The following is a 61,964-nucleotide window of genomic DNA, read 5'->3' on the forward strand; positions in this document are numbered from 1 at the left end:
AGTACCCTCAAAATACAATCCCAGGTATACCACCATGCTTCTGCTAGCTAATTCTTGCAGTTCCTTCAGTGTATAACATCTTTCCTCTCTTACCAGGTCCAGCATTTCCCTGGCCAGGTTGTGCTAGTATTTAACCCAAAGTTATTGACCTACCGGCCAGGAGAGGAGGTAGGGCTGCTGAGGGGGCACCTGCTGCCTTATGGGAGAAGGGATTATACAGCTTATATTATAATACAACATCTATCAATGCAAAAGTGCTAGCTCTTACCATAGAAGAGTAGGCCACCTCTGCAAATTCTTAAGATTTGAGGGGAGCCTTTAGAAGCATTCATTCAGATGTCCCTATCCCATAAATCAGGGTCCCAGGTTTTCCCAGCCAGGACTCTTACCTTAGCATAACAGACCTGCCTTGACTGATAATTTAAATGTCTCTGGAGTTTGGGGCACCTGGGTGGCTCAGTTGGTTAAGCATTTGACTCTTGGTTTTGGCTCAGGTCATGATCTTAGGGTCATGGGATCAAGCCCCATGTTGGGCTCCACACTCAGCAGGGAGTCTGCTTGAGATTCTCTCCCTCCATCTGCCCCTCCCCCCTTCCCTCCACTCACATGCACACTAAAGCACTCTCTCTCTAAAATAAATAAATAAATCTTTTAAAAAATGTTTCTGGAGCTCTGCCATTCTAATCAGATCATGTTTGCTGCTCAGCTATGTACTCTCTTCCACTGCAGTGTATAAGGGTTCTCATACTTAGACTTTAACTATTTAATAGCCTTCTGATTCTCATCCCTCTGCAAAGTGAGTGTCCATTCAGCTTAGCAGTAGCCAACCAACTCCACTGTCTTTGTATGCATTGTTCTCCCCATATCTTTCAAATGACTGAATCAAAGTCAAAAAATTAGCAAAGTCAATCCTCTCAACCAGGAATTTTTCCCAGTAGCAACTGGCCCACCACTGTGTACCAGGGACTATTCATACTTCACATATCACTCAGGAGGGAATAATTTTTACCCACTGAGAAACAGGTGAACCATATCCAGAATCCCATCTTACCACCTGTTTTCTTGGGCCATGTGTATTGGTAGAATCATCTAAGGAGAGAATTCAAGATAAAATTAGATACACAAGAGATCTGTGGTGGGAGCAAGATGAACTCCTGTGAGGGAAAATGGGGAGGGAACCAGAGAAGGGTGAGAGACCTATCAGAACATGATACAGGTCTGTCCCCTTGTATAAGAGAGGCAGAAAAAAGAAAGGTTGGGTAAGAAGAGTCTTAGATGGCCATTCAGTCCAAAGAAAATTTTGGTAAGGCCAATGGGAGATCGTTAAGCCAAAGGAAGCTGCCAAAGGAGTCCTCCATCTTGCAGGACTGGCCTGCCTTAGTTAAGGCTGATGTGCTCAGTCATTGGCTAAGAACAGTTGGTGGGAAGTGTGGCCTTAGTGCAAATGCAGTGGTAGGTTCAGCATGCAGCAGCATGTGAGTGGAGGGAGCTACGCAGAGAGGAAAACCAGACCTAAGAGATGACATTTTTTAAGAACCTACAGTCAGCTCCACCCCTGACATCCCAATTACATAAACCTTTGTTTGAATTTGTTTTCCTTTGTTCAAATTTGTTTGAATTGGGCTTCTGTCTTTGTAAGTGAAAGAGAACTCAGATACCTAAGGAGAGAATTAATTTGATAAATAAGTTTGAGGTAATCAAAGGAAGATTAAAAGGAGTCAATGTCAGAATAAGAAAGCCTATATTTCCAAACTAACAGATAAGCACATATGGTACATAAAAGTATATACCATCTCTATTATGTCCACGTGTCTATAGGTTTAAGAGAATATTGTTTATGAAATTTGGATTCCAGCACTGAACAATTTTATAATTTTGGGCAATATAATAACTGACATTTATTAAGTGCATACTTGATCCCAAGCATGACCCTAAGAGCTTTATATGCATTACTTTATTTAACCACTATTTCACAGATGAAGAGAAGACTATGACTCAGAAATATTAAGAAACCACCTCTGGGGTGCCTGGTTGGCTCAGCTGGAGGAGGGTGTGACTCTTGATCTTAGTGTCATGAGTTTGAGTCCCACATTGAGTGTGGAGATTACTTAAAAATAAATAAACTTAAAAAAAAAAAAAAAGGAACCACCCTCAAGGGCACATATCTACTAAATGCAGTTTTAGGATCTGAATACAGATCTCTCTGACTCCAGAACCCATGCCCTTTACCAGCATATTATATGGCCTCTCTTGAAGTCAATTTGTGTCTGTTACCCGAGGCTAAAATGCTTTAAAATTCACAGATGTCATTTCACTAACATTCATAATCCCTCTACTCGCTGGAGTTCTTAAAAACTATGGAATAATTATGAATATCTGTTTTTCAGATAATAAAATTTCTGGCTTGGGGTGCCGGGGTGGCTCAGTCGGTTAAGCAGCTGCCTTCCGCCCGGGTCATGATCCCAGGGTTCTGGGATCAAGTCCCACATCGGGCTCCTTGCTCAGCAAGGAGCCTGCTTCTCCCTCTCTCTCCCTCTGCTTGTGCTCTGTCAAATAAATAAAATCTTAAAAAATAAATAAATAATAAATAAAATTTCTGGCTATATTTAATAACTTAGAGCTAGAATATGGAGCTCCTACTCCACCTGAAGTCTAACATTGACAATTTCACACAGACAGTGCAAACTGATTTGATATAAATGGTAAATCTTGTATAGAGGCACCAAGAACACAAAAGTTTGTAGTTACTTTCTAAGGGATTTATCCTCTTTTCATCAGAATCCCCAGAAGACTGGAAAATATACAGTCTCTTTCCCTGCCCTTTGCAATCATTTTGTCCAAGGTATTTAAAGGAAATTTATATCAAATAAAGGAGAAACCAGAAACACAAGAAGGTCCTCAATAGTTGGAGCATAGTAAAGAAAAGACTCTTCATTTTCTTCTCCATCTCCAGGATACTTAGTATAAGTCCTCACTGTCATTTATAATCTCAGTGAAAGACATTTTCTGTATGAGAATCCATTAGGCATGTGAAAAACTTGGCTGAGTGTAATTCCCTCTAATGTGGACATCTATCATTTTGCTAGATATTGGAAGGACACATATCAGAATTCCATTACTTCCAGTCTGGCTCCTACCACCAGTCCCTCCACTAAAATTGCTCTTTCCCAGTCCCCAGCAACACCCACATTGCCTAATACAATGACTATTTTTTAATGCTTATTGTTCTGGAACTCAGCAACAGTTATTGAGTTGGTCACCTCTTGCTCTGTTCTCCTGCCTTCCTCAGGCTCCTTGCTCCGTCTTCTGATCACATTCCCTCCCAGTTTTTCTTTTTGTCCTGACCTTCCTTCAGTCTCTTTCAAAGGCTTTTCTTCTTTTTTCTGGCCCCTTAAAAGAATTTGGTTTTGGTCTCCTTCTATGTTCCCTCTATTCACTCTCCATGGATGATCTCAACTATATCCATGGCTTCAAGAGCTACCCTGATGACTCCCAAATCTGTATCTCCAGGCTTGACCTCTCTTGTGAACTCCCAACCCATATATCCTTCATCTGCATCTGGATGTCCCACAGGCATCTCAAACCTAACACAGCATAAATGAACTCATCTTCTCACCAGTACCTGGACCTTCACCTTCTCTCTATATCTCCATTAATGTCACCATGGTCCCACAGTCACCTTGCCCTGTCTTCAAGAAGTTATTCCAGAGTCCTTCCTCTCCCTCTTCAATCTCACCTATATATCTTCACTTGTCTAACTTCTACTCATTCTTCTTGTTTCAGCTTGGACATCATTTTCCCCAGGAACTTTTTGCCAACTCCACAAGTCTATATAAGTTACTCCTTCTATGTGTTCCTAGAACACCTTAAACTTTCCCTCTCATAGTATTTATCACAACATAGTATTGTAATTACCAGGTTACTTGTCTATTAGTTTTGCAGACAACAAGAGTGGACCTTGTCTAAATTTCATGTTGTTATAGCCTCAATGTCTAACACAATCCCTGGCACATGGTAGGTACTCATTAAATATTTGTTGAAGGAGTGAATAAATGAATCACTAAGACTTGAGATGGATTCAACAGTTCAATAATGTTTACAGTTTAATATGTACTGTGCCTATCATGTGCCATTTTATTTCCAAAATTGTTTAATGAATATGTTCCCATATCTTATCTATAATGCCATTGTCTTAGCTAAGATTCCAGTAACTTCTTGACCAGGCTACTTAAGCAGTTTCTTAACTCAAACCTCAATCCTTTCTGCTCTATTCTCCACACAGCTTTGAGAATGATCTAAAATCAAATTAGATCGTACCACTCCCGAGCTGAATGACTTCAGTGGGGTCACTATAGCCCTAGGATAGTCCAAAACCTAAGCAGGGTATAACAGAAACCTCCATGCTTTGGCTCCTGCCTACCTATTCTCCAGCCATATCACTCAACACTCCCCCACAGGCACCTACTAAATGAGACTACTAGTCCCTCCACATATACACAATCTCCAACTGTCTACCCTGACTTACTCCTATTCTTTCATAAAATGTTTATTGACCACTTGATATGTGCCAGGCAATGTTCTAGGTACTGGAGACTATGTGATGAATAGAAAGACAAAAATCTCTGCCCTCTTGGTGAATTTTCTCTCTATTCAAATGCTACCTTGAATTGGATGCCTTTCTTCAGTGCTTCTACAGAACTATCAGAGTATCTTTATGATACTTTATCACAACATGCCATAATTGTTGATGTACTTGAATGCTAGGGTAAATCTAGGTTTTATGAGCCCTAAAGCTTAGCAATTTGGTTTCGTGCACCTGAGGGGGCATCTTTAAGAAAAATATTACTGGGAGCCTGGGTGGCTCAGTCGTTAAGCGTCTGCCTTCGGCTCAGGTCATGATCCCAAGGTCCTGGGATCGAGTCCCACATCAGGCTCCCTGCTCGGCAAGAAGCCTGCTTCTCCCTCTCCCATTCCCCCTGCTTGTGTTCCTGCTCTCGCTCTCTCTGTCAAATAAATAAATAAAATCTTAAAAAAAAAAAAAAAAGAAAAGAAAAATATTACTAATATAATATTGCTAAGCCCTTTCCAGGCAGGGCCTTGGAAGGGGCCTATGCAAATCATTTCATGGTAAATCCACTCCTATTTACCCATCTTTTCCAACAGACTATGAACTTTTTGTTTCTATACCTCCACTCCGTGCCATCTCAGAGAGTGCTTTCTCACTGCTTGCCCACAAAGGCTATTACAGAATAAGAATCTTGCCTAGGAGCTCTAGCTACCTGTCTTCTCTTATGGAGTGTGCTCTTGAGCTAGTGAATCACTAATTCTAACACTTCATTTCAATTCTGCATGCTTTACTGAAAGTAGAAATCCTCTTAGAAGACTACTTACTGGCTCTCCACGGGCTTCCAGACACTTCAATTAGTGTAGTCTATTTCCATAACGCACAGGACCTCTCAAAGCAGATTAATAACTTGTACAAGAGTGTTCCCGACAATCACCAGAGGATTTCAAAACTGTTTACAATAGGGGCTGTCACATGTACAAAGCGCAGACCCAGAGCCCAGATTTAGAAAAATTCTTTCTGACTTTCTCACTCAGTCTACATTTAAGACTTTAAGGCTACCTAAATCTGCAGTTTTCTTTGTCCAAAATCACTTTGGCTTTTTCCTCTGGATATATATACTCTATTGATCCAAACACTTCCTGAGCTGCCCAAAATCAGAGAATCAAGAGATTTCAGAGTAAGAAGGAACTGAGAGTTTAAAAAATCATATATTAGTATATCTATTATGTGTGAGCCATTGTGAGGAAAACAAAGAAGAGTAACATATCCCAGTTCTCAAGGAGCATATAAAAAAGTCTTTCCATGGCCAGATTTTTCTTACCTATGGTGTTATTTTTCCCTCCATTCTCCAGCTCTGAACATTTTATTTTTCTAGGATTTTACTGAACTTTAAATCAGTCCCATTAATAAGTCACATGCTACTGGCACAAATTACAAATAACTGCAGAAAAAGATCATACTTATTAACTACTCTCCTAAATGTGGTAGACATACTCAGAGAAAATTGCCTTTTTAAATACCTTAGAACCAGGCAGCATATCCTAGAAATTAGCTAAATTTCATTTGCTAGAAACCAAGCAACTGAGCTCTAAGGAATGACTAAGGGCTTCCACGAGCTTCCATGGCCTCATAGATCTACATCACTGATAAGTCCCACACTGCAAATAATTCAGTTTTGAGGAAAATAAAGAATTTAAGGATATTAAAAGTTAATATCCACCAAACATTTATGTTTGTGCCTTTGAGGATCCACTAAATCTCAGACACTGAAAATAAAACATGGTCCCTGCCCTTAAGAAACTCATAGGCTAGTAATACAGACAGAAATCCTGCAGATAATAGTACAAAATGGCCGAATGATGATAGATATAAGCACAGGGTACTATGTGAATCCAGAGGATGGGTACTAACCTAGCTGGTATGGAGGAAATAATATTTGACCTGACCTTTTTTTTTTTTAAAGGTTTTATTTATTTATTCGACAGAGAGAGAGAGAGCAGGAACACAAGCAGGGGGAGTGGGAGAGGGAGATGCAGGCTTCCTGCCGAGCAGGGAGCCCAATGTGGGACTTGATCCCAGGACCCTGGGATCATGACCTGAGCCAAAGGCAGACGCTTAACAACTGAGCCAACCAGGCGCCCATGACTTTTTTTTTTTTAAGATTTATTTATTTATTTATTTGAGAGAGTGAATGAGAGACAGAGAGCATGAGAGGGAGGAGGGTCAGAGGGAGAAGCAGACTCCCCGCTGAGCAGGGAGCCCAACTTGGGACTCGATCCCAGGACTCCAAGATCATGACCTGAGCTGAAGGCAGTCGCTTAACCAACTGAGCCACCCAGGCGCCCCTGACCTGACTTTTTAAAAGATAAGTTTTAGACAGCAAAACTGAGAGGCAAAGTAAGGCAAGGTGCATAGATCAGTCATGTTACCAATGAATCAACAGAAAACAACTTTGGATGATTTAATTAGAAAGAGTTTATTAAAAAAGGTGCTGTGTAGCTCAGAGAACCCTTAGAAAGACTGATGATGCAAGATTAAAAATAGGACACAAAAAGATGACACTCAGAGTAAACACAGTCAAAATCATACCAGAGAATGCGTCCAATGAAAGTGCTGTTGCTGCCATCATTGAACTCTGGATTTTTTAGCTTAAATTGCCAATGTTGCTGTACTGGACACTGGATGCTGGCACTGAACAATGGATGCTGATACTAGATACTGGATGTCCAGTGTAAGACACTGGTTGACCCTCTGCAATCTTCAAAGCTCATAAAATTTGTAATTCCTAAACCATACCAAGGAGATTCCAATACTGACAGTTAAAAAGAGGCATGGGGCAATTGGATGACTCTTAAAGGACATGACTCTTGATCTCAGGGTTGTAGGTTCAAGCTCCACACTGAATGTAGAGATTACTAAAAAATAAAATATAGCAGCATTCTAAGGAGAGGAGAAAGCAAGAGAAAATACACAGCTAAATTTTTTTTTTAAGCCTATATTAGAAAAGAATGATCACCTATCAATAACTTTAGGCTTTAAACTTAAGAAGATTGGAAAAGATGAACAAACTAAATGCTAAGTTATCAGTGGGATGCCTGGGTGGCTCAGTCGGTTAAGCAGCTGCCTTCGGTTCAGGTCATGATCCCAGGGTCCTGGGATTGAGTTCCTCATCAGGCTCCTTGCTCAACAGGGAGCCTGTTTCTCCTTCTGCCTGCCTTGCCTGCCACTCCCCTGCTTGTACTCTCTCCTCTCTGACAAATAAATAAATAAAATCTTTAAAAAATAAAATAAATAAATGCTAAGCTAGCAGGAAAAAAGGAAATAAAGAACACAATAATAATCGATGAAACAGAAAACAAAAACAATGAAGGAAATCAATAAAACCAAAAGTCGGTCTTTGTTTTTTTGTTTTTTAAAGATTTTATTTATTTATTTGTCAGAGAGAGAGAGAGAGAGAAAAGAGCGCAAGCAGGAGGAACGGCAGGCAGAGGAGGCAGAGGAGAAGCAGGTAGAGAGAGAAGCAGGCTCCCCACTGAGCAAGAACCCGGATGTAGGACTTGATCCCAGGACCCTGGGATCATGACGTGAGCCAAAGGCAGATGCTTAATGACTGAGCCACCCAGGCATCCCAAAAGTTGGTTCTTCGAAAAGAATAAATTTGACAAACCTTTAGTTACACTAATCAAGAAAAAAAGAAAGAAGTTACAAATTACTAAAATAGAAATGAAAAAGGAAACTTCACTACAAATCTCAGAGAAATTAAAAGGGTTATAAAAGGAATGATATAAACAACTTTATGCCAATAATTTGGACAACTTATATAAAAAAGATAAAGTCCTAAAAAGACACAAATTACCAAAACTAATTCAAGAAGAAATGGAAAATCCAACTAGACCCATAACAAATAAAGAAGGTGAATCAATAATTTAAAATCTCTCCACAAATAAAATCCCAGGCCCAGATAATTTCAATGGTGAATTCTATCAAAATTTCAAGAATGTGTAATACCAATCTTTCACAAACTCTTCGGAAAATAGCAGAGGAAGAATCATTTCTCAACTTACTCTTTTAGGTCATAATATTACCAAATACAAATGCTGGACAAAGACATCAAAAGAAAAAAAAATCATAAACGAAATTCCTTCATAAATACAGACACAAAAGTCCTCAACAAAATAATAGGAAATTGAATCTAGCAAAATATAAAATAGATTAAACAATATGATCAACTGGAATTTATCCCAGGAATACAAGTCTGATTTAACATATAAAAACCAACTAATGTAATATATCATGGTAATATTAAAAGGACAAAAACTATATGATCACCTTAATAGGTACAGAAAAAACATTCAACAAGCTCCAACAGCAATTCGTGGAAAAAAATTTCTTTTTTAAATTAGAGTTTGTTGTACACATAAAAATAGTTTGCAATTGGGAGCTCTCAAACTAACAGCTCTCAAAGGTATACTGTTATAAGACACCTTAAATAATGAGAATTTTATTTATTTATTATTTTCAATGATTTATTATATCATTAGAGTTTTCCTAATGATTGAGGATTGGTTAAAAGTGACCACCTCATGCCAATTTGGGGGAACAGCTTGAATTTTACCTATGATTTTCAGAGGCATATACAAGAAGTAGCCCAAGGTAATTTTCACTTATTTTGCAGAATAAGCTAAGGTTGGACACAGTAATTTTCCTAATAGCATAATCAAAATGATCTATTGTCATCATTCTAAAATCTGTGTTATTAATCTTCATCATTTGAGTCAAACCAAACTGTGTAATTACAGAGTGAGTCTAGAACATGCCCTAAATTTGGTCCAGTACCTTTAAGGTTTTCTATGCATAGGGACAGATGGCTAGCAATGAAGTCGAGTGGTTATGGGCCATCGTTTGGCTTCCAAGCTTCCTCTCAGTACCAGATTAATTGCTCATAAGTGTTAGTTGAATGGCCAAGGGATGGATACCATTCCCTTTTGTAAAGCCATTTTCCTGTCATCCAAGCATGTATAGGAGCTGGTTCTAATATTAACTGAGAATCTTTTTAAGCATTTAAGTGGCTACATAACCAACAATCATTTTGATTAATAAAGGAGGGTATGCACTGAGTGGTAGGCCTTGAGTAGAGAAAATCTCTAACAGAAAAAGGAACATGAGGTATGAATGTTTTGTGTTAGTTCGTAAAACAGTAATATCACAATAATTGTTATAAAAAATGAGTTCTGGGAAAAAGACAGGGGATCTAGTAGAATCTTGTTCAGTGATCTTGGGTGTAACCTATCTGCTTTGCCTTATTATCTGCTTCAAGGGAAGTTTCTTTTTTCCCCTGGAAAATCCTTAATTTTAAGTTTGCCATAGGTTTACAAGTCCAATAGTTGAGGAGCAGGGAGGGTTCGCTTTAACTGAGAGACATGACCCAAGTAATTTAACTGCTGTGTGAAAAAACAGAACCTGATAGAGCCCTTTTCATCAAGGTTCAAGTACTGTTGTGAAAAAATTTCAATAAACTAGGAAGACAAGAGAATTTCCTCAACCTAGTAAATAACATTTATGAAAAAGCCATAGCTAACATCATACTTATGGTGATTATGAAATACTGGGTGATTTCCCCCTAAAATCAAGGCAAGGCAATGATGTCTGCGCTCACCATTGCTATGTAACATTGTACTGGAGATTCTAGCCAGTACAACTAGGCAAGAAAAAGAAGTAAGAGGCATCCGTGTTGGAAAGGAAGAAGTAAAACTATCATTCACAGATAACATGATCTTGTGAGTAAAAAAATTCCTAAGGAATCAAAAAATAAACAAAAAATTAGTAAAACTAATGAATGAGTTAATTAAGCTCACAAGATTCAAGATCAATACACAAAAAAGAAATTGCATTTCTAAATACCACCAATGAGTCATTCAAAAATCAAATTAAGAAAACAACTCTTAGGAATGTAACAAAAGAAATGTAAGAACTATACATAGAAAACTATGAACCATTACCAAGAGAAAGAGCTAAAGAAATTGAGAGACATTTCATGTTCATAGATTAGAAGATGAAATATTATTAAACAGCAATTCTCTCCAAATCTATCTATAGATTCAACACAATCCCTATTAAAATACAAGTTGTCTTTGTTGCAGAAATTGACAAGTTGATACTAAGTTTTATGTGAAAATTCAAAGGACCCAAAATAGAAAAAACAATTTTGAAGAACAAACTTTTATTCTCTGATTTCGAAACTAATGGGAAGCTACAGTAATCAAGACAGCAGGATACTAGTGTAAGGACAGCCATATAGATCAATAAAAGAGAATTGATAGCCCAGAAATAAATGGCCAAATAGCCAAAAACTTCATGAATTAATCCAAATGTCCATCTGCTGGTGAATGGATAAACAAAAAACATGGCATCCATAAAATGGACTTACTAGGAGGCAATAAAAAGGAAAGAAGTGATATATGCTACAACATAGATGAACCTCAGAAACATCCTAATATCCAGGTGCAAGGGGCCATATATTGTATAATTCCATTTATATGAAATGTCCAGAAAAAGTAAATCTACACAGACAGAAAGTAGATTCATGGATGACTGGGGTTAGGAATGAGGAGTAACTGTATATGGGCAAGAAGGATCTTTCTGTGATGGTAAAATTATTCTAAAACTGAACTGTGGTGATGGTTACAAAACTCTATACATGTATTAAAAATCACGGAATTGGGGGCACCTGGGTGGCTCAGTTGTTAGGCATCTGCCTTCGGCTCAGGTCATGATCCCAGGGTCTTGGAATCAAGCCCTGCATCCGGCTCCCTGCTCAGTGGGAAGCCTGCTTCTCCCTCTCCCACTCCCCCTGCTTGTGTTCCCTCTCTCGCTGTCTCTCTCTCTGTCAAAAAATAAATAAAATCTTTAAAAAAATAATCACTGAATTGTACACTTAAGTGGATTCAGGTATGTAAATTAATTCTCAATAAAGGAGTTCAAAACAATTGCTGGATGACTGAATAAGGAACATGGAGAGGAAGAGACCTAAATCTATATATCAATAACTATGTTAAATATAAATAGTATAAACACACCAATTAAACAATAGACATTGTCAGACTAAATAAAAATAATACCCAACTATACGCTATCTATAGGAAATCCACTTTAAATAACAAGATATAGATAAAGAGTTAAAAGATGGAAAAATAAATACCATTGGAAACTAATTAAAAGAAATCTGGAGTGCCTATATTAATATTAGACTTCAGAACAAGGACCATTACCAGGAAAAAGCCACATTATGTAATGATAAAAGGGTTAATTCACAAAGGTAGCATCACAATCCTAAAGGTGTACATACCTAATAGAAGATGTTCAAAACACATGGAGCAAAAACTAGTATTACTAGAAGTCAAATTCGTAAGTATATCTGAAAGCTTAAACACTGCTCTCTCAGTAATCAATAGAACAAGTAAATAAAAAATCAGTAAGGATATAGAAGACCTGAAGAACACTATCAACCAACTTGACCCAAATGACATTTATAGAGTACTGCAGCTAACAAAATTCTTTTAAAGAGCACTTGAGGGGTGCCTGGGTGGCTCAGTCGTTGGGCTTCTGACTCGATTTCAGCTCAGGTCATGATCTCAGGGTTGTGAGACTGAGCCCCAAGTCAAGCTCAGTGCTGCGCATGGAACCTGCTTAGGATTCTCTCTCTCCCTTTTCCTCTGCCCCACCCCAACCCCCACCCTGATTCGTGCACATATGCACACACACTCTCTCAGGAAAAAAAAAAAAAAAAAGAGCACTTGAAAGATTCACCATGATAGACCATATTTCATATTTCTAGGCCATAAAATCAACTATAATGAAATTAAAGGAATTGAAATCATACAGAGTCTGTTCTTGGACCTTAATGAAATAAAATGGAAATCAATAACAGAAAAGTATCTGGGAAAATCCTAAAATAGATGGAAATTAAACAAGATACTACAAATAACTCATGCACCAGAGCATAAATCTCAAGGGAAATGAGAAAGTATTTTTGAACTGAGTGAAAATACAACATATCAAAACTTGGAGATATTTACGTTAATAAAGAAGAATGTTCTGAAATTAAATAGTGGTGACCATTACACAACAATGTGAATATACTAAAACCACTGAACTGCATTTTTAAAGGTGGGTTTTATGGTATGTGAATTAGATCTCAATTTAAAATCATAAAAGAAAGAAGAAATGTCTCAAAACAAAAATCTAAGTTTCCACCTTAAACTAAAACCAGAAGAGCAAACTAAACCCAAAGAAAACAAAAGGAAGAAAATAATAAAGGTAAGAGCAGGTTTTTTTTAAAGATTTTATTTATTTATTTGAGGGAGAGAGATAAAGAGAACACACAAGCAGGGAGAGGGGCAGAGGGAGAAGCAAACTCCCTGCTGAGCAGGAAACCCAACACGGGACTTGATCCCAGGACCCTGGGATCATGACCTGAGCTGAAGGCAGATGCTTAACCGACTGAGCCACCCAGGTTGCCCTAGGAGTATTTTATAATAAAATTAGAAATTGAAAAACAATAGAGAAAAATCAAAGAAAACAAAAGCTGATTCTTTGAAATGATCAATAAAATTGACAAACCTCTACCCAGAATGACCAAGAGTGGGGACAAAGACACATATTACTAATATTGGAAATAAAATAGGGTGCCTGGGTGGCTCAGTCTGTGAAAAGAAACAGTTTTATTTTTTTAAATATTTTATTTATTTTATTTTTTCACATGAAAAATCTCAAGGAATCTATCAAAAAAAAAAAATCTCCTAGAACTAACATATGAGTTTATCAAGGTCACAGGATACAAACATAATAAAAACCAACTGTATGTCCCTCTACTAGCAATGAATAATCAGAAGTTGAAATTATGAAAACTGCACAAAAAACATGAAATACTTAAGCATAACAAAATATGTGCAGGATCTAAAACACCAATAAAAGAAATCAGAGGAAACCTAAATAAAGAGATATACCATGCTCGTGGGTTTGTAAGAGTTAATGTTGTTAAGATGACAATTTTCCCCAAACTAATCTAAAGATTTAACAAAATTCCAATTAAAATTCCAAAAGGATTTTTTGTACAAATCAACAAGCTGACTCTAAAATGTATATGGAAAGGCAAAGGAACTAGAATATCCAAAACCATTTTGAAAAAGAGTAAAGTTGGGGCACCTAGGTGGCAGAGTCAGTTAAGCCGCTGCCTTCAGCTCAAGTCATGATCCCAGGGTCCTGGGATTGAGCCCTGTATCGGGCTCCTTGCTCAGTGGGGAGCCTGCTCCACCAGCTTGTGCTCTCTCTCTCTGTCTGTGTCAAATAAATAAATAAAATCTTTAAAAAAAAAAGAATAAAGTTGAAGGACTCACACCACCCAGTTTTAAGATTTACTATAAAGTTATACTAATAAAGATGGCAATGTGGTAAGGACAAAAGGATGAAGACATAGATCAATAAAGCAGAATAGAGAGTCCAGAAATAGACCCACGCAAAAATGGCCTATTGAGTTTTGACATAGGTGCAAAGGTAATTCAAAGAATTACGAGCTCTCTGCTCAGCGGGCAGCCTGCTTCTCCCTCTCCCTCCACTGCTCCACCTGCTTGTGTTCTCTCTCTCTCTCTCTCAAATAAATAAATAAAATCTTTAAAGAAAATCCAGTGAAATCAATGAGATACCAAAATATAATGGCTAAAAACAAAACAAAAACCTGACAATACCAAGTACTGGAGAGGATGTGGAACAACTGGAGCATGTGTACATTGCTGATGGGAATGCAAAAAGATACACCCATTTTGGAAAACATTTTGTAGGTTCCTTATAAAGTCAAACATACAATTACCATACCACCAAGCAATCATATACCTAGGTACTTACAAAAGTGAAATGAAAACTCATCACACAAAAATCTGTATATAAATATTTCTAGTTACTTCATTCATAATCACCCAAAACTAGAAACAGCCCTAATATCCCTCAATTGACTGGCTGAAGCCTAAGTAAAAGAAATGGAAAGAAGAAAACAACCAAGATGCAGGAAGAGCAAGGACTGACCAACACAGGCCTGGGGTCACAGCAGCAACAGTGGGCGGGTCTTCTCTTCAGAACACCTAACTCAAGTCTAGCAATTCCCAAGCTCTTGCTGCTTGGTTCTTTTGTTCTGATTTTTGTTTTTGTTTTTGTTTTGTTTAATTGTGGGGGAATTCATGTAACACAAATTTAACCATTTTAAGAGAACAATCCAGTGGTATACAGTACATTCACAATATATAGAATGAGAAATATTTACAAATCAAATATATGATAACAATCTAGTATCCAAAATAGAGTTCTTACAACTCAGCAACAACAATAACAAAAAGCAAACAAAAACTGGGCAAATAACTTGAATAGGCATTTCTCTGAAGATGACATAGAATGGCCAAAAAGCACATGAAAAACATGTTCAACACCATTAGCCACTAGGGAGATCAAAACCACCCTGAGGTACCACTTATATCCACTACAATGTCTAAAACAAGAAAAGAAAAAGAACAGGTGTTGGTGAGGGTATAGAAAAATGGGAATTCTCATACAATTTGGTGGGAATGTAAAATGGTTCAGCCACTGTGGAAAACAGTTTGCCAGTTCCTCAAAAAGTTAAACATAGAATTACCATGTACTGCTTTGTTCTGAGTTTCAAATTTGGGAGAGACTATGACAGCACCAATTTACATTGGGTGTCTACCTCTGGATCAAATGGCAGCAGCCAGGGGTTGAGTTGCCTAAGTCTGAGAAGGCCACTAAGATCTTATCCTTATGCTCTAGAGCCACTCACAGCAAAGGGCAATTGTGTGCTAGGTAGTTGCCCCAAGAGATGTGTACTGTAAGCAAAAAGGGTGCACTGATTACCTTCCACTGGAGGTCACCATCAGAATATGAAAAGTACAAAAGAGGATTCAGTGGCATTCTGATTACTTTTTCCCCTCACAGTCTTCTCAATATCCCAACAGATTTTTATCTAAGGCCTAAGAGAAAATACACTCATTCTCATGTTTATATTTTAAAATTTTGTTAGAACTGGGGTGCCTGGGTGGTGCAGTAAGTTAAGCATCCGACTCCTGGTTTCAACTCAGGTAGTGATCTCAGGGTTGCGAGATTGAGGCCCCCAATCAGGCTCCGCCATCCTCAAGGAGTCTACTTGAGATTCTCTCTCCCTCTCCCTGCCTCTCCCACTTGTGCTCTCTCTCTCTCGGATAAATAAATAAATCTTAAAAAAAAAAAGTAACATTTTGTTTGAACTACTGACAGAAGATATATGCACTTGCATTCAGTCCTTTATCTAAAAGATAACACTTCTAAATGCTTAGGTTGGTCTTTAACATGCAACTACCTGCTCAAAAACTTGTATGGGCTCCCTATTACCTACCATATTAAAACATCTAACTATTTAGAGGTCTTTATCAAATAGCCTCTCTCTGCCTTTACAAACTCCTTATTTATTAAACATTTGTTGAGGGGTACCTAGGTGGCTCAGTTGGTTAAGCATCTGACTTTGACTCAGGTCATGATCTCAGGATCCTGGTATCGAGCCCTGTGTCAACTTCTGCACTTAGCGGGGAGTCTGCTTGTCCCTCTGCTCCTCTCCCTCCTCGTACTCACTCTCTCTCAAATAAATAAATAAAATCTTTTAAAAAGTGTGTTGAATATAAAATGATCTCTACTTTCCAGACACTAACATGAATATACTGACCAATATTTGTCAATCTTAATGACAAGAACTTATGGGCATAATGGCATCAAATTTCTGAACTCAGACCATCCCAGAATATTTGTGGCATATGTTTGTCATAATTAAAAGACAAGGGGAAAAAAAAGTTGAAAACAAAATTTCTATCTTGCAAGAGCAGTTCTGTGTGGTACAGGCTACTCTCCAGCAACCCTTGACCCGGTCTTGTCACAGTCCTGGCTGCCCCCAGACATACATTGTTCCCTCCCACTTTGCTTTTTCTTTTTTTTAAATATATATTTATTATTGACGTACTGTTAACGTATAATATTAGTTTCAGGTGTACCACATAGTGATTTGACAATTCTATACATTACTCAGTGCTTGCCACAATAAGTGTAGTCACCATCTGTCACCATACAATGTTACTACAATGTTAGTGACTATATTCCCCATGCTATACTTTTAATCTCCACCATTTATTTATTACTGGAAGTGTGTACCTCTTAATCCCTTTCACCTATTTTACTCATCCCACCTCCCCTCTGGCAACTACCAATTTGTTCTCTGTATTTACAAGTCTGTTTTTGTTTGTCTGTTTATTGTTTCGTCTCTCATTTTGTTTTTGAGATTCCACGTATGAGTGAAATCATAAGGTATCTGTCTTTCTCTGACTTATTTCACTTAACAATACCCTCTAGGTATACCCATGTTGTCACAAATGACAAGATTTCATTCTTTTTTATGGCTGAATAATATTCTAGTGTGTGTGTGTGTGTGTGTGTGTGTGTATGTGTGTGTGTGTACACACGCTACATCTTCTTTATCCATTCATCTACCAATGGGCACTTGGATTGCTTCCATTTCTTGGCTATTGTAAATAATGTTGCAATAAATATAGGGGTGCATATATACCTTTTTAAATTAGTGTTTTTGTTTTCTTTGGGTAAATACCCAGCAATGGAATTACTGGATCATATGGTATTTCTATTTTTAGTTTTTTGAGGCGCCTCCATACTCTTTTCCACAGTGGTTGCACCAATACACATTCCCACCAACAGTTTATGAGGGTTCCCTTTTCTCTACATCCTTGCCAACATTTGTTATTTCTTGTATTTTGGACACTAGTCAGTTTGACTGGTATTAGGTGATCTCTCAAAGCATGAAACTGGACCACTTTCTTACACTATACACAAAAATAAACTCAAAATGTATTAAAGATCTAAATGTGAGACTTGAAACCATCAAAGTCCTAAAAGAAAACATAGGCAGTAATCTCTTGGACATTAGTCTTAGCAACATATTTATGGGTATGTCTTCTCAGGCAAGAGAAACAAAAGCAAAAATAAACTATTGGGACTGCACCAAAATAAAAGCTTTTGCATGGCAAAGGAAGCCATCAACAACATAAAAAGGCAACCTACTAAATGGGAGAAGATACTTGCAAATGATATATCTGAAAGGCTTAATATCCAAAACATATAAAGAGCTTCTAATACACCCCAAAAATAATAATAATTATCTGATTTACAATGGGCAGAGGACCTGAATAGACATTTTTCCAAAGAAGACATACAGAAGGCCAACAGACACATGAAAAGATGTTTAACATCACTAATCATCAGGGAAATGCAAACCACCTTACTTCTTTTGCTATTCCTTTAACCTTGAAATCCTATCTTGTGCATCATCATTCTATTCTGTGCCCCTCACTAGGAGAGATAAGGTAAACCATCTTCAAAAAGTGTGCACTTACTAACCTCTCCATACCCGAAACAATCCTTACAGTAATAAGCTGTCTTTTCTGAACATAAGAACTTTGCATGTAATTTTTAAGAAATAAGGGAATTTGAAAAATTCTCATACTGTTTATAGTACTTAAATATCAACGATAAGTTAAATGACAATTATGTGTTTTCCTTAACCCAAGCTCCTCCCTTCATGAAGTAATCTGTCTCTCTCCTCCTTGGAATTACCATTGCATTTCATTCCTCTATTGAGCAAAACTCATTTTCTGTTTTACATTATGGTTCTCTGTCAATGCTTGCTTCCTCTGTGAGATTACAACTCCTTGAGGGAAAGTACTGTGTCTTAATCTTACTTGCACCCCTTCTAGTTCTCAGCACAATGCCTGACATACTATAGGTGGACAATACACATTTTTTTTTTGAATGAAGGAAGGAATTAAACACCAGAGATTTCTACGGTGATATTATTATAGCCTTTTCTTCCATATATCCTGTCAAACAGGATGGAAATAAAACACTTACTGAAAACAGTTCAGAGAATTCTATCTGTGAAACTGCTGATATGATGTAATTCTTAAGAAGGGTAGGGGCTTCCAGGCTAATAGAAAGCTGTCTGCTCTTTTGTGTTACTTTCACAAGTGGGGGGAGGGAGGGAGAGATAGTGGTTCCTGAGAAATAAGTACTAATTTTAAAATTCCATAGATTAGTGCTAGTATCCTTTTCTTTCTCAATGGCAGTACAGTAAAATATGAACTTGGGGTCTGAAGTCAGAATTTAAGGATTTCAATCTCACCTCCACCACATATTAGCTACATGACCTGCGCTTAATTTTCATCACCAGCAAAATACAGTCCCTCAAAGGAATGGTATAAAAATTCATGACTTAATATATTTAAAGTTTTTAGAATAGTACCTGGTACTTTGTTCAGAAGTAATAGCATACAACACCCAGCGCTCATCACTTCAACTGATGAATCACTAAATTATACCTCAGAAATGAATACAGTATATGTTAATTAAATTGAATTTTTTAAAAAAGTTATAGCAACATGTAGTACTATATTGATCTTATATTCCCTATTGGCAAGTTCCATGATGTTAAGGATAAAATGAGTTTCCTTTTTTTTTATCCCCTACTACCCGCCTAATACAGGGTGTAACAAATACTAGATGCTCAAAAAATGATGATGTGAACTGTATTTGAGATATGTATTTGAATGCACAAGAAAATGAAGGTATGTTAAAAATGTAAACGAAATTACAAACGGTTCTTTCATTTGCGTATCTTCAGTTATTTCTTTATAATTAGTTGTTAGGTACTTTATGACTTGATCTCTTTTCTTGCCCTCTTCAGAGGATGCAGTTTGGTGTAATGCATGTGCTGGCCTCCTCACATGCTGGCTATTCAGATAGTCTGAGGGATGAGGCTGCAGCAGCAAAGAGTGGGTCATATCAAGGTACAGCTTTGCTGCTGGAGATGGAGGACCAATAACCGCAGAAAACAGCGCACAGGAACAGTTGGGCCAGCAGAGCACTTTGCGACGGCTCATTTGGACACTCCGCAGTGGGGTACTGCGAAGGTGAGTGCCCTAACGCGCGGGTCGTCCGCCCGGAGGCCTTGACGGGGCACCTGGGTTTGGCGAGAGAGGGAAGGGCTCGGGCCGAGGCCGCTTGGATGAGTCATTCTCACCTCCTCAGGCAGGTGCGGGTGGCAGGACGCTTCGCCTGGGCGGGCGGGAGCCGAGAGCCGCCGCGGAGCCCCCTCTCGGGACGCCTCCTCCGGGCGGGCACTGACCTTGTCGCTGGCGGCCCGACCGCCGAGAAGACCCGGCAGACCCCGCAGAGCCGGGCGCTGGTCCGGGGCGCCCACTGCCTCCCGGACCCACACGTCGTCGGAGCCGGCCGCCGCCCTCCTGCGGTCCCCCAGCGCCTCAGTGCCACGCGAGGTCGCCAGCTGAGCCCAGAGGGCCGCGCCGCGAGGCGCAGGAGGGCGGGGCGGGGCGCGCGCCCACCGGCCCGCGGAGGTCGCTTTGCGCGGGCGCACGCGCCGCAGCCGCGCGGGGCGGGGGGTGGGGAGGGTGGGTGTGCTTGGGGCGCGCGCGCCGCCGCCGCTGCCGCCTCAGCCTGCTGCACCGCCCGCGCCGCCTGCTCCCGGCGCTCGGCCCCAGCACGCCGGCTACCGAGCGGCCATGGGCGGCGCGGGGTTCGCGGTGTAGAGTCCGCCCGTCCCGGACCCGCGTCCCGCACCCTGACGGTCCCGGTAAGCGGGGGCGGGGGCGGCGGGGACCCGGCAGGCACCCTAAGGGACGAGTCTGCGGGCCTCGGACAACCCTTTGGGGACTCTGAGGTGTTGTGTGGGAGCCGCCCCTAAGGGAGTCCTTGAGTACGGGGATAAACCCCCAAGTGTCCCTGCCTCTGCCCCTTGGGAGAGTCCCGGAGGCGGTGCGGGGAGCCGCCCCCAAGGAGGACCCCTGTGTGAATGGAGACTCCCAGGGCTCTCTCTGCATTTGCTGCCATGGGGAGGCGCAGTGTGGAGGCACTGTCCCCGCAGAGAGACCGTCTGTATAAGTACCGGAGGGCAAGGGTGGTCTCTGGTGTTGTCTCAATGGAAGGCCATTTGAGAACATAGCGGAGCCTCGGGAGCCTGCGCGGTGGAGATGGACCCCACAGAGGACCCCTGTATAAAGGAATACTTTAGACTGTGCCCTAGAACTGACTGGAAGGAACCTCTGACAGGAAGGAGAGGAGCCTGCCACGGGATCTAGGCCAGGAGTAACTCCCCATATGCCCACAGGACTTTGGCCTTGACCTTTCTAGGGCTCAGTGTGCCCTAAATTGCGTCCCTCCAAGGTGGTCGAGAGGCTGGGGCCCTGTGGGACTGCTGCCTTTGTCCATTCCAACCCCCACCCCATTAGAAATTTTATTCTCCGTGGTAGCCCAGGTTGTCTCCAAGCTGGATTTTTGTGGAGGCAGGAACTTCTATTAGAGCAAAGGGCGTTAAGGGAAGGGAGGACCAGTGAGGCCTCTGAAGCAAAGATAGGAGACTTGGGGCCCTGGGCTTGACTATCCACAAGCAAGCCGTTAAGATCAGGTGGAATAATTGATGCTGGCAGGTCCTGGAAGAGAAAGTCCTCTGAAGGAAGGAAAAAAGGATATGTAGGATTATTGAGCACCCATATGCCAAGTACCATGCCAGGGATATTTAACATTTCATATAATCCTTAACAACAGCATTATGAAATTATCCCTTTTAAACATTAGGCACTTTAGACTCAGAGAAGTTTAGCAGTTTGTCCAAGTTCACAAAGCTTGGAATCATGAAATCTGTTTTTTGAAGTTTATTTGGGAAAAAAATTATCAAGGAGAGCCAGAAGCAAGAATGTATATTTGTTAAGTTGCGTTAAGATACTAAACATAGGGCTTTGTATACGATTAGTAAATGTGATGATTAAATAAGTGAATGAGGACAGTTTAATTGGGGATGAGACTGCTGCAGGAACTGATATCCACTGAATCCCCAGATTTCAGGGTGTGGCTTCCTTCACTGGCAACCCCACTGTAATGATGCCTCTGGGTGTCTCCGGACTTAATTGGGTCTGGAAGAGGCCTTTGGGTGTGGTCTTTGATAGGACTTGCTCTGGGAAACAAGAGGAACACTTCAGAGGATGGTCTTTTAAGACCACCCTCCCAGCTTGCAGAATCCTTGAGGGAGCAGAGGGAGAGACAGGGTCACTTTTAGGAAGCGTGATTCACAGTGTCTTTGTGGCCATCTGAATACTGCACCATAGACACTGGTCCACAGATAACACGCAGGAGTTTTTCCAAAAAGTGCTTCTGTATGATGAGGAGGAGGGCTGAACAGGTGCAGAACCAAAGAAGGCTTATTGGAAGTCCATTGTCTGGGGAGGGCAAAGGGTTCTTCACCTGATACAGTGATGCACCCTTATCTCACCCCCTTGGCTGTGGTAGTGCTTTCATTCCACCTGAATGCCAAGGTGCAAATTTGGGACCAAGGAGAGATTCTGGTTTCTTGTCCAAAAATAGAGTGGTGAGGGAAGTCAGCAATGTAATTCACCAGAGAACCACTCTGAGTTTTCCTGTTCCCCTTTTATCCTTCCACATAGCCAAACCTAGTGACATCCTCCTATAATAGAAGTGGTTTCCCTGGGCTCCTGGGGTTACTTAGGAAAGATCAAGCTTGTGAGAAAACAAAACAACCTAATTTACCAATTGTTAGCTTTTCTATTTAACTCAATGGCTGCCTGAAGCATGGGTGTGGCATGTCATGCACAGCTCCCTCAGTGGAGTAAATTCTGACAAAGGTTTATATTGGTTAATCACCTCCCCATTACAGAGTTGTTTATAATCCCCTTTCAGTTCAAACCCCTTTCATCAACTTAACACACCAAAATAAATAGGGATATGGAGATATATATATATACATATATATAGTTTTTTATATATTATAGTTTTATAGTTTTTTAAGAAAATCAGAAGGAGTAAGCCTGCAAATATGATCTTTGTTCCAATTCAGAATATGTCCTTGGGGTCTTTTTCTACACGGGTCTTTTCATTGAGGGCTCTTGGTATCACACCCTCTCATGTCCCTGGAGGAATTGCTAGACGGGTTCAGGTGCTCCCCACATACTGGACCTTGAGTATCATCTCCTTGATGTCCAGGTTTGGGTAAACATAAAGATTACAAAAATCTTAAGAATACTGTCTAACTCTCCCCTAATCACAACACAAGTCAAATCATTCCAGAATGGATGTGAAGGATGTCACATAGTTGCCTTAATCTACTCAAAAAAATGCTCTCTCCAAAGGAAAATAAAAGGGGAAAGAATTTCACTTGCAGGTACACAGATATATCTGGGTTTTACTTAAGGATTTTTTAGCCTTTAATCTTCCACATCTTCTCTGATCACATTCTTACAGTTTTCTTCCTCCTACATTTGCAGTATTTTTGACAGTGCTTCCTTTTCCTCAAACATGAATAGTAGGGCTTTCTCCAGCCCATTTCCCACACTCCCTTTTTTTCAGTACACCTGTTCCTAAGTGGATCATATTTATGCAAATAGTTTCCTTTCTCTTTAGTTACAGAATCTATTATCTTCTAGTCCCACCTCCTTTTCTCCAGCAGTACTCTTGATTTCTGCTATCTTCATTTCTCAGATTGATTTATTCATTTCTGATGGGAATATCATCATCCACTCCACCCCTCAATCTTAATGACCAAGTTCTGACAGGAATTGCTTACCAACTTTGGACCAAGAAACCATCAATTTGTAGCTGGAGACATTATTTTTTCCATTATAACATCCCTCTCCAAATTTCCTCCCCTCCTAGCAATCCCCTCAGAGACTCATAGATACTTACTAAGTGCTACCTACTTGCCAGGCATTATGCTAGATAAATACGACAGTTGTTTGCCCTTGAGGAGTTCACATAGAATCAGTCTGGATTTCTCTAATCATTTACTATAGAGAAAAGTAAGGGGAAATTACAGTTTTACAGAGTATCTATAGGAGTCAATGTAGAGTAAGTATGCCTTTTCCCAGTCATCATTGAAATACAGCTGCTGTTCTGTGCCCCCTCTGGCAGCTCCACTGTTAATCCCCCTGCCATTGCCCTGCCAAAATTACTTTTGTCCATTTGCTTTGAATGAACTGGCCATACTCTTAGCTTCTTATGATAATAATGACAGTACCTTATATTTGGATAACATGTTGTAGTTAAAGCCCTTTTACATACATGTTTCTATTAGTGAGGAATGTTTCACCTTACTGGGGTCTTCTCACTAAAACAACAGTGTATGGGCTGCCTGGATCACTCTCTCTCCTATTTTTTTTTCTTTTTGGAGTCTCTTAATCAAGTTTATGGGTCTCCCAGAGGGAAAGCCCCAGTGATTCACTACAGTCACCACCTACCAGCTCTTAGACTATGGAGAGGAGTTTCTTGTTGGGTCCAAAGGCCAAGTAGTGTGCTCACTGGTCAGCCCTAGTACTTAATCAGGGCTATCCTATTACCTGGCCTCGGAAAATTCAATTCTGTGTTTTTTTTTTTTTTAACCTCCTGAAATCCAAATACATATTCCCTTCTAAACAAATATTTTAAGCATACTGTCTCAAACCAGTTTTTTGGGCTGATTCATAACATGAAGGCAGTTTTCCTTGTCTATTTCTATCCAGCAACCGGCTGGCTTCATACCATCTGAGCTATGATGGAGTCCCCATATAGCAGTACATGCCTTGGCATGTGCTTTTACCTCTTCCTGGAATGCTTTTTTTTTTTTTCCTTAGCCACTCGGGTAACTCCCACTCATACTTCAAAATTTAGCTCAAGCAACACCTTTTTTTAAAAATCCTACACTCATGCCCCCTACACATGCATATACACTGCATTCTCACAGGCTGAGTGAGATTCCATTTGTTCATTCTACCAACAGTTATTAAGTGCCTGATTTGTGCCTGACACATAGTAGGCTGCACTCAGCAAATATTCATAGAATCAGTAAACAAATAAAGATAATTAAGGTGTAATAAGTTTATTAAATGGGGTTGAATCTCTGCTTCAGGGGCCCACAGCAGAGAACAAGGAGTGCCTCTCCATCTTGCTGAAAAGCTCTGCTTGCTAAGTGCAGTCATACCACCCAATCACTGATAGTGTGCTATTTCTTAACTGTTGCTCTGCTTCGGTGGGAAGCCAGCACTGTAGCTTTTCATGAAGATTCATCCCAAGCCCCCAGAGGCTAAAGATCATGCCATAATTTTGTTCTCATGTATATTAGAGTTTTGTTGGCTTTCAGTAAATATTAAAAACAGGATCTCTGTCATGTCTTATTCTCTTGAGCAGAGTTCAGGAAGACAGTTTTATTCAGTGTTTAGCCCTTCTGCAGCTTGGAAACCCCAAAAGAGCCCTGTGCAGTTGGGGGTGACTGTCTCCCTGGGCTAACTGAAGCCAATGCTGCTGTGCTGGATAAATAGGGTGAATGGAGGAAGACACAGAGGTACTAGGTAGACCCTTTCAGGGTCTGCAGACATGAAAACTAAAAGCTGTAAGCTACTGCTAGGCCACAGAATGGCTGACTATGAACAGGGCTCCCAGAACAATGTCGTGAGACACTGCATTCCTAAAGCAAAACTCTTTTTGATGGCTTTTGTTTAAATCTTGAGATTGATGTTGATGTCCACAGTGAGCTTAGAGTCTGTGCTATGCATTTTGCATTTCTTAGACCCTGGTTCTGCTGGTTTTCCATACCCTTGTGGGTAGTTACCTTCTATGTTAAGTACATACCTTTCCCTGAGGCTCTCTTTTTGGCACATGCTTCCTGGAACCAGTTGCCAGCTACCTTGAAATTTTTCACCCTCATGTGCAGATGCTGCTCATGCTGAATTTCTCCAGCCCAAACCCAGGAGGGAGGAGATACATTTTCAAGCTTCCTACACCTGCCCTTAGAGCAGTATCCTTCCTGTGAGCCGGGCCACAGTGCCACAGGACGCAGCATAAATGCAGGGGACCATTGATCGCGGTAATATTATCTCTTACGGTGCTTGTACAAACTAGCTAAATTCCAAAATTTTGCAGCTCTCCCCTGTGGTCAAAGAAATCACCTGTAACTACTATATGGTTACCTGTTCTCATCCCTGCTAGCCCTGAACTTACCATTCAGGGTCTACCTCTGGGGAAGTGGAGTGGATGTGATGAGATGAGCTGGTGACTCTGTAGTTTTTAGACCTGAGCTCTGAAGATTTAGTTTGATTAGTCTCTCTGGCTTGGCTTTGAGAGGAACTTTGAGGAAAAGAAAGGGTACTGACACCATGATCTCAAACTTTTTATGTTGTCATCTCTGCAACATTCATTCAACAAAGATTTATAGAACCCATGCTCTGTGGAAGACAGTGGGAACCATCTAAATTTTTCTCCTTCTTAGTATCACTGAAAACCTGAGATTCCTTTTTCTACCTGCTCAACCCACTCTGGTTTTTTTCCCTTGTCCCTCCACTCATAGGTTTTCTTTGCCTTGTTCCCACCTAGGAAAGCCTTCATAACCTCCAAGCAATCACTTTTAGATGTTTGGGAGTTTTGGGGTTTTTTTTTTAAGATTTTATTTATTCATTTGACAGAAAGAGAGGCAGCAAGAGAGGGAACACAAGCAGGGAGAATGGGAGAGGGAGAAGCAGGCTTCCCGCGGAGCAGGGAGCCCGATGCGGGGCTCGATCCCAGGACCCCAGGATCATGACCCGAGCCAAAGGCAGACACTTAACGACTGAGCCACCTAGGCGCCCCTTAGATGTTTTTGAGCCTTTTTCAAACAGCTGCCAGTCCTATAAAGAATCAGATGAAAGAAATAAAAGGCAGGATGCCTGGGTGGTTCAGTCGATTAAGTGTCTGCCTTCAGCTCAGGTCATGATCCCGGAGTCCTGGAATCGAGTCCCACATGGGGCTCCCTGCTCAAGCAGGAACCTGCTTCTCCCTCTGCCTGCCGCTCCCCCCTGCTTGTACGCTCACGCTCTCGCTCTCTCTCTCTGACAAATAAATGGGTAAAATCTTTAAAAATAAATAAAAGGCATCCAGATTGGTAAAGAAGTAAAACTTTCACTATTTGCAGATGACATGTTACTATATATAGAAAACCCTATAAAATTCCACCAAAAATCTATTAGAACTGATAAATGAATTCAGTAAATTTTTTTTAAAAAGATTTATTTATTTATTTATTTGAAAGAGAGAGAATGAGACAGAGAGCACATGAGAGGGGGGAGGGTCAGAGGGAGAAGCAGGCTCCCCGCTGAGCCGGGAGCCCGATGCGGGACTCGATCCCGGGACTCCAGGATCATGACCCGAGCCGAAGGCAGTCGCCCAACCAACTGAGCCACCCAGGCGCCCTGAATTCAGTAAATTTCAGAATGCAAAATTAATAAATTTCTTTAAAAGAATCAGATAAAAGCAAGTATAGTAAATGTACTTTACATATAGCATGCCAAATGAGGAGACTCCTGCCTATTATCAGGGCTGCTCCCCAGGCTTCTCAGTTACAAATCTTTTTTTTTTTTTTTTTAAATACTCTGTACACCCAAAATGGGGCTTGAACTCACAACCCTGAGATCAAAAGTCATATGCTCCAACAGAGCCAGCCAGGTGCCCGAGGTACAAATCTTTATATAGCTTTGGAAGAGGTTCCCTAGCTGTCTTCTCCTTCCTTATTTTTCCACCAGCTCCTACTATGGAGCAACCCTTCCTCCTCTTACTCCCACCACTCTGCCCTTATAAATATTCTCACTGTGTTCTAAGCATGTGCTCTGCAAAGAATGGGTGTGTCTTGCACACACACATTCCAAGCTGCCCACATATGTCTTACTGCCTGACAAATACATTTAGACAGACTTCTCTCACCCAGAGAAAGATTTTGTTTTGTCATCTGTTTTCATTTTCTCCAGATCATATAGCTACACAGCCCTATTCTACCTCCTTGTCCCTCTGTAATTCACCACCACCTGCTCCTGCCCTCCTGAGGTTTTTTCCAAGCCTTCCTTAGATACCACAAATTCTCTGGCAGTCACATCATTCTTGAGACAATGTCTTTTTATCTTTCTTTCATCCTTTTTAGGGAGGCAGAAAACCCAGTTCCACCCACCAGCCAAAGAAGTAATCATTAACTATCATTTGTGGGATCTTTACAACTCGATTTCCTTTTAACTCACTCTTCTTCCTAGGACTTCTTCCAGCACAGGAAAAGCCAGGTTTTTCTCACCAGGCATTTGTTTTTACCTGTCACTAATCACTACCACTTGTTTCTCTAGAAATTAGAGCCCATTTTGTTCATTTCTCAAACACCCAGGTGCACATCATGGGTATTTCAGCACACTTGCTTTTAATCAAGGTGTCTTGTATACAGGTTTGATCCTCTCCATTAAGCACTAAGGGTTTCAACCTCATTCTTTGAAGCCCACTGCTGTTGTGTCCTCACAGTTTACTCTCAAAATCAAAGCTATGTCAATTCACAATGACTTGGGGTCTTGTTTGGATTTTGATGGTTTCTTTTTGATGGTTCTGCTCTACATTTTCTGCCCTTATTAGCATAAAATGGCCTAGAAACCTGAACCATCTCAGGTAAAAGCAGTAGCAGTACTCCGGGATCCTGTGGTCAGGAATGGAAAGTGGTTTTTAATTTGTTTTTATGATTGTTTGTTTTGCTGGTGGATATCATCTTCAGTCTTCATTAAAATTCCTTTAAAGATCAACTCCCCAAACCACTGCAGTAACATCATTAGTAATTCAGATAGCTTAATAGTGATTCTTGTTATCCTTACAGAGACTAATGGGTTGTAGCTGGACTACAATGTATTGGGAGATGCCTGTGGTTAATTTACTGATACAGTATTAATGACTCAGTTCACCTACAGAGTAACCTTCCTCTTTGGCCTTTGTTGAGAACTTTCATTATATTATCTGAAAAAGACAGTAAGAACCAAATGTATACCATTGATTTTCCTTCAATGAATCATTCTTGAAAAAGTAAATTTCGTATGGTTATTCTAGGTCTCCAAATAAGCATTTCACAACTTTTTTTTCAACCCATACTTTCTTGCTGATAAACTTGAATGTCTTATAACTACTCCCTAAAATTTATAATACAACTTCTGGGAGGGAGCTTCCCCCAATTATTTAGAGAGCTAGTACTTTTGTATCTCCCCAGCAACCAAGAGGACACTGTCAAGCTCTGCTCTTTTGTAGTCTATGTTACCAGAAAAAAAAAAAGTGATAACTTTTAATATTTGCTTTACAGATATAAATATATATTATAATTGATATGCTTTTTCAGTCCACTATTTGTCCTCTCCTCCTGGAATTCAGATATGTATTCCCCCACCTGCTCCAGGATCCAGCCAATGAGAATCATTCATTGCTCTGATCTTTGAGTTCCTACTGGATTAAATCAGTTTTTTTCGGGGCGCCTGGGTGGCTCAGTCGTTAAGCGTCTGCCTTCGGCTCAGGTCATGATTCCAGTCCTGGGATTGAGCCCCGCATCGGGCTCCCTGCTCCGCAGGAAGCCTGCTTCTCCCTCTCCCACTCCCCCTGCTTGTGTTCCCTCTTCGCTGTCTCTCTCTCTCTGTCAAATAAATAAATAAAATCTTTAAAAAAAAAAAAAAAGGGCGCCTGGGTGGCTCAGATGGTTAAGCGTCTGCCTTCGGCTCAGGTCATGATCCCAGGGTCCTGGGATCGAGTCCCACATCGGGCTCCCGGCTCAGCGGGGAGCCTGCTTCTCCCTCTGACCCTCTCCCCTCTCATGCTGTTTCTCTCTCGCTTGCTCTCTAAAAAATAAATAAAATCTTAAAAAAAAAAATCAGTTTTTTTCTCTATTTTTGGTATGAATATTTCACAGGTTATTTAATAATTCTCCTATTGACATTATTTCCACCTTATCATTGTAAACAAATGAATAAATATTCTTTTACATTTGTGCACAGGTCAAAGAGGATCAGTCTCTCATATAGAGTAGGGTCTTCTTCAGTCAAAGGTATATTAGTAGCTGTCCATCTCTGCTAGAATCATAGCCCCCCTTTTTTTTTTCATTTTAATTCCAGTATAGTTAACATAGTGTTATATTAGTTCAGGTGTACAATATAGTGATTCAACAATTCCATACATCACACAGTGCTCATCACAACAAGTTCACTCCTTAATCCCCATCACCTATGTCACCCATGCCCCCACCCACCTCTCCTCTGGTAACCATCAGTTTTAGAACCACAGACTCTTAGGACAAGCTTGAGAATTCTGTTCTTGCACCACAGCAGTCAAGGGGAAAGCTTACCTTATACTCCACAATGTTGTCCTTACTTTTAGCAGTAACCATTCTTAAATCAAAACACAAAAAATGTAGTTCTCTAATAAAAAATGTAAAAGTATCCTAAGGCTATATTTTTCAAATTCAGGTCCAGACCCATTGGGAAGTCATGAAATCATTTGAGAGAGTCAGTATCAGGATTGTTTTAATTAAATAGAGAGAGTAGAAAATATCAGGGAGCATAACATGTAGTAAAAGAGGACTGGTTCACAAAACTTTGGGTTCAGTTCTAGATCTCTGGACACATGTTTATAACTATGTATATACAAGGTCACATCATAAACAATATTTCTTACTATGAGTCACAGTCAAAAATTTTGAAAAACAGGGGCGCCTGGGTGGCTCAGTTGGTTAAGCAACTGCCTTCGGCTCAGGTCATGATCCTGGAGTCCCGGGATCGAGTCCCGCATCGGGCTCCCTGCTCGGCAGGGAGTCTGCTTCTCCCTCTGATCCTTCCCCTCTCATGCTCTCTGTCTCCCATTCTCTCTCTCAGATAAATAAATTTTTAAAAAATCTTGAAAAAAAAAATTTTTTTGAAAAACATACCATGAAAGTTTTCTGAGGAAAACCCTGTAGCCTTGGAAATAATTGATCATGAAGGAGGTCTGTTGTGAAGGGCTGTGTGTCAGTTTTACATTCTCCCTCTCGGTGTGGTATGCCTGTTCCTTTTGCTCTAAGTGGGAGACTTGCTTTCCCACCTAACCATAGAGCACAGCTGGTGCTCTTGAGGCGTGTGGGCAGTGTCTGGAGACTATAGACTCAGCCTCTTCAAGAATCCTCTGGATCATTTGGGTAGCCTGGGTGGTTCATTCAGTTAAGTGTCTACCTTTGGCTCAGGTCTTGATCCCGGGATCCTGGGATGGAGCCATGCACTGAGCTTCCTGCTCAGCGGGGAGTCTGCTTCTTCCTCTCCCTTTGCCTCTCCCCACCCTCCCCTCCCACTTGTGCTCGCTCTTTCTCTCTCTCAAATAAATAAATAAAATCTTTTTAAAAAGGAAAGAATCGTCTGGACCCATAGTCTCAGCAAAATCTCTAACATACACACACTCTCCTCTCTACCCCTAGGCCCAACCCCACCAGGCTAGGTCACATGAACTTTTTTTTCCTTTTTTAAAAATTTCAATTCAATTTAGTTAACATACAATGTATTAGTTTCAGGGGTAGAATTTAGTGATTCATCAGTTGCATATAACACCCAGTGCTCATTATATCAAGTGCCCTCCTTAATGCTCATCACCCAATTACCCCATCCCCCCCACCTCCCCTCAAGAAACCGTCAGTTTTTTTCCTATATTTAAGAGTCTCTTATGGTTTGCCTCCCTCTCTGTTTTCATCTTATTTTTCCTTCCCTTCCCCTGTGTTCATCTGTTTTGTTTCTTAAATTCCACATGTGAGGGGCGCCTGGGCGGCTCAGTCATTAAGCGTCTGCCTTCGGCTCGGGTCAGGATCCCGGGGTCCTGGGATCGAGCCCCACATCGGGCTCCCTGCTCAGCAGGAAGCCTGCTTCTCCCTCTCCCACTCCCCCTGCTTGTGTTCCTTCTCTCTCTTTGTCTCTCTCTGTCAAATAAAGAAATAAAATCTTTAAAAAAAATTCCACATATGAGTGAAATCATATGGTACTTGTCTTTCTCTAAGTTATTTCGCTTAGCATAGTACCCTCTAGTTCTATCCACGTCATTGCAAATGGCAAGATTTCATTCTTTTTGATGGCTGAGTAATATGCCATTGTATATATATTCTACATCTTATTTATCTTCTTTATCCATTCATCTGTTGATGGACATCTGGGCTCTTTCCATATTTTGGCTATTGTGGCCATAGCTACTAGAAACATTAGGATGCAGGAGTCGGCTGCTTAACCGACTGAGCCACCCAGGAGCCCCCAAAAAAGGATTTTTTAATCACAATTTATTAATTGTCCACTGAGGGGCGCCTTGGTGGCTCAGTCGGTTAAGTCAGGCTCTTGATTTCAGCTCCTGTCTTTTATTTCCTATGATGAGTAGTTAGTACCTTATACATAGTACTGTTCAATAAGCCTTGATTATAATGGATTGAGAGCAAGGCTAAAATGGACTCTCCATTTCACTTTACTTAGAACACGCATTCCCCAGCTGAATTCCACGAAGACCCTTCAGGTTAGGAAATAGCAAACCAGCTTTGCAATATGCGATGTCATGCCCTCACTCTCCAGTGTTGTACCCTGGTACTGCAGAGGAAGAGCAGGGATAATGTTACTTCTCAACCTGTAAAGGTTTTATTGAACAGCTCAGAAAATCAAAAGAGAGAATGTGGGAGTAACATTAGTGAAGGCTTAAAAGTCTGAGAAGCACTTTAGAACTTAAAAATGGGAGGTTGTCGGGGCGCCTGGGTGGCTCGGTTGGTTGGGCGACTGCCTTCGGCTCAGGTCATGATCCTGGAGTCCCTGGATCGAGTCCCGCATCGGGCTCCCTGCTCGGCAGGGAGTCTGCTTCTCCCTCTGACCCTCCCCTCTCTCATGTGCTCTCTCTCATTCTCTGTCTCAAATAAATAAATAAATCTTTAAAAAAAAAAAATGGGAGGTTGTCTGTGAAAGACAAACAGACCCACAAAGAAGCATAGCCAATTAGAGGGGGCAAAGGAGTGTTTGTGACCTTGACCATGTGGCTAGGTTGGTAGTTTCTTATCTAATTCAGGAATCCCTTAAAAATAGGAGTGCATTCACTCTGACTGAAAAAGTGAGAATTTGATGCGGATTATCCCTGGATGCACTGTGCACAGCACTTACTGGAGGAGATTTTCTTCAATCAGAAGTCTGAAATGTATTGCTGTAGTCTTGCTTTAAGCTTTGGGTCATCTCATGTGGCAGAGGAGAGACTTAGGCTCTGAAGTCTCCAACTATCTCCAGAGGCCTGGGACCCCTGGACCTAATTAGCTTTGGGATAGCAAGAAATAAAAGAGATACCATTTCACATTTGTAGAATACTTTCCAGTCTACTAAGCACTTAATAAGCACATTTTCTAATGTTATCCTCATGACAGCCCTGTGAAGTGCACTGAGCAGATAGCCCTCATTTTACAAATAGGAAAACCAAAATCACAAGGCCAGTCAGAAATAGAACCAGGGTCTTCTGACTCTTTAACAAGAGCTTCTCCATCCCACCATGCCACTGAGTTCCAGAAGAGGGAAAAACTATCTAATAATACTTGCCACTTAGATGAATGGTTGAAATTGATTGGCTTGACATGGTCAGCCACTGGCTGAATCTGGGCCCCTCTGCTTTTTGTTCACAGAGCCATGGGGGTGTTGATGTCCAAACGGCAGACAGTGGAGCAGGTGCAAAAGGTGAGCCTGGCTGTGTCTGCCTTCAAGGATGGGCTACGGGACAGGCCTTCCATCCGACGCACTGGTGAGCTTCCAGGGTCCCGCCGTGGCACTGTAGAGGGCTCTGTCCAGGAGGTACAGGAGGAGAAAGGAGCAGAGGCAAGTACCCCAGTGCTCCTGGAAGAGAGCAGTGTCAGTCGTGCGGCTTGGGAGAGGCTCCGAGATGGGCGTGGAGTGGAGCCGGAGGAGTTTGACAGGACTAATCGTTTCACACCCCCTGCCTTCATCCGCCCCACCCGGAAGCTGGATGATGACAAGCCTCCTGATATCTGCTTGGAGCCCAGAGAACTTGTGAGTACCCAGTTAGGGCACAGTCCTCAAGTCTTAGACCTTCTGAGGATCAGGGAGGCCTGGGTACAGTTAAAGTGATACTCAAAAAGAAAAAACTCCAGAAAGGTGCAGTTGAGTCCAGAACAATCTTTGAATTTCTTCTACAAGAATAAAAATGTTACATCCTGGATTGGTCTTAGTGAAAGACTAGAGACAGTGGGTGATAAGGAATGACACCATGGCAGGTCTTTTGCCATCCGTCTCACTAAGGGATAGTAGTAGTCCCTATAGGAGGCATTTGGAAATTTGTGGGCATTCAAGAAGGTCATCATCACTGGAGCTGCTACTGGTTTTTGGTGCCAAGAAAACCAGGGGTGCTAAGTGCCCTGCAATGTCTGGGACAGTCTTTCAGAACAGATTATTTTTTTCCAAAAATGTTAGTAGCATCCCTGTTCAGAAAAATGGTCACAGAGACCTGAGCAGATGGAAGAGCTTTCTGGTTCTTGTCTTCCAGAGAGAAAGCTCTATCACCTTAACACAGGCTTCAGTTGGAATTGTTCCTCTGGGCTGCTCCAGGGATATTCAGCCCCATGTGGGTAACTCTGTGTTTCGTGGCCATAGGATCTTGCTGCCTACACTGGGAATGAATACACTATTTATTCTTTTTGCCAGGTTGTCAACGATGAGATGTGTGATGTCTGTGAAGTCTGGACAGCTGAGAGCCTCTTCCCATGCAGGATCTGCACCAGGGTTTTCCATGATGGCTGCCTGCGCCGCATGGGCTACATCCAAGGAGATAGTGCAGCAGAGGTGACCGAGACAGCCCACACAGAAACTGGCTGGAGCTGCCACTACTGTGTAAGCCTGGACTGCAGGAACTATGGGCTGCAGCACCACAGGGAACTTGGCACTTTTCTGGAGACCCAGTCTAAGAACACTGGTTTCTAGGCAGTGACCTAAAAGAGTTTTCCAATAGTAGATACTGGGATCCTCAAACTTGGTCAGGCTTTCTCTACCTCAGTACTATGACATTTTGGACACAGTAATTTTTTTTGTGGGGGATGTGTGCAATGTAGTATGTTCAGCAACATCCCTGGCCTCTACCCCATTAGATGTCAGTAGCACCCACCCTCAGTTGTGACAACCAAAAATGTCTCCAGATATTACCCAGTGTGTCCTAGGGGAACAAAGCTCATCCCAACTAAGAAACACTGAGCTAGAGGAATCAATGGTTAGGATGAGGCCTAATTACTCAACAGTAATTCTGCTTGGAATAGTGCTTTCTCTAATAGTCTTTAGTTGTCATTCATTGTACTCATCTGAAAAACCATCCTAACCAGCTTGCTTCCAATAGGTAAAGGTTCTAACATGGTAACACTTCTTAGTCCTAAGATCATCACTTGGCCTACCACCTAACTCTTAGGATGAAGAACTTCATCTCTAATGTGATCATTATGTAAATTAAATATCAAAGGTCTGTTGATTCAGAACTTTGCAAATTATATATAAATGCCTTCCAACTTTCTTTTGAGATTTTATTTATTTATTTGACACAGAGAGAGCACAAGCAGGGGGAGCAGCAGAGGGAGAGGAAGAAGCAGACTCCCCAGGGAGCTGGATGCGGGGCTCTGTCCCAGGACCCTGGGATGGAGCCCCACATCAGGCTTCCTGCTCTGCGGGAAGCCTCCTTCTCCCTCTCCCACTCCCTCTGCTTGTGTTCCCTCTCTCGCTGTGTCTCTCTCTGTCAAATAAATAAATAAAATCTAAAAAAAAAAAAAAGTCTTGCTTTATTGGTCTTTTATCCTGCAGATATCTTCTAAGAAACATCTCTGCAGACTCCCCCCTCTTCTTCCTACTGCCTAGAAGAAAGCAAAGATGTGCAACTTTCTAACAAATATCACTTTATCTATGGCTTGCCTATAAAATCAAGTATAGAACAGTTATTCCCAGCCACTTACACACCTTTTCCCCAGCTGAAGTATGTCACAGTAGACCCTGCTCTACACACCATTTTCTCTAGTCACCACCCCTCCAAACACCAGCCTTTTAACTCAGAGCAACTCTGCCCTGCAGTGTGCTGCTGCTGTGGGACCCAGTTGAAGGTGTCTCCTTCCTAACCCTTCCTGGTTTTCTGTCACAGTCCTACCATCATTACTACCACTTGCCGGACTTTTTACAAAGGTTTCTTCCAAGCTCCTCCCCTTTCTTCCCTTCCCAGCCAGGCTTCTTGAAAAGACTCCATCATCTCCTAGTGGCTCCTCAACCACCTGTAATTCAGCTTCTGCATCTGTCATTCTGCTGGATTGGTTCTTTCTAAAGTCACCAATGACCTGACTGTCAAGTCTAGTGACCTTTTCTCAAGCACCTTCTTACTTGACCCCTATGAGGTATTTAGCACTCCCTTATTGCCTCCTCTTTTTGGGGGGGATTTAAGTAGTTATGAGAATTATTATGTAAAATAAGGAAACCAGAGAAAATAGAAAATCAGTAAAGTCCCATCATAGTTGTATCACCACTGTTAACATTACCTTCTACGTTGTACAACTCTCTTTTCTTGGCTTCCATTACTTCCTACTGATTCTCCTCCTACCTTCTTTGACCATTCTGAGTGCCCTTAGTTAATTTCTTCTCACAGTCCTAAATGCTGATCTTCCTTGGGGTTCTGTTGTTAACACTCTTCTTTTCTCATTGCACACACTCTCTCCCTGGGTTATTTCATGTACTTCAGTGGCTATAGCTACCATCTAAACACAAATGATTCCCAAACCTGTGTGTCCAGACCTAAATTTCTTGTCTCTTGGATTTCCATCCATCTTGATGCCTCACGGGTGCTTCACATCACCATGCCCCAAAAGAAACTCTTTTTCCAGAAACCTGTTCTCTCTAAATTTCTTACCTCTGAACAGTAATACCACCCTTCCAGTTACCAATACCAACTCATTCCTCTCCATCCCTCACATCCAGTAAGTCAACAGGTCCTACTGATCTACCTATTAATACCTCTCAAATTTCCTCTCTTTTCCATTCTCATGTCTTAGGTTAGCCATTCATCTTTTCTTACCCACACTATAGCAACAGCTAACTAACTGTTCTCCATGTCTCTAGACTTTGCCCCTCTGATTCATTCTCCACACAGCAAAGATCTGACCACGGCACTACATATGCCCTTAAAAACCATTCAGTCAGCCACCTGGGTGGCTCAATCGGTTAAGCGTCCGACTCTTGATCTCAGCTCAGGTCATGATCTCAGGGGTCATGAGTTCAAGCCCCACATTGGGCTCCATGCTGGGTGTGGACCCTACTTAAACATTTGGTGACTCCCCTGTGCCCTCAGAATAAAAGCCCATTTGAAGGGCTCACTAATGGGCATTTGAGGCACTTCACAGTCAGGCTTCTGCCTACCTCTCCCTTATCTTTTGTCATTCCTCTCTACTCTCCCTCCCCACACATACACACACACCCTACACTCCAGCCCCGCTGAACATTTCATAGTGTTACACCCCACTGTGCCCAGCATATACCAAGTGCTCAATAAGTGTTATTGAAAGAATTGAGTTCTTTATGAAATCTACAAATGAATACTCATGAAATGTCTGCTCCTCTTCTTTGCTGGTATTTTAAGAGAGGAAAATAACCTACTAGAAAGAATCTTTGACAGCTTAAAGACTATAAGACTGTAAGTTAGTATTAATAAAATAACATATCACTGCTGTTTTGGAATTAAAATTTCTATGGCACCACAAAAAACTCATTTGGTTTTAGGAACTTCGTCATGATGGCATCTCTTTCAAAACCATTCTGGATTATTTAAAATAATACAGCCTACTAGGAGCAGAGTTAGAATTAAACTTATTTTTTAACTGAAATACTCTTTGAGCACAGTCTAACATAGAAGCCAAATACATAAAATGAATAAAGATGAAGCTGCTGTGGTTGATGGAGCTGGGGATTCACAACCATGCCCACTTATTAGTCCCCGTTTCCCTTGCAGCAGCTTCCCAAGGCACTTCCAAGGATTCCTTAGGGTATCTCAGAATAATTTTTTTTAAAGATTTTATTTATTTATTTGACAGAGAGAGAGATAGTGAGAGCAGGAACACAAGCAGGGGAAGTGGGAGAGGGAGAAGCAGACTTCCCACCGAGCAGGGAGCCCAATGTGGGGCTCGATCCCAGGACCCTGGGGTCATGACCCGAGCTGCAGGCAGCCGCTTAATGACTGAGCCACCCAGGCACCCCTCAGAGAATAATTTTAAAACTACTGTTCAGTAAAACGGTCTCAGGTCTAGAATCAGGATACCTGGCTTCTGGAGAAGATTCTGCTCCAGAGTTGGGCAACTCTGAGCAAATCCTTTCCTCTTTCTGGGGCTTCAATCTCTGATTATGATTAGAGGCTGGGATTAGATGATCCCAGAATGGCCTTCAAGTTGAAATACAATTTCCATCCTTCTTGATCTTGGCCTTTCTTTCTTACTGGTCTATATGGCCACTGACTCAGATCTTTCTTTTTTTTTTTTCAGGATAATCTCAACTTGCTGCTAACTGAGGAGGAAATGTACAGCCTCACAGAGACCTTTCAGCAGTGTAAAGTCATTCCTGGTAAGGCTGGACAGTGCTGCCAGATGGAGAGTGGCTGGCACATTTTTCCTCTGTACTTTCTAGGATAAACCATAAAAGGAGTATGCTGGAATTTGGAGAGTAGGGGTAAATAGGTCCCTGTTCCCAAGCTGTTGGCCAGCAGGGGCACCCACACACCCGCCCATCTTCCCCACCCACCACATCCTGAGTTATCCTGGCTATCGGAGACAAAGACTCCACGAAAGCTATGGATGTAGGGGTTCTGGAGGGTACTCTAGAAGTAAATGGAGATGCCCCAGAGGCTGAGGAAAGGGTGGGCTTGGCTAGTATGGGGTGCCTCCCACAGATTGCTCCCTGACACTGGAGGACTACCTGCGCTACCGCCACCAAGCAGCAAAGCGGGGGGACAGTGACAGGGCTCTAAGCGAGGAGCAAGAGGAGCAGGCAGCCCGCCAGTTTGCAGCCCTGGACCCTGAACATCGAGGACACATAGAGTGGCCTGACTTCTTGTCCCATGAGTCCCTCCTACTTCTGCAGCAATTGCGTCCCCAGGTGAGGGCCAGCTGGGGTGAATGTCTATGGGATACTGGGTGGCAGAGACCTAGGAAGCATGCTGGGCAGGTTGGAGGAGCACTAGGTACTGTCTTAGCAAGGACCATAGAAGGAAAGGGCTCACATTCCACCCAGTGACAGGTGATCCAGTGCCTAAGCTGGGAAAACTGCTCAAGGAAGATTGATTTACACTGGACCAAACTGCAAATGTCAATGCTACCAGAAAGGCTCTGGGCAGCTTCAAAGGGAGGCTGCAGAGATGGTAATGGAGGTAGGATTCTCTATGGCTTGACATTTTACAAAATATTTTCACCTCCAAGATCTTAACTTGTCTCTTCTTCCTCAGAACTCTCTGTTAAGGCTTCTGACAGTGAAAGAGCGGGAGCGAGCCCGGGCCACCTTCCTAGCCCGGGGCAGCGGGAGCACTATCAGTGAGGCAGAGTGCCGTGGAGCCCAGCACTCTTGGTTCTGCAAACACCTTGCAGAGGCTCCTTCCTGTAGTGTCAGGTCTGTTCCTTACCAATCCCTGCCCCCACTCACATGTTCTCCTCCTTTTTCCATGCCAAATGGCCCTTGGTATGAAAGGTACCTCTCGGTTTCTTCTGTCAACAGACAGGAGAGGATCTTCCTGTGCATTAGACAAAGGACACTGCCTCTTATTGTTCAAGGCATAGGGCATCCTCTACTCCAAACTGTCGCCCATGTCAGAAAAGTGCGGACATGCATATCCGAGCCATGGGTTCCCCAGAGTTTGGGAGGGGCCAGACCTTTCATTTTCCCACTCCTAACCACATATCCTTGTGTCCAACAGCATCAGCCATGTGGGTCCCATAGCAGACAGCAGCCCAGCCAGCAGCAGCAGCAAGAGTCAAGACAAGGCTCTGCTGCCCACAGAGCAGGAGTCCAGGTGAGTAGGATCCCCTCACTGGGCTGTCTGCACTCCTGACTCTTCAACACACACAAGTGGGCATTGCCCACTGCTACCCCCAAACAGCAAGTGCATATCCCAGAAACCAGGCTCCAAAAATGTCCATTTGACCCAAGATCCATAGGGTCAGCCGGCTGGACTGTCAGCATGGAAGCACAGCCAGCCATACCTATGTCAGCCAAAAGCCAGGGCTTCCCTGAGCTTTGCCCGGCTTAAGCCGTACTGCCACTGGGATCAGGTCTCATGAGCAACCAGGCTCTACAGCCAATCTCACAAACCTGTTCTTTGCTCCCACTCCAGATTTGTGGACTGGCCTACCTTTCTGCGGGAGAATGTTGTCTACATCTTGGCTGCTCGCCCCAACAGTGCAGCAATTCATCTGAAACCCCCAGGATAGCATGGAGCAGAGAAGCTCAGTTCAGAGACAATGGTCTCCCTCCTCTCCTTTTTCTCTTTCCTTCTTTCCCCCACCATCCTCTGGTACTGAGACTTGTGGGGATGGAGTATTGCCAGCATCTCAATTTGCCACTAAGCTTTATGGAACTGAAATCACTGCATCCCTCACAACAGAGGCAGTATATGCATTGCTGCAGGGAAAAGCCCTGGGAGCCGTGGCAGTAGCCACTCTTGGACCCACCCCCCAGCCCTCACATCCTAGACTAGACCTGCCACTGCACACATATATGTGCACACACACACATACACACATGCCTAGCTGTCCATGCCTACAGAAACCTGGTTCTTCTTCGTTGAAAAAGGACCAAAGTTCCTTTGTGAAGCTCCTGGTGTAGATGAGAGGGGTCTCTATTCACCCCTTCTATTGGCCAGTTCTGATTTCCAATAGACAAGTCTCTGGCCAAGTGATTCTTAATAATAGGGCATCAGACTCACACGCTGTCCTAGAGATGCTGATAGGCTCCCTCTTCCTCCGTTGAAAATCCCTTCTGTGGTGAGCCACTGTTCTGGTAGGTATGTGCTCTGTCCCTCAGTTATGTTGGGGTGGGAAAGTTACTGAAAACCACCACTGCACTTCAGCCACTGTTTATTTCAATTCTAATTTCTAGTGACAGAGAAGGCAACTAGTCTATGGAGTGAGTCTTAATTAGAAGAAGGGAAGGCAGCCCCTCCCAGGAACCCAGGATTCTAGGAACCTCTCATCCAGGTCTTCCAAGTCCAAAAGTCTTTAGCAGAACAGTCAAAAACCAAGATGAGCCATCCTGGCCCCTGTTTTACAGATGGGAACACATGGGCCAGAGCCCAAAGGGCCTGAATGGAGTAAGTATGATGGCAGGAATCACAGCCCTCTGTATTAGATGCTTTACCCAAGTCAACTACCACAGAGACCTGAAGCCTGATCTCCAATGAGGACAAGGTTTGGATGGAAAATGAGAGGAGAAGGCTCATGATTTTCCATCTTTCCACCTCAGCCCAAATGTAGACCTAGAAGAGCTTGCCATTGTATGGAGAACAAGAACCAGCCTCCCACAGCCCAAGAAAGAGCAGCAAGGACTCCTTTCAACCACCCTGACAAGCTGGAGCCAAGAAGAGGATTTGCATCTCAGCTCTCTTTTTTTCTCTCTCTCTCTCTCTCTCTTTTTTTTTTTTTTTTTTGCATCTCACCTCTTCAGCAGAGAAAGCCCCAGCAAAGCCTCACAGAAGGTTCATCCTTCTCCCCCTCACTGAGATATGGCCTGAGTTGCTGCTTCTCCCTGCTGCTCACTACATGTCTTTCCCCACCAAGCCTGGCCTCTAAGTCCCAGCTGTCCTCCCTAAGTTCTCATTAAGTTCTCAAGTCACTGCGTGTTGTGGGTCAGCCCTGGCCCTGGAATCTAGGTTCTGTTTCCAGTCTGAATACTAGAGAGTGGGGTTGGTTCAGTCATGTTAAAGCTAATATAGTTCCATTGCTCAAGGCACTTGTACTGAATTGGGTGCTAACAGAAGAAGTAGCATACAGCTCAGTGTTGAGATGCTCAGAGGAAAGTGGGGAGCTGCAACCAGGGTTGTGGTAACAACACCTTCTGTAGAAACTGCCTGACCTAGAACAGGTTGTGAAGCTTCGGGGGTTGGATTATTCAGGTCTAAAATGAAGCAGACAGAAGATGAATCTGGCTGGGTTCATGTGTATGAGAACATGTGTATGAGAACAATCATTTCAAAACAAAAACAGCTTTTTGTAAATACTGCTTAGCCATATTCCCAAGACTGATCCTAAGAGGGGCTGTTATTCAGTTTAGCCAGAATGAAAACAAAAGTGAAAGCACATGACTCTTGGGTCCAAGGACTGCCTCTGAAGCAGCCAGACCTGGGGTTTACACTGAAAAAGATTAAAGCACATTCAGCACAGGGGCTCTTGCTTCTTCTCCTGGTAAATCACCTTGTATGCCAATGGTCTTGGGCTGCTGGATCTCACAGATAGGGCATTTTGAGTAGAGACAAGCTCTGGGCTTTGTCTGAACAGCTTTTTCCTCCTGCCTCATCATCAGTAATAGGGACTGGAAATCTATCCCCTGATCCTTCATAGACAAGGTGATGCCTACCTCTCTGGAGCTGCAGCTTCTAGCTTTCTGTGGGTGAGTGGTAAAAGACCATGGGCCAGATGCATCTCAGGGCCTGGCAAAGCAGTATTTCTTTCATGGTAGGATCAGGCCCATTTGGGACTATTCCTCTTCCTAATCCAAGACAGCAAATGTCCTTGGTAGGGGCATGCTACAGAGGGCCCAGGGGACCCAGCATAGAGTTCCCAGTCCACAAGAATCCTAAGACACAGAAAAGCCTGGAGGAGCAACTAGCCTCTTCTCCATTAGCCATCTAGTTTTTTACCAAAGAAAAGATTCCCTTGCTCCCCCAGACCAGAGTTGTAGAAGCCCCACCCCAACACCCCTGTCTGGGATCTCCCTCTAATCCATGGACCCCCTCTGCAGTACATATGAAGATGTTCAAACTTTTATAAACCAAGTGAAGCCCATTCCCTTTTCCTTTTCATCAAGTCTTTCCATCACTGTGACTATCTGAAATTCTGCCAAGTACAAAAATCAGTGTCTGACTCTAAGGGTTTGAGAAAATGTTCTAGTCATTTCTTCTTGGCTACCCAGAATTGAAATCAATCTTATTACAAACACCACCCACTCCACCCACCATAAACAGAGATTAGGGTTGCTCCTCTGAAGACTCCTTGCCCTAAGCCTATTTTTCACCCAACACCCCTCTTCCCTATGCTCAGATTTAAAGACAGGGGCATCTGGATGTCATCCAGACAGAGCGGAGCTGCAAGGACAGAAAGTAAGCTGAGGCAGTTAGCTGTGGCTACATAACCTCTCCAGGTCTGCTCTGTGGCTTCCTCTCCTGTGACCAGCCTTCCTCAACAGAGGTAGGCTCTGCTTTTGAGCAGTGGCCCCTTTGGATCCCAGAGATGGAGCAGTTCCCTTGCTCCCAGGTACTGACCCACTCTCAAGTGCTTTTCTTCCTTTGAGAACAGCCAAAGCCATGAGAACATTACCTCTTCCCACCTTCAGCCCAAGTGACTGGGGCTAAAGGGCAGACATGCCTTTTTAGCCCTGGTGCTCCCTATGGGATGTCACCCTGGCCTTATTTGAGTGGCCAGATCTGGGAGTTCCCCTATTCCTATCACTAACATTGGAGGTACAGAATCAAACTGCCTGGGAAGAGGGCAACTCTCTGGGGTGTGAGCCCAGGATTGTGCCTAGGCCTCTTCGTCTGAAGCACAACCTCAACCATTGCAGGTCTCATGGCTTCAGTAAGAGTGGTGCAAGGAAGGCCTAAGAAGGAAGCTCAGCAGAAGCTGTACGGCAGGGCCTCAGGCTAGCCATGATCACCCCAGAGCCAAGAATAACCTCCAGGCAGGACTGGTAGGAGGCTCTAGTGATCCTATAAGCATGACCCCTTCAAACTAGCAGAGTAAAGGCAGGTATATACTTGGCACTAAAAGAACAACTGGATGTCAGAACAATATCCTGGCATACCAGTACCATAACCCCTTTTCACTCCTCAATTTATAGTGGAATAAAATTGCTACTTTCCCAGTGCCACTTAGTTTAAATTTGCCCAGATCTCTCTCCAGGCCCCTGGCTGCAGCTCCGACAACAGAGAACTGGATGAAGAATGGAAAATATTAATGCATCATACCTGTTCCCTATAGCTCAGTCCTGGAATGTAGTAGGACTGGGCATTTCCCCTGCTGTTGCTTTCCTGCTGCCACTGCTTTTGGCAACCTTAAAAGGAAAGAAAATAAACAGGTAACAGAATTTCCACTATACCCAACTAGCATTAAGGAAAACCTTCCCTCTGAGCCACATGACCTGATGACCCAGATTGTGGACAGTGTGTCACATCTGGTCTGGGCTAGTGACTAAGAAGTCCAATCACATTCCAATTTGTATAGCATGGGTTGGCCTGACCATAGATGAGAATGTCACGGTATAAGCAGCAAGGCCTTTCCATATCCATGTGAAATAAGAGCCTTCAAACTTATGCTCCTTTAAGAGATGGCTGGTGATCTGTCTCCCAGTCAAACATAGGCTTGTGAGGGGATTTCTGAGAACACTCAAGTAAGTGGAAGATCCAATGCCCTCTGGTCCCTCATGCCCTTCCTATGTTCTTTTCTGCGGAAGGTAACTTGACAGTAAGCTGAGGGGAACATCCCCAAGCTCTTGTCTTCCCACCAGTACAGCTGCATGCTCCTCTCCATGGCTCAGCCTTCACTCTTGAAGGAGCTGATGCTCCCAGAGGCTGGGCACAGTGGAAATCATAATAAAGAGATTGCGATGCTATTTTGGCTTCCTTCTTCCTGTTATTTGGGTCACCTGCTGAGTTTCTGTGTGGTTTCCTATAATTAGCCAATTCCTGAATCTAAGATGCTGCTTGGCCTCCAGGAAGAATGCAATACACTGGTTCTTTCTAGAGCTTTCCTGGTGCTGACCTTCCCAAGAATCAAGTGATGGGTGGGAGGAGGCAGCGGTTCCACCATGGACACAGGGGGGGAAATGAAAGCACTGAAGAGAGAAGCCAGAATTTTCTAAGAAACTGAGGAAGAGGTAAGGCCTCCAAGCTATCTGCAATGTATTCCACCACCACCACAACCAAGGGCCAGTTTTAGACACATTTCTCCTCCCAATCCCTGCTGGGTGACAAAGTAGGAAAGCTAGCTGGCTATGTTTTCTCCTGGTCTTCTGGGTCTTTCTTGGTAGAGAATTTTCTCCCCGTTTTTGCAATGTTTTAATGTGATATGATAGAGTTGGGTAAACTAAGGTCAAGAGAAGCTTTTCAGAGGACTGTGAAATCCCCCTTTCATCACCTTTACCTGATAAGAACAGAGCCAGTACCTATAGGTAGGAAAGTATCTCTAGTGTGGATCAGTGGTGTATAGACTTACCTCTAAACCATAGGGCCCCCAAATACAAATCATTGCTAATATTTTTGAGCAGTTACTATGCACTGGGCAGTTCTAAGTGCTTTACATAAGATCGTCTTCAAAAAACAACCCTGAGGTTTGTTTATAGATGAGAAAAGTGAGGAATAGGGGCGCCTGGGTGGCTGAGTCGTTAAGCATCTGCCTTCGGCTCGGGTCGTGATCCCAGGGTCCTGGGATCGAGCCCCACGGGCTCCCTGCTCAGCGGGAGGCCCGCTTCTCCCTCTCCCACTCCCCCTGCTTGTGTTCCCTCTCTCGCTGTGTTTCCCTCTGTCAAATAAATAAATAAAATCTTAAAAAAAAAAAAAAAAAGAAAAGTGAGGAATAGAGGCTGAGAGTTTCTCAAGGTTACGCAGTCACATAGGAAGCAGGGGAACCAGGTAGTCTGGCTTCAGTGCCCATGTTCTTAACTACTTTATTGTGCTGCCTGTCAGGGTACACCTCAAGGAAACAGCTGCTCTGTAGTCTAGCATATCCCGTTTCCATCCTGGGAACAGAAACATAAGCAGCCAGTCCTGTAGCCATGTCACAGGATTTCTTACAACCTGCACAACTCACCTCATTCACTCACATGGCTCCCATACCTCTCCGCCCCAGAATTTTCAAATGGAGGTCCATCAGGCTCAGGACAGCTTGAGATCTTAAGCGTCCCTTCTGTCTCCAATTTCAATGAAGACCAGCATTAGGAGAGAAAAAGAGACATAAAAGCTGGGCCTCTGTGGACTCTAGTGAAAAGCAAGGTTTCCCCACCCTCAGTCTGGCAATCCTGATGAACTTTCGATCCTTTGAGGATTGTTCCTCCTCCTGCCACTTTTTCCCAGGGCTGGCTAGAGCCTCGGTTCCACACAAACTTCCACTCACCCTGCCCTGCTCTGGCTCAAGTGTACTCCTCTTATCTCTAGAGGAAGTCATTGCTCAAAGGGGAAAGAGTAGCTGCTAAATTTGCTAAACCTGGAACAGAGTTCTCTCTCCCACCCCACCCAAAGGGTTGCTTGGAGTTTGACCTTGCTGAACTTGTTTCCTCATCTGTAAAAGTCTGGGAAAACGATTCCTGTCCTATCTCCTGGGCTGATAGTCAAGTGAGGACAGAATTAGTTTGGTAAGAGGAAAGAGTTTCATACACTATAAGGCATTAAGTGAGCAGCAAGGATTTCTGGCCCTATCTACAAGCTGTGCATGTATCATCTTCCACCCACCCACAGTCACAGGCATAGCCGGGGGTACAGCTAATGGCCTCTGTCCACAGTGCTGAAGTCACAGCTGAGACAGCGGGGTATCTTCAGTCCCTCTTTTTTTTTTTTTTTTGGTAATATACTAATTTATTCATATATACATTCACTTTACATTATTACATTTGACATTCATCAAAACCAAAAATACAGTATGCTTCATGAATTTGCATGTCATCCTTGTGCAGGGGCCATGCTAATTTTCTCTGTATGGTTCCAATTTTAGCATATGTGCTGCTGAAGCAAGCATTTCAGTCCCTCCTGTCCCACCTTTAAGTAAATATAAATGCAGAGATTTCCAAGCCCAAGGATTGTTCTGAAATGCAGAAGGTATTGCAAAAAAATGTTTGTTTCATTTATTTCAAGTATCTTTGTTTTTATTTTATTTTATTTTATTTTTAAAGATTTTATTTATTTATTTGAGAGAGAGAATGAGAGAGCACATGAGAAGGGGGAGGGTCAGAGGGAGAAGCAGACCCCCTGCTGAGCAAGGAGCCCGATGCGGGACTCGATCCCGGGACTCCAGGATCATGACCTGAGCCGAAGGCAGTCGCCCAACCAACTGAGCCACCCAGGCACCCTCAAGTATCTTTGTTTTTAAAATAAATATAATACTCTTTCAAAATTGTAACATTTGGGCAATTGTACATTTGTAACACTGTACAAATGGGCAAGATGTGATCCAGCAGCTCAGGAAGAGGGGGTTATGATCTTCACTTGATATGGGGGAACAGTATGAGGTAGCTACCAAAACACTGATGTAAGGTGAGGCTATGTAGGAAGAAGTTCAGAGTCAGATGAGTGAGGCAGGCTGGCTCATTTATACACTGCACCAGCACTCCTAGAAAAAGCTAATCAGAGCCAGGCACCATGAATTGAAACCCAGCCAGTGTAGCATGGTCTTAGGCGCTGGAATGGAACAAGGCAGAGGAGGAACCCATGAAGGCCTGAGAGGTGTCTCATCCTGGAGAGGAGCAGACTTGAGGGATGTAGATGGCTAATGTCTGACAGATGGGACTGATGAGGTCAATGTGACCTCAAAGACAGAGCTAAGACCAAAGGTGGAAGAGAGGCAGATTTTTGCTCAATAGGACCAAAAGGTAACTGGATACCAGGGAAGGTAGTGAAGCTGTATAAGTATAGGACAGAAATGTTGAGTTGGGGGTAGGATGCCTTACCAGGTATACAGTCCTCTTGAGATTTGTGATGCCTGTAAATGGCTAAGCACCTTCTGGTGTATGCCCAGCCCTGAGCCCAGCTGAGCTAGAGGCAGAGTCAAGATTGTACAGACCCACATGACCATAAAACAATAGAATAACTGGGTTGGGAAACTTAATTTCTTTAGTTCAACCTCATAGACCGACTGTTGTGCCTCCAGCTCTGGGTCCTGACCTGACAGAAAAGAGCCAAGGTCTCAATACACCTGACTTCCCCTTCCAGATGCGCTCTGGAAAGCCTGCCTCTAGAACCTGATGTTGCATGCCCTCTGCTGGTCATTTCTAGCACCATCCTCTCACTCCCAAGGCAAGAAATAACCCCTTTGAACAACTACTACTGGTCAGTGTAGGTTTAAACCAGGAGTACCAGGGAGTTAGATCACTGGGCAGTGTCCAATCAGTGAACAGGATCAGAACTGAATCTGCAGTTGAATTCAAGTAATATTAGGGCTCATCCATGTCTAGAAAGGACTTAGGCTAAGGCTGAGTTTGGGGAACAGTCTGGTCTAGGACCAAGGCCAAGGTCAGTGTCTCAGGTGAGGTCAAAGTTGGCACTCAGTGTGGAACTGAATTCTGGGTCCAAGTGTCAGCATGAAATACGTATCCAGGTGAGATGCTAAGAGTCTGACCTCAGGAAGGAGTCAGTCTGCATCCAGGGGTCAATGTAGCATTCCTATCCGAGGTGAAATCAGCAGGTAATAAGCACCAGCAACAGGAGAACTCAAGCAGAGACACTGCTAGGGGAGAAGTATAAGGGTTGGAGGACAGAATGAAGTAGTCACTAATTTCTAAGAGCCTCCCAACTTTAAAGATGGTAAAGGGCAGGCTAGAGCCACAGTCCCTCAGAAGGTGGATCCCTATATTCCCATTCCAACTTCCTGTGAAAGGGCCCCACCAACAAGAGTATTGCCACATACAAGTCACAGGTACAGTTTGGGGACAGGAGAGGTCCAAGGACCTGTCCTGTCACTGCAGAGAGCTGGCAGCTGTGGGGGTAGTCTTCCTCCCCCCCCTTCTCTGTTTCTACTGGCAACGGGGCTTAGCAGCCTCCCACACCTAGATCTTAGCAACCATGGGAGCCCCTGGCAACTGCTGCCATGGTGACAAGACAGGGAACTAAGAATGGGCTGGGGTGGAGCACTTCCTCTGGAGCCTTCAGGATATGTGCAAGATAGGGGGCTCCCCCTCCCATACACAGTCTGAGAGGGAACATGTGCTCCTGTGTAAACACCTCCTCACTGGCACCCACCCCCGCCCCTGCCCCCGGGTTCCGGTTCCCTCAGGGTGAGAAAATGAGGGACACCTAGGGTTATGACGTCTCCATAGGAAGGGAGGGGAATGCGGGTGCTAAGAACTGATATGATCACGGATTCATGCATGCACTGGCAGTCAACATGTCAATATCCATGACGCTGTTCATCATGTAGACACAGGCCTACATAGTCATTTAATCACACATGTATAACAACACAAAATCACATACACAACAAATAATACAGAATCAGGCATATTACCACACAAAAATATTACACAGATATACACAGATACACTCTCACTTACAAATCACACTACAGATACAACAGTACAAATAATTCCCAATCAGACTTGAACATCAAACAGATGCACTCACACATCCAGGTACCTGTGAACATACAGAGTAACGGTTAACTTTGCTGAGCAATAACTACATACCAAGCTCAGAACTACATGCATAGCATGTGTTACCTTAATTAACCCTCAGAACAACGCTAGGAGGTACTGCTCTTTTCTATACCCATGAGACAAAGAAAGAAATGAGGGACAGATGTGGCAAGTGATCTCACAAGGTCAACAGAGCCTACATTCTTACACCTATACCACACTGTGCACCCTGGTTCCTAACGCACACCTGATACCCAGGGCAATAGGACACAGTGGAAATAGAGAACCCAGCAGACAGTGGAATCCATGCCACCCGCACCTGAAGGCATGGCCCTGCACCCCCGAAGTTCTAAGCCCACAATATAGCATTAGCAGGGACCAGGTAAGGGCCAATGACTAAACTCTCTGCCCCCGTGTTGGCACAGGCAAGGCTGGAGGAAGCAAAATAGATAGAACAGGAATAGGAAGTAGAGCCACCCACAGCCCGGGCCCCCATGAGTCTGGAGGTGGCAGAGTGAGATCCCCCAGATCAAAGTAGCCAGCACCTGTCCTGAGCCTCCTCATCCTACCTTACTCATCTCCATGTCACGCTACTATTCCATTCCTTCATCATCCCATCTCCCCTCCCTTCTAGTCTTTGTTCCCCGCTTCTCCTTCCATTCTCACCCCCACTCCTGACCTCCCACCCCTCTCCTCTCCTCTCCCCTCCTCTTCCCATCCCCCTCACCCCATCTTCCCTCCTTCCTCTCATTTCCCTCATCCCACCTTTTCTCCATCCTCTTCTTACCCCACTTCCTTTCCTTACTTCACAGCTCACACCCCTTTACACCTGGGATCACCATGGTGAGTACTAGAAAGAAGACAGAGAATGGAGAATATGCAGACCTGACCTCAGGACCCCCTAGATTTCTCTCCTGCTCTGCTCTGCAGCCCAGGTACTGATGTTCTCCAAGCCTCAGTTTCCAGCTCTATCCAGATTGCATGAACTCATGGGTGTCCAAACTGTTTCTGGGAAATGGCAAAGAAAGAGAGGTGAGAGCTTCTGTCCTGGCCCTTCCTTTGTCCTCAAACCCCCCAAGAATTCCTTTCCCCTCCTCACCCCCGGATAACCCCCTCCCCACCCCCGCTGCCTGTAGCACAGATGGGCCTGGGAGACAGTGACGTGGGCGCCAGGCACCGTGTCTGTTCAAGCGTCGGCTTCCGCTGGCTACCGCCTCCGCAGCCCTGCCTGCTCTGAACAGCGGGGACACTAGGGCTGAGATTTAATGGGGGAGAGAGGGGGTTGGGGCTGAGATGTGTTAAGGAAATCATGTGGAGATGAGATGAAGGGTTAAAAGGGGGAGTTAGGATAGGAGAGATCATACGAGTAGATAACGGATTAAGGATAGGATAAAACAGAAGATTATGGGGGTGGGGTGGGGGGGTGGGGGGGAGGCAGGAGATCATACCCAGCCAAGAAGAGGGGAAAGAAAGAGTGGGCTAACATTTGGGAACTCAAGGGGGAAGTAGGATGAAAGATTACAGAGAGAACGTTAATGAGAATTGTGGGGGTTGCTGAGGAGGGGCTGCTCACAAGGGAGCTGGGATGAGGGGATTATACAGAGGATGAAAAGGGGATTCACAAAGGGAATTAATGAGGAGGCGCTAAACCTGGGGAGAACTACCAGGTTACAAAGGAGAAAGCAGAAGGGTGCTTAAATTCTGCATGTCTATCGGGGTCTGTTTTGTTAGGTCACCTCAGGTCAATTCCGGGTCAAGATAAGGTAAAGCTGAATCAGGTCTAAGCTGAATCAGGTCTGGTCGAGGTCAGTCCACAGCTCCGATGGAAGACAGGTAAGAAGGGGTGACCTTTTGACCCTGGTCGAGGGACTACACCTCGCAAAGCGCACTATTCTCTCCCCTACCCTCCTAAATGAAGAAAGGAAAGAATGCCCAGAGTCACCGCCAACTGGGAGGCAGTTTTCCTTTAAGGCTGCCTTTGACGTTACACAGGTTCCAGAAGGTTCTCCCGGGATTCGAGCGGTGGCCAGTACGTCCCACCTTCTCAAACCCGAGATTGGACTAATATAGTTGCCCCCAGTCTCGAGTCTGAGCCCCACAGACCAACCAATAAAATCAAAGGGCGCGTAGAGTTGCCGCCCTCTGTCCCTTTCACCAATGACACGACGAGCTAGCGAAGAGGTGTGGTTGACTGACCCCAGAGTGCACCAATCAGACCAACACCAATCACTGCCCGGAATGTGTGCGCGTGTGGCCGGGTGACAGGGGCGGAGAATGGGCGGCTATCACCGAGGCACTCGTTGAAGACTGTCCAATTACAGCGGAGGGTGAGCTGAGTGACGGGCAGGCCGCGCAATGGGCGGCGCGGAGGCGGAGCCGTGGGGGCGGGTTCCCCGGCCCGCTGTCTGCGGCCGGCGGGCAGGCGACTCCTGTCCCAAGTGGAGGCGGCGGAGCCGGAGCCAGGGGAGGGGGCAGCGGCTGTCTGACGGACCGCGGTGGCGCCCGCAGCTCCTCACTGGTGAGGGCACAGAGCCAGGACTCAGGGGTCCCGGGAGCGGGGGCGTCGCGGAGCCAGGGGTCCTGGTGTAGGGGGTGGGTGAGATGGGGGGGCGCTGGGACACTGAAGGCCCATCGTTTCTTCTGCCGTGGTGGTGCGGGGACTGGGGTCTGCAAGGTGCTCGATGTCTGCGACCCTCTAACAGGGGGCAGCCAGCGTCTGAGCTGGGGGGGGGAGGGTCGGGCCGGGTCGGATTGGGTTCCGCGGGCGGAGGCGTTTTCTGAGCCAGCCCAGCCTGTCAGCGTCGGTGACATCACCGACCACCCTCCCCCGCCCGAGCCCCCTCCCCTCCCTTCCCCTCCTCTCCTCGCCGCGCCTTTTGTCCCGGGCGAGCTCGGCTCTGCCCCGCCCCTCCCCGCCCATCTGCGAGGGAGGAGACTCCGGGTCAGTGACTTCATTGAGTAGGTTCTTGGGGATTGGGGTCGGATCCTCCCCGGAGAGAGAGACCAGAGGAACTCACTGCCTCTCAGGCCCTCACAATCACACCTGCCACAGGTACACAGGCTGCCACTCGCAAGCACACGCTTGCCACTGCCAGCCTTACTGTCACACTGCCATACAGCCATTCATACAGACATTGCTGCACCTGAGAGCAGGTGGCCGCTGGACCCTATTCCTTCACTCTCCACACCTGGGGATCAGGTCTAGCTCCTGCTGCACCGGACAGCCTTGCTGGGCAAGTGCCTCTGAGAACCCGAGGAGGTGACTTCCTGAGCTGCAGCTCTCCAAGCAGGCTCCAGCGGAGCGATCAGAGGTGAGGGGCTGGGCTGGGCATGTTTAAGCGCACAGTGCTCTCCTGCCCATCCCCAGCAGCACCCCCACTACAGGCCCGAGGAGCTTTCCGGAGCTTCCCACACTTCTGGGGAGAAGACTTCTTAGCCAGCTTGATGTTTAAAATTCAGCTGGAGCCCTTAAAACTTCGAGCGTGGACGCTGAATGGGTTTGTAAAGTTCCGGTAAGTCCCTCTGGAGAAGGGCACTCATATCCCTACCACGTCAAATTCTCCACATCACATCCCCCTTCATTGCCTACCATGTCATCCTCATCTCATCCCCCTTACATGTAAGAACTCTCCTTCTACCTCACGCTTACATTTGAATGAACTGCACCCCTTGTCATTCATCTCCTATACCAAACCCTTCAGGCATCCATCCATTTTCCAGACATCTTCTCTAGTATTTCAACTCTCTACATCTCTCCCTTTCAACCCATTGGTAACCCATTTTCCACCTCAGTCGTTTCCATTTGTCATCCCTTGTCTCCTTCCACCAGTACTTCATTTTCTATATCAACCATCCCCCCTTCCTATACAGGCCTTCTTGTTATTTCTCATTTTTCATTCCTGCCTCTCCATGAACAACCTCTTCATTCTGCTCCATCCAAGGCAGTGCCATGCCATGGGGCTCCTTTGTCATTCCAACACGTGGCTTGTGGGTATGGGGAGGGAGGGAGAGAGGGAGGAAAGGAGGAGGAAAAAGGCAATTCCTGAAAGAGCTTGCCCTGTGTCTGTGGAGACAAGAGAACTGTAGGTCTAGAACAGTTATCAGGTGAGTGCCAGGAAGGAAGCTGGCCTGATGAGGAGGTAATACAGGGACAGCAAGAGGAGGGTGGGAACGTTGGCAAGCTGTTCCACTTGCGCTCTGCCTAGAAGCTGCTATGGTTCTCTGGGGGCACCCTCTTGGTGTACTAGGGTTCCTTCCCAGTCCTGGGGTGGCAGGGAGAAGGTGTGCGCTGAGGCAGAGATGGCAGACCACCCCCAGTTCCCTCTCAGACGGCTTTTACCATTGCTTCCGAAAATGGCTGCCCACCCCCAGATGCTCTTCTCTCACTCTTCCAACCCCAGCTTCCCCCACCAGGCGTGACATGCTGTTAGGGGGAGAAGGGGGAGTACCCGCCTTTATGGAGCCTTCTCTTCGTCAGAGTGAGGTGACTCCCAGAACCATGAGTCAACTCAGCCACCTGCAACAGGCCCTGTGGGGGCAGGAGCTAGGGCCATTGTCCCTGCCTTCCTGGGGCCTTAAGGCCTCCCCTTACCCATTACAGCCCTCACTCCTGCCAGGAAACCCTGTATACCTCACTGAAGCAGTCAGAGGCAGAAAAGCAGGCTTCAGCTGTGGCTGCCAGCCCAGGACATTGCTAGAAAGACTCTGGTTTTCTGGGCTTTGGTAGGGGTTGGCCAAGCCTCTGAAGGGCTAGAGAATGGCTTCTGGCCATCTCCCCAAAGAGCCCACCTACAGGAAAGTCCCCTTCCCTTCCTACCCACCATGTAGGCAGTGGTGAAGGGAGATTAGGGCGGAAGAATGAGAGCCCTATGTTTCTCCCTCACAAAACAAATACCCCTGCATCCAGCTTAGAAGGAACTATCAGAGGAGTGTGGGCCTGGCCCTGGGCCAGATCCTGAACCACTGGGCAGGTGAGAAGGAGGGACTGGTAGGGAAGGTATTAAGGAAATGGTGATTAGTGCCTAATTATTCTAACAACTAAGGTTAAGAAAGGGCCTATGCCAAGGATGCTTGTGTTCACTAACACTAGTGCTTAGGTGGCACAGACATTGTCTTCATACACATTTTGTGTGTAGACACTGGGAAATGAGTAAAGGGAACTATTGCCCTGGTTGGAGGAAGGACAGTGTCATCCCCCTGCTAATAAGGGAGTTAGAAACAGCAGTTTCCAAAGGCTGTGAGTCATCCTCTGATCTGAATCACACGTGAGGCTTAGCATCGTCTGGACAACAAGGACAAGGAGGCCTGGGGTCTTCACTAGCAGAGAGGACTCGAGGCACCTACACCCTGACTCAGCCTGGCTGGCCAGGACAGCTGGCTAAAGACCCGGGCCTGTCCCTAGTCCTGGGCCACTGCCCCAGCTGCCCTTAGCCCGGGCACCATGCCTGAGGCATGGCGTAAAAGACCACGACGCTCAGGTGACCTCACCCAGTACACTGATCTTTGCCAGCTTCTGTGTGTGGGCCTGTCAGTCCATGGTGCCACCTCACGCAGCAGGGCCTCTCAGGGGTCCTCAGTCTGGCCCAAGGACCTGGGCCTTAGCCTAGCCCCTAGTAGGCCACAGCCCCCAGCTTCCTGCCGGGAAAATCCAGGAGCTGATGAAAGAATCACAGAATCCTAGAATGTCAGAGCTGGAAGAGATCATCTAGTCCAAACCTTTCATTTCACTGATGGGGAGACAGAGGCCTACAGAACAGGCATGACCTGCTGAAAGTCACACAGTGAGTCACTTAGGGATCGCAAGATCATCAGGAGCAGGGCTGGGTCAGGAGGGAAGAGGGGCTTCAAGAACTGGCCCTGGGTTTCTTTCAGAAACAAGGAGACAAGTGCCGGTCCAGTGGCTGTGATGGGAAAGGATTATTACAAGATTCTTGGGATCCCATCGGGAGCCAACGAGGATGAGATCAAGAAAGCCTATCGGAAGATGGCCTTGAAGTACCACCCAGACAAGAACAAAGAACCCAATGCTGAGGAGAAGTTTAAGGAGATTGCAGAGGCCTATGATGTGCTGAGTGACCCTAAGAAACGGGGCCTGTATGACCAGTATGGGGAGGAAGGTAAGAGGGCAGTGCTCCAGCCTGATACTGGACCCCTGTCCTTGTCTGGGGTGCTGGGTAACCCAGTTCTCATAGCAGGCAACTGGAAGCTGAGGAGGGGGTGAGGGAGGCAAGTGTTCTCAGCACTGACACCCAGAGGAGAGAAGAGACCACCCACTACCCAGCCTTGGCTTACCATAGTTTTCCCCGCTTCTCTCTGCCTCTCTCTCTCCTCAAATTCAGGCCTTAGAGACATCTGAAGTCAGGAGCAGAGGCCTTCCCCCTCCCTCTTTTCCCTCCCAGCCTTATTAGTCCAGCCTGAAGTCCCTGCTGCTCCATTGGCTGATAGGGAAGGTTGGGGAAAAGGAGTGTGTGTGGCTTGGCGGTCTGAGGACAGAGCATTTACATTCATCAGCATAAAAGTCTGGCCCTTAAGCAGCCTGGGAATTAACCACTGGAGCTCTGATATGGAGAGATGATCTTGCCCACCTCAAGCCAGCAGAATGGAGGGGGAGCTCTGCCTCCCTGAGGAAGTGGCAGGGATCCAAGGATGGCAGGGGAACTGCTGCTGGCCTCTTGCCCCCCTTCCTGAAGTAGCTGGTGGCTGTGCACGGGGTGGCAGGAAAGGCCCAAATAAAGCCTCTGAGAGGGCGGCCCCTCCCAGTACATCCCACAGGCATGATGTAGCTGCTAATTCTGGGCCTGCCCCTCAGGGCCGCCTGCCACCCGCCACCCGCCACCCGCCAGCCACAGGCACCTGTCAGGCTATATTAAGAGACGTTGCCACAGCTGAGGACTCTCCTTCCTAAGAGGAACTGTCCTTCCTGCCCAACAGCATCTACCTTTCTTCCACATTCTCCTCCTCACTCTCCCCACTCCAGCCTCAAAACTAGATGGGCTAATGATATGTACTGTACCTGCTACAGAGTAGATAGTAGATAAGTGCTCAAAAGAATGTTCTTTTCCTCTCCTCCTTGCTTTGTGTCTCTGTGCACCCCAGTCCTCCCAACCCCCTCTTCTCATTCTCCGTGCCACCAGTTCCTTCAGTTTTTCCCTGCTCACCTACTAGACTTGCCAGCTCCCAGATTCACAGACATCTGCTGGAATCCCCAGTGTTCTCTCAGCTAAGACATTTTTCTCCCTGGGATGGAGGGGTGGGAAGAGGGAAGCAGTGCACACACCATGCCACCGTGTGACCTGTCTAGGAATTGCACTCGTTTCTCCATTTGGCCTCACCTTTGTTAGCTGGAGAGCTACCCAGACACTTCACTCCTCCTGCATGACCAAGCCTAAGTGAAGGACAAAGCTCAGCCTCTAGGCCCAGACACTGGGTTCTACTGTCGATCTACATCCCAGGAGGTCTCCAAAGAATGCAGCACAGCCTTAAGGAGAAACCCGGGGCCTGGGGAAGGAGAAGCAGCCTTGAAAATGTGGGTTATATTTCTGTCTGCCCTGCCCCCTCCCCAACAGCCAGCCAGCAGAAGTGTGCACAGACTCTCTGCACAAGTCTGGCTGGGGACAAGTTGTTCCCAGCTTGAAAAAGGGGGTGGCAGTGGTACAACAGGGATCCCTACAGAGAAGTTTCCCCTCCTGTTGTTACCAGTCCAACCTCCCTCTCTCACTGAGCTCCGCCAAGCTTCTTGAACTCACCTAATAATCAGACCCTCAATAAAAGGAAAGAACAGACCCCGAGTCTCAGGGGAGGGATGAAGAGGTAGCTGCCACAAGTCTCTGAACTGCCTGCCACTTGGCCTCTCTAATGCAACCCACATCTGTCCTTGTGGTCCCAGGAAATAAGAGGCTAATTTAATTTAGGCTTAGACTTCCACAACAAATTGAAATTCAAGATAAAAAGCCTCAAAGCAAAGAGTCCCTTCCCCTAGCCTGCACCCCACCCGAGTCTACACATTCTAGATCATTTCTCAGTGTTAACCCCCTCCCTCGCTCCTCACCCCATCACCACCACTACCATCCCCCCATGAAGGCTGCCTCCAGTCTGAGTTCCTTAGACAGGACCTGACTGGTGAGAGAGCAGCTAGGGCCATGACCCGCAATGTGCCAGCATATTCATGCATTTTGGTTGCTCTGACATCAGGTATGGGGTGTGCGGCTTAGTGTTGTACAAGTCCAAGAAGCTCTATTCCTATTTGTATTCTATGTCTGTCCAGTGCATCAACGGCACCCCTGGAGTTGTACAATACCATGAGCTCTGAGTGTGGAGACAAAGCATTTGAAAACTTTCTAGAGAAAAAGCTCCTTGGGGCACCTGGGTGGCTCAGTCGGTTAAGTATCTGACTTCAGCTCTAGTCATGATCTCAGGGGTCCTGGGATCAAGCCCCCTCGTCCAGCCCCCTCATCCAGCCCCTGTGTGTCCAGCCCCTGTGCCCAGTTCCCCCACCCTACCATAGGGCTCTCTGGTCAGCAGGGAATCTGCTTGTCCCTCTCCCTCTGCCCCTCGCCCCCTCCCCCATCATGGGCGCTCACTCTCGCTCATATAAATAAATAAAATCTTTGGAAAAAAAGAAAAATAAACAAAAATAAAAATTAAATTAAATAAAAAGAAAGAAACAGCTCCTCATCTCCAAGCCAATGAGCTTTCCTGCTTTTTTGGGCCCTCCTGATTTCCCATTTGGATAGGAGTCAGGAAAAAGGGGAACTACACTAGAAGCACAATGAGAGTGGGCTTCCTCCTGGACTGTATCCCCACCTTATTTGGGACAGGTCACTTACTAGCTTCCTGTATAGTTAAATCCTATCCAGTTGCCTCTTGCTCTGTGTGTCTTGGGAGATAAAGATTTAGGAGTCAGGTATGACTGTAATGTGATCCCAGGCCAGCCACTCAAGGCTTTGTGAGACATCTTTGGGTCATGGGGCCATGGAAGAAACTACAGGACTGGAAGTCCTATCCTCCAAGTCTTCTAGCCTTGGCTTTTCTACCTCTTGGGTAACTCAGCCTCTTTGAGCCTCATGATGCACTTTATTATTAAACTTATAATTAAGAATAGAAATTAATCTTGTCAGAGACTTTTCTTACTCTATTTTGCCAGCCCTCTCTATGGGAGTTAAAGGTGGCTTCTTTCTCTAGGCCCATGAACTAGGAGCTAGAGGTCAGGGGGTGGAGATTGGGATGGGGCCAGGACCAGCCACACTATCCCTAACTTCTCCTCCCTCCAGGCCTGAAGACCGGCGGTGGTTCATCGGGTGGCTCCAGTGGCTCCTTTCACTACACCTTTCATGGGGATCCCCATGCCACCTTTGCCTCCTTCTTTGGTGGCTCCAACCCCTTCGATATCTTCTTTGCCAGCAGCCGGTCCACTAGACCCTTCAGTGGCTTTGACCCAGATGACATGGATGTGGATGAAGATGAGGATCCATTTGGCGCCTTTGGCCGCTTTGGCTTCAATGGGCTGAGTAGGGGTCCAAGGCGAGCCCCAGAACCATTGTACCCTCGGCGCAAGGTGCAAGACCCACCTGTGGTGCATGAGCTGCGGGTGTCCCTCGAGGAGATCTACCATGGCTCCACCAAGCGCATGAAGATCACAAGGCGGCGCCTCAATCCTGATGGGCGAACTGTGCGCACCGAGGACAAGATCCTGCACATTGTCATCAAGCGTGGCTGGAAGGAAGGCACCAAGATCACCTTTCCCAAAGAGGGTGATGCCACACCTGACAACATCCCTGCTGATATCGTCTTTGTGCTCAAAGACAAGCCCCACGCACACTTCCGTCGAGATGGCACCAACGTGCTCTACAGTGCCCTGATTAGCCTCAAGGAGGTAGGGCCTGGGTCAGGTTGTGTGTGTGTTGGGAAGGGGAGGAAAAATGGGCACATTCTTCCCTCACTTCAATCTTTTCCTCCCTTCCCACTCTACCCCACCTTTTCCTCACTCTGCCTCATTTTCCCCAGGCGCTGTGTGGCTGCACTGTGAACATTCCCACTATCGATGGCCGGGTGATCCCATTACCGTGCAATGATGTCATCAAGCCAGGCACCGTGAAGAGACTCCGTGGGGAGGGCCTTCCCTTCCCCAAAGTGCCCACCCAGCGAGGAGACCTCATTGTCGAGTTCAAAGTTCGCTTCCCAGACAGATTAACACCACAGACACGACAGATCCTTAAGCAGCACCTACCCTGTTCCTAGGCTCTGCCCCAGCCAGCCCAGAGTCTACCACAGCAATACCCCCTACACTCACCCCACTCAATGTGCACCCAGCTTGATGTCCACTGGACACTGGCAACTTTTTCTAAAATGAAAAAAAAAAAAAAAGCCACTGGATTTTCAGGAAAATGTTCCTGTCCCTGACCCCTTTCAGAGCTGGGCTGCCTTGGGGAAGTGGGTGGGAGGTGGGGAGAGCTAGCCCAGGCCAGGGGTCAATTTTCATGTCACTAGCTTTGAATCCAGTTCCCACGACAGTGGCTGGAGAGTGACCTGAGTGCTACTTGAAGATACAGAGATTCCCTGTCTATGCCTGTAAATAGCATGTCCTCTTTCCCCTCTCAGCTTTGCTAATACCTCTCCTCTCCCTTCTCTTCAGCTTCCTCCTACTGGGGGACAAAGAAGATAGAAAGGACACTGCTTCCCCACCCCTGCCTCACCCCTAGGTCCACAGTGTCTAAGGTTAATGCACACATATTCATGCACACAAAGCACTCACCTAGAGCTATTTGTGCCTCTGCGGAGTTGAGATAGGAAGGGAAGGTCCGTAACCCATGAACCGGGCCACTGAGCACGAGACACTTTTCATTTGGGGCAGGAAGGTGAACAGGGCCCTTGGAAGCCTTCCTGAGAGCTCCCCTACCCAGATCCCACAGAGCTGAAAGTTCTGTCCTCCCTGCTGCTCTCAGGAGTGTGCAAGGGTGGAGGGAGGGGAAGAGGGCCTGCTAGTATTAAGGCTAAGAGGTAGGGGGCAGGGTCCATCTCCCAGCCTTCAGCAGGAAGGGAAAGGGCTTTGGGGTCAGGTGGCAGCTATTCCCCACCAAGAGATTCAGGGTCACAGGTTTCTCCCCACACCTCTGAACTCAGGGCCTAGCCACCCCCAAACTTCCAAATCCCATTTGTGATATGTGAAGCTACTTAATTTCTTACCCTTCATGGAGGCTGCGTGGGAGAATTTCCAGCCCCTGATGCCTGTGTGACCCCACCCCACTCCCACAGTTGTATCAAGGTCAAATAGTGAAGAAGCTAGGGGAAGACGGCTTTAGCCAGGTCCTGGGGTGGGGTCTTTAGGTTTTCTCACTTTGACAAGCCCCTGAATGTTTTTATAGTAGTTTTTTTGTATTTTTTTGTAATGACAGTATTATGAAAAAAAATAAAGTATTTTAAAAATAAGGCATCTGAGCAGGAGCAATGAACCTGGGATGGGGGCAGGTGTGAAGTACCACTCAACTTCCTTCCAGGGCCCTGGTCACCTCTGAGAAATCCAGGCAGTCCCTCAATATAAGGTGACATGGACTCCCTCCTTCCTCTAAGGCTAGGCTCCTGGGATTTCTAAAACATATACCCAAACACAGCAGAGACAGAAGATACTACTCAACTATTAGAAGAAACAAATCTATTCAGAAAGAATAAATATACTTGGTTATGAGAAATAGAGACTATCCTCTTTGAAGGATGTGCTAGCATGAGAACTAATAGATTTTCTCTACATGGACTGGAATTTTCCTTTGAGAAAAATGTTCCTCCTAGGAGGGGATGAAGGAGGACTTTCTGGCTAACTAGAAGAGATACATGCCCAAAGTCAGATCCTGGGGCAGTGGAAGAGCGGCTAGAGGTACCTGGCTGGCATCTTTGGCCCATGCTGGTAGGGCCTGGCTGGGGATGCAGGCTCCCTGGAAGGCATGAACACTGTTGCTGATCCTTAAATCTTACAATTTTCTGGGGATTTCTGTCCTTGTCTCTGAACTACTTATCCCTGCTGAGACAACTTTGATCCTCAGGGCCTGCATGTGGCCTGCACGATGCACTTGTCACTTTCCTTGGATCTGGGTACGGGAGAGCCATGTAGTCGCAGGAATGCCCATCTGCAGGCTATGCCTGGGCCTGGACTTCCTCCTGATACTGACTTTCTTCCATGCCTGAGCCCCAGATTCTTCTTCAAGATCAAGCCCACAAGAACCATGCTCTCCTAAGCTTCAGTGTCCATGGTCCCATCACCTGGGCCTAGGCTCTATACAGAGGCTAACACCAGCTAAGCTTTAACAGAGAACTTCTGCCCTTGCCTTTTCTCCTGGGACAATACCAGTGAAAATGCTTCTCATCTTTTTACCTAAGGTACTTTTGGGAGGAGACTGTTCCTTCCACTGCAGAAACCAAGGGGTCTTGCTCACAAAGGTGTCTGCAAATTTCCTGCCCTGGGCAGGTAGATCCCCAATCCTGCATCTGCTACTCCATGCTTTCTTGTTTTGGGTCTCCTAGGTTGTCCCTATTCACCTGGGACTAAATTATTGTCCTGGCTCTTTCCTGAAGCCTGAAGCTTTGGTCTGCTGAGCCAGACTACTTCCTCTGGCTGCAGTGGGTACATATAAGGCCTGGGAAACTGTTGTATCTCCCCTGAGCATTGTCTGGGGATGAGCCTATGAGTCCTTAGAAGCCAAGCTATCTGAGCCAGGGGCGCTCCCATGAGAAAGACCTGAAGCTGGCTCTGCAGCTCTACCTGCAATTTGAGCCTTTCCCATCTTAGAGGTTGCATGGGGGATTTGTGGTCATTTAACACCTGTGTAACCCTCTACACACACACACACACACACACACACACACACACACACACACACACA

At 44.9% G+C, this 61,964-nt stretch overlaps 2 protein-coding genes and 1 non-coding gene across 4 annotated transcripts; 2 read left to right on the forward strand and 1 right to left on the reverse strand.

Annotated features, from left to right (window-relative positions):
- Nucleotides 1-33,171: 33,171 nt before the first annotated feature.
- Nucleotides 33,172-39,980, forward strand: PHF24 (PHD finger protein 24). 2 transcript variants are annotated; one of them, XM_021691709.1, is made up of 7 exons: nt 33,172-33,549; nt 34,201-34,386; nt 38,046-38,124; nt 38,450-38,655; nt 39,002-39,162; nt 39,467-39,562; nt 39,884-39,980. In XM_021691709.1, the coding sequence occupies exons 1-7, from the start codon at nt 33,172-33,174 to the stop codon at nt 39,978-39,980; spliced, it is 1,203 nt and encodes a 400-aa protein (XP_021547384.1). The 2 variants fall into 2 exon arrangements, with proteins under 2 accessions (XP_021547384.1, XP_044776603.1); XM_044920668.1 differs by having other exon boundaries at nt 33,422-33,549; nt 34,266-34,386.
- A 6,400-nt stretch (nt 39,981-46,380) lies between these two features.
- LOC123326518 lies at nt 46,381-46,483 on the reverse strand. Its single transcript, XR_006541141.1, has one exon. It is a non-coding gene; the product is annotated as a U6 spliceosomal RNA (small nuclear RNA).
- A 5,901-nt stretch (nt 46,484-52,384) lies between these two features.
- Nucleotides 52,385-60,624, forward strand: DNAJB5 (DnaJ heat shock protein family (Hsp40) member B5). Its single transcript, XM_021691412.2, has 4 exons — nt 52,385-52,607; nt 54,967-55,211; nt 58,365-58,966; nt 59,098-60,624. Exons 1-4 carry the CDS (start codon nt 52,426-52,428, stop codon nt 59,329-59,331), a joined length of 1,263 nt encoding a protein of 420 aa, XP_021547087.2. The 5' UTR covers nt 52,385-52,425; the 3' UTR covers nt 59,332-60,624.
- The last annotated feature ends 1,340 nt before the right edge of the window (nt 60,625-61,964 follow it).

The sequence above is a fragment of the Neomonachus schauinslandi genome, chromosome 13 (genome assembly GCF_002201575.2).
Source record: "Neomonachus schauinslandi chromosome 13, ASM220157v2, whole genome shotgun sequence".
Classification (NCBI taxonomy): domain Eukaryota; kingdom Metazoa; phylum Chordata; class Mammalia; order Carnivora; family Phocidae; genus Neomonachus; species Neomonachus schauinslandi.

Coding starts and splice junctions, on each gene's coding strand:
- PHF24 (XM_021691709.1), top strand. CDS start 33,172: ATGGGGGTGTTGATGTCCAAACGGCAGACAGTGGAGCAGGTGCAAAAG. Junction 34,387..38,045: donor GCTGGAGCTGCCACTACTGT/GTAAGCCTGGAC, acceptor TTTTTTTTTCAG/GATAATCTCAACTTGCTGCT. Junction 38,125..38,449: donor GCAGTGTAAAGTCATTCCTG/GTAAGGCTGGAC, acceptor TGCCTCCCACAG/ATTGCTCCCTGACACTGGAG.
- DNAJB5 (XM_021691412.2), top strand. CDS start 52,426: ATGTTTAAGCGCACAGTGCTCTCCTGCCCATCCCCAGCAGCACCCCCA. Junction 55,212..58,364: donor TGACCAGTATGGGGAGGAAG/GTAAGAGGGCAG, acceptor TCCTCCCTCCAG/GCCTGAAGACCGGCGGTGGT. Junction 58,967..59,097: donor CCCTGATTAGCCTCAAGGAG/GTAGGGCCTGGG, acceptor CATTTTCCCCAG/GCGCTGTGTGGCTGCACTGT.